General features: G+C 42.2%; 2 protein-coding genes across 3 annotated transcripts; both read right to left on the bottom strand.

The window, feature by feature from the left end:
* Nucleotides 1-15,377: 15,377 nt before the first annotated feature.
* LOC132654151 (vomeronasal type-1 receptor A11-like) lies at nt 15,378-49,428 on the bottom strand (the record flags this gene model as incomplete). Its single annotated transcript, XM_060383404.1, has 4 exons — nt 15,378-15,427; nt 17,223-17,445; nt 38,734-38,965; nt 48,764-49,428. Coding segments are annotated over 4 exons (1,170 nt in total), but the record flags the coding sequence as incomplete, so codon positions are not given.
* Nucleotides 49,429-65,046: 15,618 nt separating this feature from the next.
* On the bottom strand, nt 65,047-70,895 carry LOC132654230 (vomeronasal type-1 receptor 44-like). 2 transcript variants are annotated; one of them, XM_060383738.1, is made up of 2 exons: nt 70,673-70,895; nt 65,047-67,031 (listed from the first exon to the last, which is right to left on the bottom strand). In XM_060383738.1, the coding sequence occupies exon 2, from the start codon at nt 66,002-66,004 to the stop codon at nt 65,075-65,077; it is 930 nt and encodes a 309-aa protein (XP_060239721.1). In that variant the 5' UTR covers nt 66,005-67,031; nt 70,673-70,895; the 3' UTR covers nt 65,047-65,074. The 2 variants fall into 2 exon arrangements, with proteins under 2 accessions (XP_060239721.1, XP_060239722.1); XM_060383739.1 differs by lacking the exon at nt 70,673-70,895 and adding an exon at nt 67,673-67,727.
* Nucleotides 70,896-72,089: the final 1,194 nt, after the last annotated feature.

Genomic DNA, 72,089 nt, shown 5'->3' with positions numbered 1-72,089 from the left:
GGATCAACAGTCCAGGGAAGAGTACACCAACTGGTAGTCCAAAACCAAATTATCAGCCCTGAAAACAGGCAAACATGTCACATTATACAGACTGAGCAGGTCACAGTTATGCATCTGAGACTATATATGTTTGTAATGAAAATTAGAGGAAAAATGGCCCATGAGGCTGGAGGACAGCATGGGAAGGATATTTGGATGGGTTTTGAGGGAGGAATGGGAAAGGACATATTACATCATTATATTATAAGCTTAAAATTCAAAGAAGTATTTATAAAATGAGGGAAGAGGGAAGATGTTAAAATTCATAAACACTTGAAAAGAATGAATAATTCAGAGCTGAAAATAAATATGTGATAATAACAGTTGATAATTTGGGCTTCCTCACCTAAAAGCTCTATAATAGCAACACAAAAAGCTAGTTCTTCAAAAGATTGGTGGCCACCAGGCACAGAGAGTCATGATTAAGCTCTTCAGATTTTTCTTTCTGTGAATCTGTGGAGTTCCTCATAATGCCCTTGCTCCTCCCTGACCTCAGTCTCAATGAAGAGAAGTCAGGGGTGATGGAGAAGGAAGGACCAGGAAAGAAAAGGAAGAAGAGGGGGAAATTCAGTTCCATCTTCAGGTGACATAGAATAACAGTTTAAGGCACACAGCCAATATGGTTGAGTCTGTGCCATGATAACCCCAGAAAAATAAACAGTAATCAAGCCTTCAGGACAAAGAGTAGCAGTGCACACTAGCACTCAACCTGAACATCAGCTTGTGACCTGTGTGCACCCATAATCGTAGCCGTGGGTTTGATAGACACACCTTTCATGGAGGATAAAGTACACACTGGCAAAGTTTTAAAAGTTTAAAAACCTCAAAATATATGCATTCATTAGCAAATACTAACAAAACAATCCTAATACATATTTCTCTCCTATCATTTTTATGATGCAGGTTTTTTTGTTCAAGCGAATACAAACACACACATAAATACATACACACACAAACATGAGAGCTAGGGGAGAAGAGAAAGAGGAAGAGGGAAAAGGAGAGGGAGAAGGAGAGGTTGAGGAACTGATTTTTACAAAGACATGACATTGTCAACCCAGGGAGAGGGTTGTCAACATCTGTAGAGTTGGGTGCAGGTTGTGCTATTTTTAGGGTGATTTCAGTAAATACAGCCCTGTAAAATGTAGATCACTTAGGGTAGCCAGGACATCTCAGGAGCCTGGAATCCTCAGCCATATTCATGGCATCATGGCTTCAGGAGATCATTGCTTTGAAGGCACTGCAGAACCTTGTTAGTGTGGAGGAGAAAGTTCACAGTTGCTTCCTCTCTGCAGAAAAAGCTGAGGAGAGTGACACCATGTCATGAACTGTGAGCACCAGCTTGTCTGGAGTGAGACAAACAACAGCCTTGAGCCACCTGCCAGCTCCAGGCTTTGCAGCTACCTCAACTGTGCCTATGTGAAGGTCTATAGAAAATTCTGGGCTAATGCATCATTCGTATACAAAGCATTGCGGTGACTAAAAACCCTTCGTAGAAAAACCGCTGAAAGGGGTTACCTTGTCCCTCTTCCCAGATGGTAGTGCTCACATGAATGCCTACTAGCCCAGCAAAGGAGATCAGAGAACATGACAGCGACTTCCTACCATCAGAAAAATTACGTAAGAAAAGCCTTTTGCACAACAGTTCAGGCTGCCACAGCCACGTGTGTCCTTGGGATTCAATTGCACTGTGCCCTAAAATTAGTTTTTATAGCCTGGTCTATCAGGTTTCCTGCAGAAAAAATTGGTGTTCTGTACACAGAAAAAGGACCTGGATTTGTGTAATAGGTTCCCTGTGAAGAGGCCACATTGGGGACAAGAAGGAAAGGCTTAGAAGGTAGAACAGGAGAACAAAATACACCTGGAGCAAGAAATATCCATAAGATTCTTGAACATTCTCTGTTAAAGCAACTATGAAGGCTTCATCTGCTCAGGGCAAAAAGGTTAAAGCCCCCTGTTCTGCATGGAGTCAGGAAGCCAGGACTGTAGACACTGTGTCATCCCTCAGTTACCTGAATCATGGACAGCCTAAGATCCATGACATCACAAAGAGGCCTCAAACAAGTGACCAGTGTTCAGCACAGCAGTGGCCTGAGCTTGTGACCTGGAGGGAAATAGAGAGTGAAAAGGGGACAGGAACCCCCTCTGCAGAGGCCACTGCATGCTGGGTGCTTGTGGCCCTGTGGGTGCACTGCAGCCAGGGAGGAGAAAGGCAGGGAGTGATGTCTCTGTCCTTCTCTACAACTTGGGTACACCTGCCCATTCCCGGAAGCTGAGAGGCTGTATAAAGAGCATGTTTATGTCTGGGCTGAGCAGAACCTGTCCTCCATCATACTTACGAAGCTGTCCTCGTGTTCCTCACCCTCAAATGGCTCACCTGTACAGTGTCACATCACTGCCCCCCCCCGGCCTCCCCGTGCATAGTGCACAGAGGGGTTTGGAAGGTAGAACTGGCCCTGTTTCATCAAAGTAGGTTGTGTTTAGCATGGAGTTACACTGGGCAGTACTCTCTAACAATTCTACTTGGAAAGCTCAGGAAACAGTGGGGGAGAAGCCACCAGAGCCTCAGAAGAGGCAAACCATCACAAGAAGGTATAAGAGATGTGTCCAGAGAGACCATGAAGTAAAGGAGCTGTGGGGATGTGATGCAGAAAACTGTGAAAAACACTTGGCCTAAGGAATGGCTAAAACTCTTTTTATTGTCCTCAGATCTCACCCTTGCAGTGAGACTGTTGCAGTATTGCACAACAAAGGAATGAGATCCCAGAGAAGCCTCCTCACAGACCTGACAGTTTTGTCACAGATGACTGCTGTTACTACAGGGAACCAATTGTTGTACAAGAGAAACTTTTCCTGACATAACCTTGATATGGTGGTGTCCATGATGGAACAAGGGATAACATCCTTCTTACCTAGCAGCTTTGATGCTCTCTTTATAACAAAAAGGGAGATAGGTTTCTGTTCATCTGTTCCTAACCCCATGCAAAAACTCAGCTTGTGAAACTGTGAGAGCTAAGAGCAGAGACAAGGCCTAGAGAGAAACAAAACCTCGGTATTTCCATTATCTGAGCACTTTGCAATTGTCTCTCTCAGGCTCTAGGAGTCATAAATTCCTGTTCTTAGAATCCAGAAAGGGGAAACCACCACCAGGCTTAACATGGCCTTGACATCTGATAACTGGCAACCTTGTCCCTTACCTGAGACATCCCAGTGGGCAGAGCCCAGGCTAAAGGCAGCCTCTGAGTTCTAGGATCTATAGATGAACTGGGAGTGAACCACAGCACGGTGTGGGGCTGTCTTCTGTGGGGCTTTGAACTTACACCTTCAATTCCTTGTAAAGATTCAAACCTCTTAATTATTCAGACCACAGAAGTCAGATACAGTGTTGAGGACATTACATTAAGCTGTGGGTTTAAGCTTTCCTGGATAACATGAGGAGAGCTACAGGAAAGAATAAATCAGGAAATTGATTGTGTGATGGAAGTGCTAACACAGAAAGTCATTTACTTTAGAACAACATGCATGCAAACCAAAATGTATTACTATTCTGGAAGCAAGAAAAATTTTAGGATTTACAGAATTTTAGGAATTACAGAAAATGAATATCCTAAGGAAAAATCATGCTCATTACCAGTGCAAAAACAGTCCCCAGTGCTGAGGCTGTCGGAGTTCAGCATCTTATCTGCAGATGCTGAAAACGTCCTGTAGCCCAGTTCTTCTTCTTCCACAGTCTGCCTGGGACCTGAACACCTTCGGATTCTGCCCTTGGGTGTAGAGCACTTACACAGATGGACATGGCAGGGGCAGACTCTGCTCCTAAGGAGATCCTGCACAGCTAAGGTGAAGGGGTCTTTAATGCATGTCAGAAGTTTGTTATTGCTGTGTCTATAGAAGGTGACAATTTTCCACTGGGGAGCATGAAGAAGTGGCATCCCAGGGCGGTGTCCTGTCTGCCTGTTGATCTTACTCCCTGTGTCCTGATAACAGCCATCTGGGGAGGGCTGAACACGGACTTTAGCTGAGTTATCTTGCAATACCTGTGGGAGGGATCAGAAAGTTTGCACCAGACAGGCAACTCTAGCTTTGCTCACTTTGAACCTCTGATCTAATCAGTCCCAGACCATTATATAATTTTCACTGTGTCTGCTCTGAGATGAGAAACTGCTGGTCCTCCCATGACTTCCCATGGCTCTGAGGTTCTCCCTAAAGTGTTAACAGGCAGCCTTTCCCTGGGTCAGTACTCACACAGAGAATACGGTTTCCGTGTAATATTGGTTCTGTGTGCCTCAATTTTCAGATGCTCAGGCTCAGGATTTGAACTGTCTGGCATTTACAAGCAAATGTAAAGAGAAATAATATGGAAATGTCGAGGGACAGACACACAGCTTGGCCTTTGGTGAAGCAGCCATGGGCAGATGAAAGTGGCCAAGGGTGGGGTTATCCTAAAATCCTACTGTTTCTTCCCGTCCACTCTCTGATTTATGTTTGGTTTTACGATGTGAACTCTGTGCCTTATTCCAGCTGCCCTGCCTGCTGCTTGCTGCCATGTTTTCCCACCACAATGGTACCGTTAGCCAAATGAACTGGAACATTTCCAAGAGGTCAAGAAAGACCTACCTAATGAATGGTTTCGTAGGAAGCCAGTGAAGTCCTGAATGAATGTGTGTTATTTCACACTGGCGGGGCTGTGTCAATGACCAATGGCTCAAACCCAATATCAAGGGCAAAACCTTCTTTGAAGGAGGCTCAGTAGGATGGCAAAGCCTTCCTCTGGTCCAAACAGGAATGTTCTCAGTGTGTGTAGAAAATATCCACCACAGCTTCCCCCTTCCCTGAAGCTTACAACCTGAAGACTGCTTCCCTACAGAGGCAATCTGCCTGAGATTAACTAAACCTGCCTTATTTCCCAGCTTCTGCAATAGCCTGTGTATCTGTTTGCTATTGCAGACCACTTCCCATTACAAGTGAATACCATATACACACTGAGCTTCTGGGGTGCTGTATCCACAGCACAGAGATCACAAGCCAGCTTGTATGTGTGTGTGTGTGTATACGCCTGTCCTTCATTTCCTCACCATCCTTAGTGTGCTGGGAACCAAGCTGTGCAAGGATGTGGCTGAAGCCAAGGCTCAACATTATCAGATGAGGCTTCACTATATGACAACATTAAAGCATATACCAGCAAGTTGAGGGATGAAAGCAAGGACAGGAGTGAAGGAAGAATCTGATCACTCTCTGGCAGGTTAGAAATGTGGAGGCCCCATCTAATAAGCAGTAGTCAGAGATCACAGGTCCAAAGGTCAGTAAGGATAGAGCCGCCAACCTAATCAACTGTTTGTAAAATACAGAACTGAACCTGATGCTAAGTTACCAACCCATGTAATTTCTACCACCAACCCCCAACCAGGAGACAGAGATCATAGCAGGAAGAGTTTAGTTCATACCCAAGCTTTGGGAAACAGGATAAAGAATGTCTGTCTCAAAAAACTTTCCCTAAGGAGAAGGTTTCAGCAGGTTTATGGAGTAATAGACAGACTATTTCAGCACATGCCATCATGCCTGGTCTCATCCTTTCCTTCAAAATCAGCTTTGAATCTCCCATCATGTGTCCTTGTTAGCACACTGACTCTAAGGATGGGGAGAGTAAGTACCACAACTCCTTCTCCATAGAATATGAAAAAACCTCTTGAAAGGATAAATGCAGACTAGACAAAATGGAGAACAACAGCGGTAGCAGGGTTTCAGGCTCAATGAAGGGGGGGGGTATTTCCAGATGCTAAAGATGTCTGTTTTTAGTAGATTTATCCTGTATTCTCTGTCTATATGAATAAGTATATACCATGTGTATCTTTCTGCTTCTGGGAGAGCTCACTCAGGATGTTCTTTTCCAGATCCCACCATTTTATTTGCAAATTTCATGATTTCCTTGATTTTTGTCCCTGAGTAATATTCCATTGTGTAGATGTACTAGAATTTGTGCATCCATTCCTCCACTGAGGGGTATCTGGGCTGTTTCCAGCTTTTGGCTATTACAAATAAGGCTGCTACAAACATGGTTGAGCAAATGTCCTTATTGATAAAAAGATGTCTCTTTTTATATGTGTATTATTGTTTTCTTTCTGTGATTCTGTTAAAGTTGCTATTACATGAGTTTGAATCAAAATAGTGGGAGATGAGAGGTGCATCTGACTCTACCAAGGGACTTGCATTTCTTAACCTGCTAGTAACCTGTCATCTCAATAGATTATAATATACCCAGAAAGGAGTTATCCACAGGGACATACTATGATCCCCTTTCTTAAGGATAAATGTAGATGGGCATGTCAGCACCATGAACCAAAAGGAGCCTTCTGTTCACGGGCTTTGGGAAAGTATGAAGCCTACCTCCACATATACAGGCAAACAATGGGCTCTTTGGTGCTCATTCCTGGACAGTGATTTCCTCCATGGTAAACTACAGCCATTGCTCAGTTTTGCCACTGAGAATGCCTCATGTTATTCTTTAATAAATTCTTGATGTCTTCTCTACTATGCTCTGTGGGAAGTCATTCAAATAAAATCATCAAGTTCAGGGAAGCCCTAGGAAAAGCACCTTGAGACCCTCGCTTCACAATATCCTATCACTGGACCCTGAGAAAAGGGAGCAAAACTAAACAATGATGTTCTCCCAAGACCACATGCAGAGTTCCACCTGGCTTTCAGTTTTGACACTGTGCACTTAAAGGAGCTGCATCTTTATATTTACAGTGTTTTTTACTACAAAGCATTTTTTATGGAAATACTTCTTTAAATGGTCAATGTTTCAAAAGTCTTTTCTGACTGCATTATTGTCTGTGGAGAGCAAACTAAACCCACCATCATCATTCAAGTTGCTCCATGCACTGGTTTGCTTTTCTGTTGTGATGAAATACTGTGAGCAAAACCAACTTGGAGAGATAAGAGTTTGCTTCAATTTACAAGCTATAAGCCATTAGTGAGGGAAGCCAAGGCAGGAGCTCAAGCAGGAACTGAAGCAGAATCCACAGAGGAAAGCTGCCTACCAGCTTTCTACCCCTGGCTTTCTTAGCTACCTTTTGTTGGAGGGTATTTTATTCCATTGTGAGTCCTGAGGCTGTGAACTGTAAACACCTGTTTCTAATTGTGCTGTGGCTCAGTCTTTGAGCCTAGAGCTTTCCGTGTATTATAAACAAGTTCTTGTGGTGTGGCTCAACACTAGAACACAGCTTTAATCCAAGAGCTTTCTGTAAACAGGATTAAATCAAGTTAACCCTAAGTCAAGTAGCAAAGTTAGCAACCAGCTGACAGGGATTAAACTGATAGGAGGGACATTGAGAAGGAAGGTATTTAAGACAATATGGAGAAGGAGGATGTTTTTTCTTTTAGGACATGATTTGAGTAAGAAGGGCTTTTTCCATCTAGGACATAGGCTGAATAGGAAGAGCTTTTTCCTCTGGAATGTGAACTGAGAACAAAGGGCTTTATCCTTCTGGGACATTGTTGAAGTAATGTGAGCTGCTTCTCTGAGCTAGCAGGTTTTAACCCCAGCATCTGGCTCCTGAGTCTTTATTGGCAAACTCAAACAATTGGGATTTTGTTTTGTTTTTAAAACAACAACTTCTCTTATTTAGACTCCCTCAGGTCACTGTATCAAGTTGACTACTGAAGCTAACTAGGAGATATTCTTTGGTCCCTTCAAAGCATGCTGCAAGGTCCTCTCACATAGTATATGGAAGTGGGCTGCACTGTTCTGCTACTGAATTTTTATCAAGGTGACACAAGCTCGGGTCATCTGGGAAGAAAGAACCTCCTCAATCCTCCATCAGACTGTCTTGTGGGCAAATCTGCAGGATATTTTCTTAATTCATGATTGATGTGGTAGGTTCCACTCAGTGTGGATGGTGCCATCCTTGGGCAGGTGGTATGGAGAGCAAGCAAGCAGGAGCAAGGGCAGTGAGCAGATAGTGTTCTTTTATAGCCTATGCTTCAGTCCTTGCCTCAAGATTTCTGCCCTGGGTTTCTGGACTGACGTCCTGTATGTATAAGTTCATTGTGTAATTCAAATGCTGATTTCTGCACCATGACAAATTCAGGGCTCCTAGGCTGTGTCAACAATGCCAAGCTCTGTCTTGTCCCTTCTCTTACTGTTGTCATTTTGAACAGCATTTGTGGATCTAGAGACAAAGCACAGGAGAGGCAGGGATGTCCAGGGATCTTGAACTTCAACACTGATAATTGTGGAACAAACTTTCTGCCAAGGAGCCTTCTGAGGAGGCCAGAGCCTAGAATGGGCTCAGAAGAGGGCTCAGCAGTCTGTGTTGCCTTTATCCAACAAGGCTTCGAGCTCTAAGGAAGGAATTAGTGAAACAAGTAGCTGGTCTTCTGGGTTTAGATTCTTTTCCACAGCTTAAGCACACAAAAAAAAAAACAAGAAAAGAGGGCAGTGAGGAAAGTCAAATCCTGGTGATCTTTAGTTGGGGTCTGGAAGAAGGTTAGGGGGAGGAACTAAAACTGAGAGATTTTCTTGGCCCTGGAGGAATAATCCCTCAGTTGGGCAGTGTGGTCTGCTATGGTACTCACCAGGTCACCATGGGCCAGAATCCTGTCCCCATTTCAAAATCTTACTTGATTCAGCTCTGCAAGAGAAGGGCAAGGGGAGTTGTGTAAACCAGATGTTGGCTTCCACAGAGCTCTCAAGGACAAGAGCTATCTTTTTCTTGTAGAGAATGATGGAACGTGTAAGTTTTATCCTGAGTCAAAAGCAGAGAGCAGGAACAGCTGGTGTTGGCTCCTTCCACCTTTGTCTACGGTGACAACATCCACACTCACTGACAGACATCTGTCTGAGGTGTCCACCATGGGCCAGGCAAAAGAGCTTTCCTGCAGGCTGTCCTCTGGTGAGAATACAAGAAGTCTACTCTGGCTTTCTTAGGAAGCACTTAGGAAGTATTAAACACCTACCGTCTACTACTTGCTCAATTCCCCAACACCCTGAGAAGTAAGCACTTCCCTCCCAGTTTGACAAACCAGTAACAAAGGCTCTGTGAGGCCAGCAATCTTCTCAGTTCCATCAGTGGGGATCAGTTCGAGGCTTAACATCCATCCTGACTTACTCTGGAACTCTGGCCATTAACAAGCGCCCTGGACTAGTGGCTATATCCTAGTTCTATGAGATGACAATGTCTGAGACCTACTTTCCAGGTCATTTTAGTTAATGGACAGAGATAGAGGCCCCCAAAAGAAAGAGATCTCGAAAAGAGAAGCCATGGGATCATGTCAATAGGTGCAGAAAAGGCCTTGGTGAAAGTCTAACAACTTTTTGTTAGAGACAGAGAAAGATGAGCATACTTCCATTTAATAATGTCACTATTTGACAACTTTATAATCAATGTTATCTCAAACTGGGGAAACTCAAGCATTTCCACTAAAAATCAAGAGCAAGAAAAGGGTGCCACCTTCTCCACTCTTACCTAATACAATTTTTTCAAGTCTCTGCTATAGGCATAAGACATAACAATGAGATAACGGAAATACAAATGGGGAAGTCAAGCTATTTGCAGCTAACATGTCCAATGTCCATAAGACCCTAAAGGACCTTTTTGGTGACACAAAGCTCCACAAAGTAGCAGGATACACAAGTGTGTGTGTGTGTGTGTGTGTGTGTGTGTGTGTACATTTTCTGTGTAGTGATAACAAACCTGTTGAGAAAGAAACAGTCCCATTCAAAGGAACCTCAAGTAAATGAAAAAAATTAAATAGTAACCATCTTCAGAGTAAACCCTAACAAGGAGTTGAAACTTACTCAATGAAAAAATGTTTAAACACTGAATAAAGAAAAGGCTAGAATAAAGCAAGTACCCTCCTTCATGCTCCTGAACAGATAGGGTTAATATTGTGTAAATGACTGTACTATCAAAAGCAGTCCACAGTTGAATGCAATTTCCATCAAAATTACAAAGTCACTCTTCACAGAAGTAGGAAATACATTCTAGGATTTCTATGAACACAAAAGACAATGCACATTGAATATTTAACAATAAAAGATTTTTTATAACAAGGGTTGGAGGTGAATCTCAGCAGTTAAGAGTATTGGTTGTTCTTTGGGGGAGACCCCAGTTTGGTTCCCAGCACCCACCTGAGGCTCTCAAAAAGTCTGTATCTCCAGTTCAAAAGGATCAAGCACGCAGTGCACTTACATACACACCTGCAAAACACTCAAAAATAAGCATCTATTTTTAAGATCTCAGAGAAATGAACATTCAGGAAGGTGGACTCAGCTCCCCAGGGTCACACAGCAGGTTCGAGGTTGGCCTGGAATGTGTGCTGTTATCTCTCTCCCTCTCCTCCAGAGAACAATGTCTTCATAAAGCAGGAAGATAAGGCCACCTCCTCTGCCACACCAGCCCCAGAAGTCTTTCAGGAACCACTTGCAACTGGATGGCAAATGGCCTGTTCCAGAGAGTAGGACATAAGCCAGCACCCTCGGGGAAGAGGTGTGGGCTTTTCCCACCCAGCTGAGCTCTGTTGCATGCACATTAACATGTTCATGGAGCCACTGTGGCAGCATTTGGACTTCCCCCTTGGCATGAGCTGGGTATCTGATAATGGGTGCCGTTCCTTTCCTCTGAGGGTTCCACTCCCACTGGGTGCCTTGTGTGGAATCTTAGACAATAGATGTTATAGTCTTTGGGATTTTTTAAAGCCTATATGGCTTACGTGCTTACTTACTTACTTACTTACTTACTTACTTACTTACTTACTTATTATGTGGTACTGGGGCATAGCCCAGAGCCTAGCACTTGGCCCACAGTTATTTTTCCACTGTTTTACAGCCCCAGCCCAGGCTTCGTTTTCCTGTTTTTCTGGTTTTTTTTTTTTTTGTTTGGTTTGGTTTTTTTTATATCTGCTTACTTCCTTAAGTGTTCAGGACTCTCTGGAAATAGCTAATTGTCCATTTTTTGGTACTTCTTTGACATACTGAGAACTATTATTATAGAGTCTATAATATCTTCTAAGTCTGAGACCCAGAAACAGAAGTAGGCTAAACTGGATGCTGCTAGATCTCTCTTCTGACTGTGGATCCTGAGTGGCATTTGTCAGGAGCTTTATAGACTGTGTATAAAGAACCTAGGGGATGAAAGCAAACTTGCATGCTATTTTGTCACAGCAGATGCTAAGACTTCCTGCCTCCACCAGTGAGGAGGAAGCTGGCCATTCAAGCGCCTCAGAGAGAAGAATCCAGCTCAGGGATGGCCTCAGCCTCAGGCATGTTTGTGTTCAAGCTGCCTATTACTGCACAGCTCCAAACTCCAAGCCTTTCTTTACTTGTGGTCTCTCTCTCTTTTTTTTAATTCATTTTTTTTCTATTTTTTTATTTTTTATTAATTATACTTTATTCATTTTGAATTCATTTTTAACATTTGCTTTTGGTCTTTCTTTAAATTTATTTTTAACATTTGCTAAGAACAGGAAACAGAAAGCTAGAAATCTAGAAACATGAAGCTGGAAACAGGTGTGTGTGTGCAGAAGGACACAGGAAGAAGTAACCCATCACTTGCTGTAGAGGTGTAATCAGAAAGACTAAAGTTCAAGGAAGGAACCATGAGTCTCAATATCCACACAGGAATTGCGAGTAGAAGACTAGTTTGGACTCATTTGGTCTGAGGGGAAATTAGCAAGCGTGGTTTGACGACATTGTGACCTGATCCATCACACAGATGTGGCAAGGAAGCTCAGAGAAAAGTTGGTGCTCTGCTCTCCCCAGAGAAGATGGTCCCCTGGGAGGCCAGATCTCCATGCTCTCCAGCAGGAACTTGTCAGTGACAGCAGCTACAACTACAGGCTGCAGAGGTGCATTAAAAACCCCTCACCGAAGCTGCGCAGGATCTCCCCTGCATAGAGTCCGTCTGGGTAAGTGCTCTGCACCCAAGTGCATAGTCAGGAGGTGGCCTGGACCCAGGAAGGCTGTGGGAAGAGGAGCACTGGGAGGCAGGGAGGTTTTCACATCTGTGGAGGAGACCTGAGCTCTGAAACATTTTCTTCCCAGGATGTTCAATTGCTTAAGGTCCTAAAATTACTTCACTGTTATAGGATATCAGTTAATTTTAACTTCTATTTACTTTTCTAAAGTAAATTAGCAATTTCACATTATCGTCTGTAAGTTGTTTGGTATAATTTCTAAAGGTTTTCAGAATTGCTCATTTGTGTGCATCTTCTGAGGAGGTGAGGTTTTAATTTCGAATGTAAACAAATACACTTAATTTCACTTCTGTTGTTTATGTACTATAAAAGGATCATTGTTGATACACTGGCTTCTGTAGTCTGACTACTTAGAGGCACTAAAAGCCTTAGGAAAGGAAATGGGCTGTATGTTCAAACCTTATCTAACAGTCAGCTCCTCATTGACTTTTACCTACTAGAATTTTCTTAGGAGCATTTGCATTCAATGTTTAATTTTATGTCATCCCTTCACCTTGCTCTGCTTGTTGGAATGGTCAACTGAGTGGCTGTGATGATGAGGTAGCCAGGACAATGACTGTCAACTGCACAGTGAATGTGGTCCTAATGGAGATGATACGTGTGTCCCTTAATCTTTTCTGTGTTCCAGCCATTGTATACACATTCCTTTTTCATAATAGAAATGCCCAACTATCTCTTACTTCCAGGAAACTTTTGGACAACTGAGCCCCACCCTGTCCTGTTGCCTCTACTTGGTTTTCCCAAACCTCATCTTTTGAAGAACCTATGTGAAGAGATGGAAAGGAACTGTGCAACTTCCCTTGTCCTTGAGAGAATGAGAACACTGGGAGGGAGGTCACAGCTGCACAGGAGGAGTCACTAGGTGGTGGGGGAGGCAGGTTGGGCTGCGGCCCTGTGCAGGAACCAGTGTCAACAGCTGGAGTATATAGGGCAGTCCCCTAAGTCCTCTTATTTCTCTATGTTTAAAGAGTATTTTCTTTCTACTGACTTCTACAAAGAGATTTTTAATAGTGGTTATTATGACTATTGTAACTACATGTGTGACCCTAAGCTGAACCTCACAATCCTATCCATGGACAAATGCAGTGGACATTTCTTAGCTGTCTTCGGAGCTAGCTGCCGGTCCTTAATTGAACCCTCCCACATGTTGGCTCATAGCATCCCAGACTGCAGTCCTTCCACGGTATCTCTGCAGGCAGCGTCTACACCTGGCTGGTGGCTGTCTTGCCTTCCCTATGTTGCCAGCCATGTCTCCCCAGTGTCCCTAATTTTCCAAGCAGAACAGCACCATAGGAAGGACAGGTTCTCCATTTAACTGCAGTCCAACCCCAACCACATACAGTGCAGGCACACCCCTCAGGCCTTTTGCCTAGTTTTGCTTCACGTTAGGTGGTGATGGTGTGACATGCTGCTGTCAGGCAACAGGATCATGGCAAACCAAAGTATTTGTGGGCATGAGTCTGGACATGAGGTGTATGTGTGGGGCAACCACACTACGCACCATCTTGTCATTCAGAAACAGATATGTTTGAACCCGTGCTGCAGAGGAGAAGACAGATATCCTGCCCTCAAACTTTACCCTGGATTCTGCCCACCAGAAAGGTCATAAGTGAGCAAACTTAGAGCAGAGTCTGTTAGGGCTTTCTGCTCTCTGCTTCTGTCCTGACAACTGCATTAAGTCCACTGTCTATGAAATGTGTCCCTTCTTTGGGGCAATGTGAGGTTCTATGTCTCACAGGATGGTGAAGGACTGGGCTTCTCATTGGATGCCACTCTGTGAAACTGAAGAGACTGCTCTTTGATCCCTGTGTGATGGGACTTTTAGCACCACTTCGCTCTGAGGTCCAGACTTCGCTGCTGGCTCTCACCAATGAAAGTGCAGATCTCTCCTTGCTGCTTCTTTCTCTATATTGGGCATGCTTTCTAATCTGCCTGCATAGCCCCATGCCTCCATCCCAGTGCACAAAATTCCCAGATGCAGGTTAGTCAGATGTGACATTTCACAAATTCATTTTCTGTGACCGTGATCTCCTTCCCTTTCTTCAGAGCATCAGAGGCAGAGTGTGATTTTTCCATGTGCAAAATGCACTGTTGGTGCAGGGGACAGTGGCTAGGCAAGGGACACTTCTGCAATTCAGGAGGCATGCTACACTTACACATGAAGTAAAAATGAAACATTTTAAAGTTTTTTTTAAGAAAACAGTGGTGTATTGGCTCAGAAGTCATTATATGTCTTTTTTTAATGGGCCATGATGTTTACGTGAGCCATGTTTGCCTGAGAAATGTGATTGCTGGTTTAGTTGTCTGTAATAGATGACTAATGGAATATTTTTCTGCAGCATTTCCTGGGGCTGCATTGAGGAAGGTGAATTGGTGCCTAGGATGCCAACAGAGTGTGTCTGGACTGTACTCCAGAGAAAAGGGCTAGTTTTCCCTTTGTTGTATCTGTGAATTTTACATGTAGAAAAAACTTTGCAGTGGTTTTAGAGTAATTATAAAATAAACTCACAAATCATAATCATTATTCTAAGCCCACAGCACCCAGGCAACCCTGTCCCTTAATATCTGTAAGGTCAGTTAGCCAAAGCACACTGAAAATGACAGCACCCAGCACCTTTGATTGACAAGTAAGTAAAGTTTGGGATGGTATGAGGATTATATTGCTATGTCTGTAAATCTCGTGTGTTTAAAATGAGGTAAAGGAGCAGGGAGCCAGATCTGAAGTTAATCTTATGATATTTCCAGTGTATAATATTGCAATCAATATATTATCAATATTTATTTTACCTTTTATTAAACAAATGTACTAAAATCCATGCATGTCACAAAGGTTGTGCTGGGTCCTAGTGATCAACTGTGACCCATTAAAGACTGGAACAGATAAATGTCTATGATTGACATCATTGCTGAGCTTTTGATGGGAGCAAACTGTCTGTTCTCAGTCAGTATGGAAGCTGACAAAGCTGATTACACAAAATAGCAAGAAGAATGGCCAGAAGAGATAGTGGAACAGGACTGAAAGGTAGGTACAGAGCAGAGGCTGTGTGAGGTCATGGTGCTCATGCCTTAGAGCACTGCAGCATAGCTGTTGTCCACACCAAGTGCTTGCATGTTCCAAAGGAACACAAAGACCTGAAGGTGTCAAACACAGAGAAATGACAGTATGTGAAAAGGTGGAAATTATCCTGACGTGGTCAGAGCAGGACACACAGATGTGCTGAACTAAGATACTGTACCCCTCATCTAAGTACAAATCTGTGCCAAGTAAAATGGAAGAGAAGTCCACTTGTCCAGATTTTTACAATTTTCTACCTCAGTTCTGAAACTTTAAATAGCATAACTTGTTCATGGGTGCCAAACACATCTCACTTCTCTGGGAAATTATGGATCCTTAAGCACACGGACACAGAATAAGCTACAGAAAGCAAGCACCTTACAAACCTTAACTTTCTGATGAAATTCCTTTCCCATACATGATGGGAAAAATTTACAGCAACATTTTATTCCTGTTTAGGAAATGTGAATGAAAACATAAACAGGAATCTTAAATTGTGTTGTATTTACTTATTTGAAGTGTGTGTGTGTTATGTCTGTGTGTATATCAGTGTGTTGTTTGCATGTGCAGTGCTCACAGAGGGCAGAATTTGGCATGTAAACATGTGTTCTAAATGTGTGCTTAACACTGAGCCGTCTCTCCAGGCCAAGCACGTATTTTACAGGAAATACTCTATCTAACCTCTTCATCAACATTTCTAATATAAATTGACTCATGATTTATTTACTTTTATTTTTACTTATTTGTTTGCATTGTATGAGAGTGAGCATAGGTGCCATAAAGGCCAGAGGAGGTCATCCATGCCCTGTTGCTGGAGTGACAGGTGGTTGTAAGCCAGTTGACTTAGATGCTGGAACTGAACTCAAAGGCCCTGCAAGACCAGCCAGAGCTCTTAACCTCCAAGACCTGGCTTCAGCCTCCTCTCTCTGCTCTTGCTGTGGCTGTGACCTGACTATCTGCTTTGTGCTCCTGACTTCACCTCTCATGAATTGTGGACTATGACCTGGGAGTTAAGCCAAATAAACCCTGTCCTCCTCTAAGCCAGTTTTGATTATGGTGTTTTAGTCCAGCAACAGAAACAGAATGAGGAAATAATCAAAACTTCTGAAGCTTTTCCTATATCTGACAAGATGACAAAACAAAAACCAGGCAATGCCCCCAAAAAACTCAAAATGAGGCAGTGGTAGGGAATCATTTCTATAATACATGATCATTTTAATTTACAGGAAACTTGAAGCCCACCTATAGGTACATAATCCAGCCATGACTGACAATGAGGGGGTTTGGACCTCAGGAAAACTTGAGTACTGTGGGGTGTATTGGGCTGGGTCCACCAATATTCCTAAAGGCAATAGTGTTTGGTACCAATGTTGCTGTTACTGTTTGTGATGAATAATTTCTCTTGCCTTTCTTCTCAGATGTTTACTCTAGTTCCTTGTTTCATACAATGATAAGAATCAAGACCCTTTATGGAGTTGTTGACACATTATACATTTTTCTCTGAGGTAGGCTTTGGGATCTCCTTCAACATTATCCTCTTCCTCTTCCACCTTTTTGAGTTCCTTCTTGAACGCAGGCTCCTGATCATTGACCCACTCATCAGTGTCTTGGCCCTCATCCACCTTGGGATGCTAACAGTCATGGGGTTCACAGCTGCTGACATTCTTGCATCTCAGAATATGTGGAATGACATCAAGTGTAACTCCCTGGTCCACTTGCACAGGCTTTTGAGGGGCCTCTCTCTTTGTGTCACCTGCCTGCTGAGCATCCTTCAGGCCATCATCCTCAGCCCCAGAAGCTCCTGTCTGGCAAAGTTCAAACCTAAATCCCCACAACAGAGCCTGTGCCCCCTTCCTGTGCTGTGGGCCTTCTACATGTCCTGTGGTGCTCAGTTCTCCTTCTCCTATGTTGCTGAGTACAATGTCACCTCACATGGTCTTATATTTGTCACAGAATCTTGCATTATTTTACCTATGGGGTATAGCAGCAGACCCTTATTTTCCATACTGAGGATATTTCGAGATGTGTTCTTTCTAGGTCTCATGGCCCTCTCCAGTGGGTACATGGTGGCTCTCTTGTGCAGACACAAGAAGCAGGCTCAGCGCCTTCACAGCACCAGCCTTTCTGCAAAAGCGTCCCCAGTGCAAAGGGCCACCGGTATGATCCTGCTGCTCATGAACTTCTTTGTGCTGATGTACTGTATGGACTGCATCATATTTGCCTCCAGACTGATGCAGGATAGTGACCCAGTCCACCACATTATCCACATGATGGTCTCCAATGGCTTTGCCACCGTCAGCCCCTTGCTGTTCATTGGCACTGAGAAACGCATTGCTGGCTTCTTCCAATCCTTGGTGGGGAGGACAGCACATGCTTAACTAGTGAGAAAAAGATAAGTTCACTTAAGGAGCCAACTGACAGATGCTCGCTGACAAATGGTGAATCCCAGCCTAGTGCTCATGCTCCTCCAGATAAGTGAATAAATGACTCCTGCTTTGTTAAACTGCTTCCATTGAAATGTGGGTTACAGCACCTGTAGATATTTGAGCCAAATGTCTTCATGCGCATTTCTGCTTGGTGTCAGCAGGTGACCTGTTACACATCACAGATTAGGGTGCTCTGTGCACCTATCAATAACCTAAACTGTATAGCACTTTTTAATAAGCCAATCATCTCAACACTTTGTATTTTACCTAATTAAATATGGATGCATTATCACAAAATCGGATATCATTTATCAACAGTTCTTTCATAGTTAAGGAAAAGTAATTGATTCAAAGTCTCAGATGCTTGCTTGTTTATATTAACAACACTTAACCACAGCCACGATGGAAATAACTCTCTGTCCATAAGCAGATGAATGTACCAACCACATGTGGCGTTTATATATCATGGACTATTACTCAGCTTGAACAGGAAGGAAAGCCACATGCAGGTGTAGGTCCACCACAGAGGAATACATACTTCCCGTGACATGTCAGTCACAGAATGACAAGCTCCTGTACATCTAGGGGTGGAACTGAGAGTACTGTACTGTAATTTTTCAAGAAAGAAAAATGCAATGGTGTTTGCCAGGGGTTGAGGAATGGCACAGTGGAGAATTCTTAATTGGTGTAGAATGACCATTCAGAACAAGAAGAAAAAACAGTAATCTTCTGAAACCAAATGAAAGGCTGGAGGGGTGGAGGGGGTCTGGGCTGGGTAGAGGTGAGGTAACAGTGCTTTCTGCACAAGCATGAAGACTGAATTTGAATCTTCAACAGCTATATAAAAGCCATGCTGTGTGTGAGTTCTTGTAGCCCCCAGCACTGAGGGGGCAGAGACAAGTAAGTCCCTAGAGCTCATTGACCAGATACCCAAGCCAGCCTGATAAGATTCAGATTGATTAGGTTCATTTGCCATGCAATCATGAGGACCTTGGCTAGAGTGCAGAGAACCCACATACAGCCAGACATGATGGTACCTTTCTGTACTCAGTGCTCCTATGCTGAGATGGAAGCAGGGATAGGAGAATTCCTAGAAGCTTGCAGGTCAACTAACCTGAAGTACACAGCAGAGAACAACAAAAGAAACTTTCATTGCTTATTAGATCAAGATTGCTTACTATGGCTTCAAGGAATTAAACCAGGCTCGTAGGAGGGATCGCAGCAAGGTTGAGGCTGTGACAATTTTATGGAGAACAATCAGACCTTTTATACCTTTGTCAAAAACAGATATAATGGCCATTGCCAGGATCAACACAGTGGTCGTTGCCAGGATACATTGATGTTTGCAAGCACTGGAGGGTACACAAGGTTATGTCTAAGAGTAATTGTCCTGTCGAGTTTCCATGTTTCCTTGACTACTAAAGAAACATACAGAGAAATGTTGTTGTTATTAAAAACAAAATCCCAAGCGTTCAATTATTACCTATTAGGATCCAGATGCTGGGGTGAAAGCTTGCTAGCTCAGAGAGGCAGAGAAAGACCTTCCTGCTCAGCTGATCTTCCTACTCAGCTCACGTCCCAGAAGGAAGCACCTTCTTCTCCACACTGTCTTAAATTCCCTTCACCTCAAGCCCCTCTTTCCTGTTAACTTCCTGTCAGCTGGTTTTTTTCTCCACCTCTTTACCTGGGGTTAACTTTACTTAATCCTGTGTACAGAAAGCTCTTAGATTAAAGGTGTGTGAGGGCTGAGCCACACCAAACAAGAAACATTTTGCACTCTTACAATAGGATCAAATATCCTGCATCAGAGAAACACAAAACTGCCCAACACTTCAGGTGCCTGCAGGAGTGTGTCAGTCTCTCAGGAACTGAAGATGCTTAGTGTCCCAGGAGCCACAAACCCTAACTTAAGAACCCCTATGCCTCTCAAGGCAGCCAGGCCAGGCCAACTAAATGGTTCCCTGCAAAGATCCTGTCCCACAGAGAGTGAAATGTAAAATCTGAGCTTAACCTCTTACCTCCACATATATGTCCTTACACACACTCACACACACACACAGAGGATGAAATGTATAAATAAGGTGGGTGATGACAGAGGAAGACAGTTAACATTCATTTCTGGCCTCTACATACACAGACTTGCACATGTACATACATACATATGTACTAACCCACACAAATATGTAAGTATGCCACACTCACCACACTCAAAGAAAATTTAAATGCCAGTATAAGGAGCCTAACTCTTTGCAGAACTCTCTGATTCAGGGAACTGAAAAGATAGATATATAGGAACCTGGCTGTCTTTTACCAGGAAGGAAGTGCCCCAGATAACACAGGGGCAACCAAGGACTGGAGAGTGAGGATGAGAGACCCCTGAAGAGCCAGTGCTGGAGAGTGAGCATCAACAGCAGGCTGAACTGGCAGTACAGAATGAACATGTCACTCCACAGGGACAGACAGAATGACCGAACACAGTAAGTGAGGGAGAAGAGGAAATCTTCCTAGGAAGAATTTAATTATTGTGCATAGGTGATTCCTCTCAGGGGCATGAAGCTTGAAAGCTTGGGCCTTCCATTTATGATGTTGGGCAGGCATTGTGACTGGCTTCCAAAGAACAAAGGAGGAAGAGGTAGAATGTGCAACCATGGAGGATGAACCAGGCAAGGCAACCTTGACCAAGGGATGACCACAAAGTTGGCATGTGGCCCTCACATATTCTCTCCTTAGACCCCTTGAGGTGGGGTGGAAAGACTTCCTCTGTGCATCCCACAGGTGGTCTGTGCACTGGAGTCAGCATAGCAGGAGCCCAAATGAGTGTGCAAGGTCACTGTAGCCACAGTTCCCCCTTCCTCACTTCTGCCCACACCAAAACACACCTCAGCTCAGGCTCTCAGGTTCCCTGCAGTGGGATGCTGGAATAAGGAGAAAATGCATCAGCTTGGGCTGATCAAGAGAACTGGGGAGAGTAAAGGCCTGGCCCCCTTTCACTGTGGCACTGGGCTTTGAGCTATTAAAAATCACTGCTTTTGACAAGTTTTACAGTTCTCAGGTCTTGTGAATTCTTGAAGGAGGCTGGGAAATGGGGGAGAGCATTCCTTCATAGTACTTACTGGACTCTGCCTGGATGTTCTGAGCAGAAGGTAACTCAGTCAAACAACCTATGCAGACACCAGCTATAACATGTCTGTGTACATTGTGCGCATGCGTGTATGAACTTACTGGGTGTCCTGTACAGCTACTAACTTCCAGGCTGAGAGTTCTGAGAGGGAAAATGAATCTGATCCACCCTAAGATCCAGACCCTCCTGAGATCAGACTGACTGCAGACTTAAGGCTGGCAGATTGGTGCTAGTCCAGGCTAGTCTCCCATTTGCAACTTCTGTATGGGTCCAGGGGAAGGCATTTCCCACCTCCCTCCCTGCTCCCCCACTATGACCAAGTGAGTGTTACATCTTCAAGCAAACTAAGCTATCAACACCTCAGGACTATGCTTGGCTTGGTGCTTTGTCGCCACCTGCAGGAAGCAGAAGAGAAGGCCACCTCAGTCCCAGGGCACAATCCCAGGGCAGCAATAGCCATGCCCCCAAACTCCCCTGGGCTCACTGGACCCCGCCCCCTGGGTCTCAATCTGGGCTCCAACATCGATTATCTCTATGGTCTTAGCAAAGTTATTCGCTCTATTCTTCTGCTCAAACCTGAAGGACATGGCTCTAACTTCCTTAGTTGGCTGTGAAGGCTGAGGTGCTGTCTCCTGCTGCCACATTAAGGCTGCCTGTGCCTCTGCAAAGTGAGGTTGTGAGATCGACTGCTGCCTCATGGGGCAATCCTTATGTACAAAATCCTGTTCAAGGCTCTTCTTGTTGTCAGATCCCCTTGATAGGCTGTTGTTTCCCACTTGTATTTGGTGGTGGGTGTGATTGTAGGAAAACACATATTGGGGGGGATATTCCTGAAATACCTAGAGCTGCTGGGAGCCCTGAGTTGGGTAAATGAATGGGTGAAGAAGAGATACACTACCCCACGGTGCAGTGTCAGGGAAATCACAGGAGGTGATTAAGGGAAATCACAGGAGGTGATTAAGTCTTTTCTGGAAGTTACCTTCTGCACTTCCCTTTCAGGTGCTCAGGTGATCTCACTTGTATGCTGCTCTCTGGTGTCACTGTGTGGTATGAGCAGGAATGGCACGAGGACCTGACAGGCTTCATTGCTTAGGATTAAAGGTGTATACCAAGAGTGTGTCTGTATTCCAGCCAGATGGATTAAGAGTGTGTACTGGGAAGAACAAGATGGCGGTGCCAGAAGAACACTACATCTGAGGAGTAGGACAATATTTTCTGTACAGCAACCAAGAGACTGAACTCTGGGCCCTAAAACAACAGTGATTGTGTTTCCCAGGTAAGAGGAAACCCCCATAATATGTGAATCATTCGGGTCCGCTCTCAGGTCACCCAGCCAGAACCCTACAGAGATCCCAGGTCACGCAAGCACTAGGTCGCTGGACCAGAGCCACATGCCAGCGTGTCCTGATCACCTTCCCATCCTGAATGGGTGTACAATAACATCAGAGACTGAGAGTCCCAGTCTAGAGAAAAACCCATGGGGAAGGAGGAAATAGGGATGGCCGCGGGCCACCCACTCTCTCCCTGGAAAAGTTCTTGCAGAATGGCGGGTGTGCCCCCAGCACTGAACTGGGCCCCAGCCACCAGCACAGAGACTGGCTGCCCACCCAGCTCTGTGTCACAGACAGAGCTGTGTGACAGAGGCAACAGGGACGGGCAGTCCCTGTCGGGAAAAATCCTCACAGGGAACGAAGCAAATGGGGTCAGACTTAGGCCACGCAGTATATCCCTGGAAAAGGTCCCACAGACCAGCCCAACCCCCAGACCTGCTGTGCACCAGCTAGCCTGCTGCTACCAGGAGAGCTGTACTCACCTGCCACAGATTACCACTTGCATACTGGGACAAACAGCCTCAACCTCAGATCTATAGAAGCCTGGGATCTCCGAGATCAACCCCCAGATACTGCTCCAAGGCGCAACCAGTTATCCCTCACATAACTGACCAAACCACAGGACACCCAGGTTACAGCAGCAGCTCACTAAATTTACAGCAGGAAACGCAGAAGCAGGGCAGCTGTCTCCTCTCAGGGTGAGAGGAGAGCCCCCTCGGCTAACAAAACCACAGTTAATACACAGGTCTCTACATCTGAGGTGAGCTATGGCAACTCCCGAAAAACACTAGCCATACAGTGACCATACCCAAAATGCTGAGGAGGCTTCCTTCAGGAAAATCCATATTCCTGCCAAGGGGATTCTGTAAACCACAGGATTACAGGAACCACCAGATTCTCACACCCAACAGCTAAGATAGCCCAATGGGTAGAGGCCAGCATAAAAGCTCAACCAACTTAAGACAGAGCAATATAGCATCTCCAGAACCCAGTTATCCAGAAGCAAGTAGCCCTGGACACCCCAGTTTTATTGAAATTCAAGAAGATGACCTAACATCTATGCTCATGAAGAGGATAATAGAAGAAAAAATAAATACAATGTGTAAAGACCTGGAGGAAGATAAACTGAAGCAGATTATGGCCAGGAGTAAGAAATACAGGAATTTGCAGCCAAACAGTTTGTGGACTTTAGAGAGGAAATAATTAAATCACTGAAAGAAATAAAAGAAACAGAGGAATGTTCAAACAAACAACTGAAGGAATTGAAGGAAAAACAGGAAAATACACAGTCAGATAGGTGAAGGAAATCAAAAAAATGGCTCAAGATTTGAAGATAGAATTGGAAAAATTAAAGAAAACACAAATGGAGGAAATTGTGGAAAGAAAGAACTTAGGGAAGAAAACAGGAACCACAGAGGTTAGCATAAACAATAGAATACAAGAGATGGAAGAAAGAATCTCAGGTGGGGATGATACAATGGAAGAAATCAATATATCTGTCAAAGAAAATGTTAAATCTAAAAAATTCCTTACACACACAGTCCAAGAAATTCAAGACAGCATAAAAAGACAAAGCCTAAGAATAATAGCTGTAGAGGAAAAAGAAGATTTCCTGCTCCAAGGCCCAGAAAATATTTTCAACAAAATCATTGAAGAAAGTTTTCCCAACTTAAAGGAGAGGCCAATAAGAATACAAGAGCCCTACAGAACACCCAATAAATTAGACCAGAAAAGAAAATATTCCCACCACATAATAATCAAAACAATAAGGATACAGAACTAAGAAAAAATACTAAAAGCTGCAAGGGAAAAAGGCCAAGTAACATATAATGGCAAACCCATTAGAATCACACCTGACTTCTCAACAGAAACTATGGAAGGCAGAAGGGCCTGGACTGATATCATGCACACCCTAAGAGAACATAGATGTCAGCCCAGGCTACTATACCCAGCAAAACTCTCAGTCCTCATAGATGGAGAAAACAAGATATTCAATGACAAAAACAAATTTCAACAATACCTACACACAAATCCAGCATTACAGAAGACACTACAAGAAAAAATACAACTCAAGAAACCTACCTATTTTCAAGAAAACACAGGAAATAATTAACCTCACTACAGTAAAACAGAAAGCAACCAAGTACACAAACCTATGACCACAGCCACCATCAAAATAAAAAGATCTAACAGCCACTGGTCATTAATCTCTCTCAACATCAATGGACTCAATTCTCCAATAAAAAGACACAGACTAACAAAATGGATACGTAAACAAAACCCAGGAAGCTGTTGCATACAAGAAACAAACCTAAGTCACAATGATAGACCTGAGGGTAAAGTGCTGGAAGAATGCTTTCCAAGCAAATGGACACAAGAAGCAAGCAGGAGTAGCCATTCAAATGTCTGATAAAATAGGCTTTCAACCAACATTAATAAAAAGAGATGGGGAAGAACACTTCATACTCATCAATGGAAAATTCCACCAGGAAGACATCACAATCCTGAACTTCTATGCCCCTAATACAAGGGCACCCACATTTGCAAAAGATACATTGATAAAACTTAAACCACACAAAGATCCCCACACATTAATATTGGGAGACTTCAACACCACACTCTCAACAAAGGACAGATCAACAAAACAGAAATTAAACAAAGAAACAATGTCTCTAACAGAGGACATGAATCAAATGGACCTAACAGACACTTACAGAACCTTACACCCAAACACAAAAGAATTTACCTTCTTCTCAGCACTTCATGGAACCTTCTCTAAAATAGACCATATGGTTGGTCACAAAGCAAGCCTCAACAGATACAAGAAGATGGAAATAATTTTTGTATCTTATCTGATCACCATGGAATAAACCTGGACCTCAACAACAACAGAAATAGCAAAAATCCTACACACACATGGAAACTGAGCAACTTGCTACTTACTCAATGATAGCTGGGTAAGGGAAGAAATAAAGAAAGAAATTAATGTCTTCCTAGACTTCAATGAAAATGAAGGCACAACATATCCAAACTTATGGGACACAATGAAAGCAGTGCTAAGAGGAAAGTTCATAGAACTAAGAGCCTTCAAGAAGAAATTTGAGACAACTCATTCAAGCAACTTAATGTCTCACCTACAAATCCTAGAAAAAGAAGCAGACACATCAAGAAGGACTAGATGGCTAGAAATAATCAAAGTCAGGGCAGAAATAAATCAATTAGAAACAAATAAAACAATTCAAAAAATCGATGGAACCAAGAGCTGGTTCTTTGAGAAAATCAACAAGATAGACAAACCATTAGCCAAGCTAACTAAAAGGCAGAGAGACACCATCCAAATCAACAAAATCAGAAATGAAAAGCTATAGACACTGTGGAAATCCAAACAGCCATTAGGACTTAATAGACTTCAAAAGTGGATATGCCACAAAATTTGAAAATCAAAATGAAATGGAAAATTTTCTTGATCAATTCCACTTAACAAAGCTGAATCAAGAGTAGGTAAATCAACTAAATAGTCCTATATCTCCCAAGGAAATAGAAGTTGTCATCAAGAGTATCTCATCCAAAAAAAGCCCAGGACCAGATGGTTTCAGGGCAGAATTCTACCAGACCTTCAAAGAAGAGTTAACTCCAATTCTCTTCAAACTATTCCACAAAATAGAAACAGAAAAACACTACCAACACTACTGTCTATGAAGCGACAGTCACCTTGGTACCTAAACCTTACAAAGACCCCCCCCCCAAAAAAAAAAAGAGAATTTTCAGGCCAATCTCCCTCATGAACACTGATGCAAAAATACTCAACAAGATACTTGCAAACTGAATACAAGAACATATCAAAGATATCATCTACTATGACAAAGTGGGCTTCATCACCGGTATGCAGGGGTGGTCCAATACATGGAAATCCTTCAATGTGATCCACCAAAATAACAAACTGAAAGAAAAAAACCACATATAACCTCCTTACATGTTTAAAAGTCATTTGACAAAATCCAGCATCCATTCATGTTTAAAGTATTGGAGAGATCAGAGATAAAAGGCACATACCTAAACATGGTAAAGGCAATATACAGCAAGCTTAGAGCCAACAACAAGCTAAATGGAGAGAAACTTAAAGCCATTCCACTGAAATCAGGGACAAGGCAAGGCTGCCCACTCTCTCCATATCTCTTCAACATAGTTCTGGATGTCCTTGCTAGAGCAATAAGACAGTTGAAGGAGATAAAGGGGAAACAATTTGGAAAGGAAGAAGGAGAATTATCACTATTTGCAGATGATATGATAGTATACTTGAGTGACCCCTAAAATTCTACCAGGGAACTCTTACAGCTGATAAACACCTTCATCAACGTGGCCAGATACAAAATTAACTCAAAAAAAAAAAAAAAAAAAAGAGTAGCCCTTCTGTATACAAAAGATAAAAGGGCTGAGAAAAAAAAATTAGGGAAACAACACCCTTCACAATAGCCACAAATTACATAAAGTACCTTGGTGTAACCCTAAACAAGCAAGTCATATCTTGTATGAAAAAAAAAAATAAGTCTCTGATGAAAGAATTAGAAGAAGATATCAGAAGATGGAAATATCTCCCATGCTCATGGCTTGGCAGGAATAACATAGTAAAAATGGCCATCTTACCAAAAGCAATCTACAGATTCAATGCAATTCCCATCAAATTACCAACACAATTCTTTACAGACCTGGAAAGAAAAATTCTCAACTTCATATGGAATAACAAGAAACCCAGAATTGCTAAAGCAATCCTCTACAATAAAAGATCTTCTGGAGGTATCTCCATCCCTGATATTAAGCTGTACTATAGAGCAACAGTAATAAAAACTGCATGGTACTGGCATAGAAACAGAATGGTGGATCAATGGATACAAACTAAAGACCCAGAAAAAAACCCAGACACTTATGAACAACTCATCTTTGAAAAAGATGCCAAAACCATACAATGGAAAAAAGGTAGCATCTTCAAAAAATGGTGCTGGTCTAACTGGATGTTTACATGTAGAAAAATGCACATAGATCTATACTCATCACCAAGCACAAAATTAAATTCCAAGTGGATCAAAGACCTCAACATAAAACCAGACACATTAAATCGGTTAGAAGAAAAAGTGGGGAAGACCCTAGAAGTCATTAATAGAGGACACAATTTCCTGAACAGAACAACAACAACACGGGCTCTAAGAGCAACAATCAATAAATGGGACCTCAAGAAACTGAAAAGCTTCTGTAAAGCAAAGGACACCATCACCAAAACAAAATTAATTCCTACAGATTGGGAGAGATTCTTCACTAAACTTTTTTTTTTCTGACAGAGGACTAATATCCAATATTAGTATATAAAGAACTAAAAAAGCTGAAAAGCAACAAACTAAGTAATCCAATTAAAAACTGGGGAACAGAGCTAAACAGAATTCTCTGTAGAGGAATATTGAATGGCAGAAAAACAAAGAAATGCTCAACCTCATTACCCATAAAGGAAATGCAAATCAAAACGATGCTGAGATTTCACCTTACACACATCAGAATGGCCAAGATCAAAAACTCAAGTGACATCACATTCTGGAGAGTTTGAGGAGCAAGGGGAACCCTCCTCCACTGCTCATGGGAATGTAAATTTGTACAACAACTCTGGAAATCAATCTGGCGCTTTCTCAGACAAATAGGAATAGCATTCCTCAGATCTAGCCATAGCACTCCTAGACATATTTGCAAAAGAGGCTCAAGTACACAATAAGGACATTTGCTCAACCATGTTTGTAGCAGCTTTATTTGTAATAGCCAGAACCTGGAAACAATCCAGATGTCCCTCAACTGAAGAATGGATACAGAAATTGTGGTACGTCTATACAATGGAATATTACTCAGCAATGAAAAATAAGGAAATCCTGAAATTTGCAGGTAAATGGTGGCAACTGGAAAGGATCATCCTGAGTGATCTGTCCCAGAAGCGGAAAGACACACAGGGTATATACTCACTCGTATAGACATATAATATAGGACAATCCTACTAAAATCTGTACATATAAAGAAGCAAATCAAAAGCGAGGACTCTGACTAAAATGCTCAATCCCCATCCTAAAAGGCAAAGAGGATGGACATCAGAAGAAAAAGAAAACAGGAAACAAGTTAGGAGCCTGCCACAGAGGGCCTATGAAAGGCTCTGCCCTGCAGACTAGCAAAGCAGGTGCTAAGACTTATGGCTAACTGTTGCGCAGAGAGCATGGAATCTTAGGAAAGAAGTGGGAAATAGTAAGATCTGGAGAGGACAGGAGCTCCACAAGGAGAGCAACTGAACCAGAAAATTTGAACAGAGGTGTCTTTCCAGATACTCCTACTCCAACCAAGTACCATGCATGGAGATAACCTAGAACAACTGCACAGATATAGCCCATGGCAGTTCAGTGTCCAAGTGGGTTCCATAGTAATCAGAAGAAGGACTGTCTCTGACATGAACTGATTGACCTGCTCTTTGATCACCTTCTCCTGAGGAGGGAGCAGCCTTACCAGGCCACAGAAGATGACAATGCAGCCACTCCTGATGAGATCTGATAGACTAAGATCAGAAGGAAGGAGAGGGGGACCTCGCCTATCAGTGGATTTGAGGAGGTGCATCCATGAAGAAGGGGGAGGGAAGGTGGGATTAGGAGGGGAGGAGGGTGGAGTTCATGGGGGGATACAAAGTGAATAAAGTGTAATTAATAAAACTTAAAAAAAAAGGGTGTGTACTAAGAGTGTGTCTGAATTTCAGCCAGATCACACAGACCTAGGTCTTCGGATGTGATCTCTTGCCAGAGTAGCCATTTTGCTAGATTAAAATTCCCCTTCAGCTGGGTGACTTTTATGTGTGATTTATACTGAGTTTCACAGTTTAACTTCATAAGAAACACCATCTAGAAAGTCTTGGTGAAGAGTTTAAGTTAGCCTGGGTATTGTTAGCCTGAGTATAACTCCATTATAAAATAAAGAGCCATCTTGACTGGGAGCTGAATTCAGGTACCAGGAAATATCACAAAATGTGAGCCTGGCAGAAAACAAAGTTAACTCTCCCAGCACCATCTCTAGGAAATATCACAGAACAAACACTTCATAGAAAATAGAGACAATCTCCCTTGCAATCATCAATGGGAATCGGTTGAGAATCTGGTGGGAAAATTCTCCCCAGTGTCTCAGATATAGATTAAATGAATAGCCATTGTGATCATATGTCTTAGGCAATTGTTCCTCAGAGAGGCATATACCTTAGGTAATTGTGATTCAGAAAAGGTCACCTCACCCATCTAACTTTTACCTAATCCTGTAACATCAAGGCATATGCCCCCCGTTTGCTGTCATAGAAACATGTGCTTCCCTGTTTGCTGTCATGAAAACTCCCTGATCACAGACTTTCCCTAAAAAACCTTGCTCACTCAGGGCTCCAGGTCCCACTTCTCTACTGGTGCATCAGTGAGACTCAGTCCCAAGTTTGATTGCTCTCATAATAAAGCTCTCTTGCTATTGTACCGAGTTGTCTCCTGGGGGCTCTGAGGATCCCCTGAACCTGGCATTACATTTGGGGTCTGGTCCAGGGTGCCTCAGGACCTCTAGGACTCCCGACCCAGAGAACTTAATCCCATGGGTAAATGTCTTTTGTGTTGTCTGTCTGCTTAAAGTGTTTGTTTCTGTTCATTGATCTGAAAAGCCTCGATGTGCTGTAGAGGCAGCCAAAAGTGGACAAGAGAGACCTGTTGAGGTCCAGGGCCTCAGGGGTCAAAAAGACATTTTGGGCCTTGTAAGTTTCTGCCTCCCTGGAAGTCTTGGGATAGGGAAATGAGAGTAAGGATTGGTTTTCATAGACTTTCTGGCACTTCTGTGGCAGAGAAGTACAGGAAATGACAGGTTTTTGGTTTTACTTTGTTTCTGTGTAGGATTAATTGTCTTTTTCTTGGTGGTGTGCCAGGAGTTACTTTTGTATTTTTGTGATTAATTGCTTGTGGTCTTGCATTTGCCTTTGAAGCCATAGCTCTTCTTGCTTTAGTGATTTTAGATATTAGCCCAGGTATAGGTTGTGAGTTGTTGCCTTTAGTTTGGTTTTTGTCTGGGATGGCTGGTTCTTTTTTGTGTATGTGTGATTTACTATTTGTTGAAATTGCTCTCCTTACTTCTTTTGTGTTATCCTGAATTCTTTTGATGAAAAGACTGGCTGATGATATGGGACAGAATATTTCCAAACCCCTTGACTTGGTTCTGACACATTTTTAGAGAAGTTAAGACTAGAGCTCACGGTCTTACAGTTGATGTGAGGAGAGGAAAAATGATGACTTTTTGTAGCTCAATATGGCCCACATTTAATGTGGGCTGGCCAGCTGAAGGAACTTTCGACCTTACCACCATCCTTGCAGTGGTAAATGGGGTTTTTCAGAAAACATGTGGGCACCCAGACCAATTTCCATTTATTGTAGTCTGGAAAGACCTAATGATTCATCCACCTCCATGGATTAAGCCCTTTCTGACCCCCACTAACAATCCTCCTTCCGCAGCCTCTCCAAAACCAGAGGCCACTGCCCTGGCTCCCTCATATCCCCTTTACTCTATTTTTCAGGATGAGACTCCCATGGAAATAATTTTTCCAACCCCTCCTCCTCACATTCCTCAGACAGCTCCAGCCCTTTATCTAGGTTGGAACCACCATCTGTCCCAGCACCAAAAACCCAGAGCCTCTTGGCAGCATCTTGGCAGCCTCTCCCTCTGGGGAACCAGATAACTGGAGAACTCAGAATGCCAAGTTCTCTGACAATTCTAAGGATTTGATTGATCTCTTTGAAACTGTTCCTTTCACCCACCAGCCAACCTGGGATGATTTCAGCAGCTTTTAAAAGTTTTGTCTGCCATAGAGGAGTGCGGACATATTATTTCAGAAATCCAAAAATTGTCCCAGACACTACAGGAGTTGAAACCACACATGAAGGCCATATTGATGATTAGTTTCCTACAAGAGGTGCAATTGGGATTATAACACTGCTGCAGATAAGGAACATCTCCTAGTCTATTGTCAGTCCCTGTTGGCAGGTCTCAAGGCTGCCACAAGGCAGCCCGATAATTTGGCCAAGGTATATGATGTCAGACAGGGAATGGATGAAAGTCCATTCTTGGAAAGAATTAATGAAATCTTTTGCAGATATACACATGGAGATCCAGAAAAATCTGAACATACAGGCACAGTTGCTTTGGATTTCATTAACCAGTCCACTCCAGACATAAAAAAGAAACTACAGAAACAGGAAAGAATAGGACAGATGACATTGCAAGATTTAGTCCAGGTAGCTGAGAGAGTGTACAATAACAGGGACAGTTCTGAGAAAAAGCAGTTGAAGTCAGGAAAGACTTTGAACTGGCATCTACAAGTGTCCTATTGGCCAAAAATGTTTTGTACCCCAGAGAAAGAAAGCACCAACTTCAGCGGATAGCCCAAGGCAAAGGACGTGAAGGACAATGCAAACCATCACTAGGTAAAAACCAGTGCACATAATGCAAGGAGGAAGGTCATTGGGTCAGATATTGCCACAAAAAGGGACCAAGGACTCAGACTAAGTTCCTGGCTCTGGAGGATCAGCATTTGTGTTGAAGGTAAGTCAGAATGTAGCTAAGTTTATTGGGGCAGATTGGACATTGCATTGTGCATATAGCCACCAAAGTTCAGGACAGGTAGAGAGGATGAACAAAACATCTAAAGAGACCTTGATGAAAATGACCTTGGAGACTGGCACTGACTGGGTGATGTTCCTCCCCTTTGCCCTTTATAGGGTTGGGAATTCCCCTTACCAGCTAAGTTTAACTCCCTTTGAGATTATATATAAGATGCCAGCCCCTATAGTGCCCAGTCTTAAGAATGATGCTACTTCTGAAGTAGATTAAAACAGATATTGATTATCGCCATGCCTGGTACGTGGTTGGAATATGAGTCTCTGGAAAGACCCCTGTGTTCAAATTTTCTGGTTCTGTTGCTCTCCTTGTGGGGTTCCTGTCCTCTCCAGATCTTACTAATTCTCACTTCTTACACAAGATTCCATGCACTCTGCCCAACAGTTGGCCATAAGTGTCAGTGTCTCCTTTGATAGTCTGCAGGGCAGAGCCTTTCAGAGGCCCTCTGTGGCAGGTTCCTAGGTTGTTTACTGTTTTCTTCTTCTAGGAGATAACCTAGAACCCCTGCACAGATGTACCCCATGACAATTTAGTGTCCAGAGGGTTCCATAGTAATGGGAAGAGGCATTGACTCTGACATAATCTGATTGGCCTCCTCTTTGAACACATCTCCCTGAGGGGGGAGTAGTCTTTCCAGGCCACAAAAGATGATAATGCAGCCACTCCTGTTGAGATCTGATAGACTAAGATCAGAAGGAAGGAGAGGAGGACCTCCCCTATCAGTGGACTTGGAGAGGAGCATTCCTGAAGAAAGGGGAGGGAGGGTTGGACTGGGAGGGGAGGTGGGCGGGACTTATGGGGGGATACAAAGTGAATAAAGTGTAATTAATAAAATAAAATTTTAAAAATGATAAAAAACAGGTTTTGAGAAATATTTAAGGCTTCTGTGCAAGCAGACAGCTCTTAAAGTGTCAACAGCAGCTTCTCACGGAAGAAAGCTGCAAGCCTCTATGGTCATAAAATAGTATTCAACCGGGAGCAAGACGTTCCTCCCTTGAAATTACAGCTAAAGGGGGTAACAAATTAGTTTTATAACTTTGTGTGTTTGTTTTAAATATGTAAGTTTACTATATTCTATGTATATTTTGATGTTTGATTATTGATTATTAAATGTACTAAGACTTTACATAATTTTGGTCCTGTATTAAAAACCAGGTTTATAAAAATAATAATGTTTAAAACTACATTTATATAAAATATTAAAACTGCATCTCCGTGTGTTTGATTACAAGAACTTTTCTTACTGGCAGCCAACATCAAAATAATGTAGTTGGTATTGATTTTAAAAGTACTGAATAGTTTGCATTGATAAAATCTGGTTTTTAATTTTAAAATTATGGTTATATTTTGTGACTTCATTTCTAAAAAGGATACCTTATTTTGATATTGCAAAAACTGATGTTAAAAAATATGTTCAAGGTTATGAAATATTTTAAAGTTTATCAGGTATTTTAGACAATGGCTGTGGGCATTCTAACAGAGAACTTGAAACAATTACTCAGTCCTTTGGGGGAAGACAAAAGACTTTGGTATTTATTTTGTTAGTTTTACCAAATGAAACCAAGCCATATGATTTGAGCCAATTAAGAAAATTGCAGTTTTAATAATGTATTATGTCAAAATGATAAAATAATAAAAAAGTTCTGATGAAAATTTTATATGGTCTGAAAATCAAGAAATATGTCGGTTGAATCAAAAAACAAAGCTGAGAAAAGTCTAACTTGAAGATACACAGAATGTTAGAGAAGATATAAACTGTATTTGCTTTGTGTATTTTTTTGTTGTTGTTTTGTTTTTGTTTTTACACCTGCAAGCATGATTTGAGAAAGAACTGTAAGATATGTTGCTCTTCATTTCAAAGGCTGGTGATTCTTCAATGAAATTGTTTTCTTATGCTCTTTCACCCAGGTTTATACAATGTAATGTTCAAGTCATTGTTAATTAGTATAAAAATGTATGCCTGGTTACCAGTTCCTGTATAAATGATTTAATGCTGTTTCTTCCTGGCTGATAGGTTTGATATGGCCAGAACTGTCCATCTCTGCTAAGGTTGCCAGTTATGTTTAGTTCTCGATTTAGGGCTAAATGAAACTTGTGTCCTTTATGCTTTTTTGCTGCTCAGTCTTAATGCAGTATGTTGGGATGAGCAAGATTTGCTGCCCCTTCTATATATTGTATCTGATCAAAAGTTTTGCTTTGATTCTAGTTCAGAAAGGTATTTGAAGTTATGCTATAAGAATCAGTTTTATCTAGTCTTCTGTTTATGTTTTTGAAGTTAAGCTTAGGATGGGTAATTATAAAGTTTGCCTATAGAGATTTACTTGAGATGAATATGGCTCTAAAACATTTATTTAAAGAATATGCCATAATTAGAGATTATGACATTCTATTTCATAGGATGCAATTTAAAATTGATAATTGAGAGAGATGAAGAATAATTCAGATATCCTGGCCCACAAGCTTGTCAGAGATCTGATGAATATGGCATTTTAACATTTGTAAGATTATTTTGACACAGATTTCTAAAATCCTGACAGTAGCTCCCCCAAGGTCTCCAAGAAGATTTGGACACACTGCAACTCTGTATTATGGTATGCTAACCACTGGGCCAGACTGCCCCAACTGGCCCAATGCTAGGGCCCAGCCTAAACTATGGACAAAACTGTGGACACCTGAAGAGTCAATGTTTCACATTGCTAAGGGCGAGGTGAGGCCATTCTATTCCCTCTCATTATCTGGGCCTGGTTGCTGGACTTCCCTGCTCATGATGCCATAAGACCACAGGACCCAGGGACAGCTGACTGGAGTGATTCACTGACTAGCTGTCACTGTCATTTGGATTGATACATATTTATCCTTCTCAGGTCTCTGATTACATTGATGGCTAAGCTAAGCTAATGGTAGTCTTTGCAGCTAAAGACCAGATAGTTAGATCCAGTGTTAGTTTATTGGTTAATTTATTACTTAGTTAAAATTACCAGGTACTAGGTTTTCTATTTAAAAAAGGGTTGCCATGTCTACAGGCTCCATCTTCATTATTTATGTCTTATGATGAATGGCTGGATAGAAAGATAATAGAGTTTATGTAGGGTTTGAGGATATAGGAGTTTAGGTTTTGAGAATCTAGAGAATGTTGTTTGGTGTGGAAAAATGTTTCAGGGTTGATAAATGCAAGAAACATTGGAGGGTGTAAGGAGGTGTTTTAAGGTATATGAATGTGGAGTGTAATGATTTGAGGCATATTAAAAACGGGAGATATGTCAGATTTCTCTCCTCTCTCTGCTATTGTTGTGCCTATGATGTTATAAGGTTTCAGAAGTCTAGAGTTTTGACATTGACCAATAGAGTTCTGATATGTTGATGAAACACTGATTGCTTATTACCCAGTCTTAAGCTTGAGATTTTAATTACCTTTTGGTTGTCTTTTGGAGGTAGATTTAGAAGTGTATTTCATCATGCTAAACACGTCTATACAATGTGTATATCTGAGCTTTTACAATGATATTTTTAATATCTGCCATTTCTGAGGTAGACTTTGATATAGGATTTAAGAATATTTTAAATATGTTTCTTCTAGTTGCTTTGTTAAGGAAAGTCCAACCATTCAGAGTTTAATACTAAAGCCATTAATGTATTTCTGCCTAACTTTCCAATGTAACATGGAGATGGGGACTAAAAGTAAATGCTAAGAAAATATGACAAAAAATAGCCAAGCTCTTTGATGGCTGATTACCAACAACAGGGCCCACATTAATTAAAATGTTAAGAGTTTCAGGCCATGGACAACTTAACTTGTTTATAAAGGTCACAAAACAAACAGCTAAGAAAAATTGATACTCATTCCATTGGATGTAGTTTTACCTGTTACTCACAAAATGTTTCAGGAAATCAAAAGGTCATGAGACCTGAATCTGACATAGCTCAAACAGACCTCAGTTGAGTTTTTCCCTGGTCTTGGGATTCCTCATTTTTCCCATTTATTACACAATTTTAACTTCTGTTTCTAGTTTGAATTTGTCTCAGCAGATTTTCACCTGGTTGAGACTGCAAGCTGAAATCTGAACTTGCTGGAAGCTGACATGATTGCTCACAGTCTCCTTGGATGGATCACCTAACCAGACGTTTCTGAGGACCGCCCCACTGTGCAGCCTTTCGCTGGCATTTCAGTCTTCCTAGCCCCTGATGCCAACGGTGCTATTATCATAATTAAAGCATTTTCAGAAGAAGAGACCATCAGCCCAAAATCCCAACAAAATGCTGAAATGCTAGGTCAAAGGGAGCTCCTTGACATTACCTATTATCTTGGGGACCAGTTTAGCTGGATCAGAAATTAGTGTTGCCATACTAGATGTACAAAGCCAGAATTATAACATCTCAAAAGCAGAATCTTTTGCTTTTGGTCATTTTTGGATTATGCTTACTTAATAAGTTGTTAGGATATATTAGGCAAAGACTAGGACTATACAGTTGATGATAATGAAAACCCAGTAATGCCAGCTTGGACATGCCCTTGAACTATAAGTGCCCAAGAGTGGCCTATTCAGGTTCATGGAAAGGGAAAAATAAATTGTTTAAGTTAGCCTGTGTATAGTTAGCCTGAGGTTAACTCCATTTTTTGCAATAAAGAGCCATCTTGACTGGGAGCTGAATTCAGGAACCAGGAAACATCACAATATGTCCACCTGGAAGAAAACAAAGTTAACTCTCCTAGCAATAGCCTCCAGGAATATCACACAATAAATATTTCATAGAAAACAGAGTCAAACTTCCTGGTAATAATCACTGTGAATCAGTTGAGAATCTGGTGGGAAAATTCTCCCCAATGTTTCAGAATAAAAGAATTAATAGATTAAAAGAATAGCCATTGTGATCATATGTGTTAGGCAATTGTGCCTAAGAGAAGCATATACCTTAGGCAATTGTGATTCAAAGAAGATCACCTCAACCCTCTTTTACCTAATCCTGTAATGTCAAGGCATATGCCCCCCCCATTGCTGTCATAGAAACATGTTACCCCTGTTTGTTGTCATGGAAACCCCCTGATCACAGACTTTCCCTTTAAAAATGCTGCTCACTCAGGGCTCACGGTCCCATTTCTCTGCTGCTGCATCAGTGAGACTTGAGTCCAGAGTTTGAATGTTCTCTTAATAAAGCTCTCTGTCTTGTTATTGGGGATCTCTGAGGTTCTCATAAACTTGGCATAACAATAGCACTGGAGCTGAGAGGAGGCTGAGAGCTTTTTCAAATTAAATTCTGTTGCTTTTGAGGAAGGTTCTAATATAGCCCAGGCTGGCCTTACTTCACTGTAGCCAAAGCTGGCAGGCCTGAAGATTGCTCAAAGGCTGAGCACAGGCTGTGATGCAACCTGGATCTCAAAGGTGTGAGGGACCACAAGGGAATGAGAAGCAACTGTGATTACTTGAATTGAAGCCAAGTGCAGCAAGCTCTTGAAGGGTGGGGTGAACTGTCCTGAGAAACAACCAGCTGTAAACTATCTACAACCAGCTGTAAACTATAGAGCAGACTGATCTGATTTTCAGGTATAAAAACCCTGTGCTTTGCATGTTCAGAGTCGTCTCCTGTCTTTGGAGGGGTGACCCTACCTCAATAGCAATAAGACCTCTTGTTTTGGCGTCAAGCTGTGCTCTGTGAGAATTCCTGGGAAGTGTGTGATCCTGAACTCCTGAGCAGTGAGACTCTAGGTCTTACAAGTGGACTTCTCTGCTTGCTCTGAGGACCTGAGATTAAGATGAGGACTATGGGGATTGAGAAAGGAGGAGGGAGGGACCCACATGGGGGGATACAAATTAAATAAAGTATAATGAAGAAAGAATTTTTTAAAAGATGAGGACTATGAGAAAACCCTCATTGTTCAAGAAAATCTGTCATGTGTTAAAACTTGAAAAATCATATTTTGACAATTTTATTCTCATTTTTAAAATTGTATTTTACTTTAGTAGTTTTATTTATTTTTTATTTTGTGTGCATGAATGCATGCCTGGTGCCTGCAGGACCAGAAACCATGAGATCCTCTTGAACTGGAGTTACTAAGAGTTGTGAGCCTTCATATGGAGGCTGGGAATTGAACTTTGGTCCTCTGCAAGGACAGCCAGTGTTCTTAACTCCTGAACCATCTCCCCATCCCCAATGTTCACTTTATTATTTCAGGGAAAATATACTTCACTGCTTGGTTAAGGTAACTGAACACATTGTTATTTTGGTAAAGCACAAACAAAACAAGAATTTCCCATCTTCAGCATACTGCTTGGCGTTGATTACATTTTTACAGTCTGCCTCCACCCAGCAAGTCGCCCATGGCCTTCCCTCCTGAGCTGAGGATGAGAGTCTGCTTTTGTTTCCACTCCTGGAAGTTTCCAAGCTCTTCCTGCTCCCAGTAGTCCAGACAGAATTTGTTCTGCCTAGACTCTCATTGCAGTCAGTACAGTGGCTTCATGCCAATCTGTGTGGGACCATGTGCACAATCTCCTTCTCTTTTAAAGCTGGAGTAACACTCCAGTGCAGAGAAGCTGAACTCTGTTTATCCATCATCAGGACTGCATTTTATACGTAGATTCTATGTCTGTTTTTGTCTCTGTCTCTCTGTGTCTCTGTCTCTCACTCTGAGTGTGTGTGTGTGTGTGTGTGTGTGTGTGTGTGTGTGTGTGTGTGTGTATGCTAAATGATTTGAACATTTCTGGATACTTGATAATTATAATAATAACTATTTACAAACCTCATTTGGCAAAACAGAGATAGCTGAGGGATTTGAATAAACGAAGACTATCATAAGCTGTCACGTATTATAAATGGCTGTGGATAATCCAGACTCTAACAAGACAGTCACTTTATGTCTCCCCAAAAGACACACTGGGAAGTACAAAAGACTCATGTATCTGGCATGTGGTTTGTCTTTTATGTGTAGCATCCACACATCTCATAAGAAATAGGTTTAACAACAGCAAAAAGACAACTCTGTAATTTCATTTAACCCGAAGCTCATGTAAACTACATTACAATTCATAGCTCTAATGCCAGAATACCGGCTTATCTTAAGGAATCTTACCTATACCCAAGTAATATGATGTTTACCATCCTTCCATACATGGATCTAAAAATGTTAATTATGTGCTTTTCAGTACTGAGAACCAAAACAGGGCTGACTGTGTCATAGCCATGGACTGTGAGAATATGGAAACAAAACAAAATCAGGTCATCATCTATACTTCTTAGGTAGGAGATGACGCTGTCCAAGGTGTACATCACCATAAAGAAACTCATGATGCAAAGGATGGTCCGTGTGGCTCTTTGTTCTGCAGATAGTCTGAGGAAAAGGCTGACACTGTGGAGAAGCTGGGACTGGTTCTTATGTCTTATAGGAAAGTCACCATGTACCCACTGGAGAGGGTCATAAGACCTACAAAGATGACATCCCTGGAGGTCAACAATATAAAAAATGTGTGATGGACAGAGTAGCTCATGGGCACAACACACCAAGATTGACTGACGTATATAAAGCCAGGTGAGGTCAGATTAGCGTTGCAGTTATGTATGTTATAAGGGGACTGCTAATGGATGAATAAAAGATACTCAGGGAAAGAAGGCAACCTAGCATGTGGTGTGGAGATTTACATTTGAATTTTGCTAGATGGGAACTTCTGGGACTGAGGGTGATGGCCTGGAGAATGCTGAGCAGGCTAGTGGCACAAAGAGAGAGGCTCCTAAAAGACCTGTACAAGAACATGACAAATTTGCATGTGGAATCATTCCATCTCTTCCCTGGCATAAAAATGTCTGAAGCTACTAAACTCACGACTAGCAGCATCAGTATGTGGATTAGGGCCAAGAGACTGATGGGCAGATCAGTGAGTCTGGGCCTCTGCCCACGAATAAACATGAGGATGTGGAAGAGAAGAAGGAAGCTGTTGCCTGAGAGCCCAATCCCAGCTCCAGCATAAATGGTGTTTCTTACCTTGGTGTTACCTGACAGTTTGTTGATTTTGTTCATTTTAAGGCTGAAAGAAGCAGGTAGCAACTGTGAGGGGAGAACAGCAAGAAGATTTCTATCACCAGTGTAGCCTTGCTCATCAGCTGCAGACAATGGCAGCTCCACTCTCCTTAGAAAGACGTTTATTTCACAGCTCTGCCTTATACCCCTTAAGATTGCCTTCATCTCAAAGTGCCCAGAAGGGATGCCCACTCTCTCCATTTTTCTGACACTTATTGCCCCATCCAGATAGAAGCTTTCTCCCACATTACAATTGTCATGTGTCAAGAAAATATTTCTTTTCCTACTGTTTCCTTTTTGAGGTTTCCTTAGGCAAAAGCAATGTCTTACTTGTCTTTCATCTGCATCATGTTGATTGCCAGACACAGAGCAGCTCTGCAGGTTTTGGTGAAGTTCAATGAGGATTGTAAGAAAATAGAAATAAGATCCTCAGATGAAGCTGTGCCCTTGTCTTAAACAGGCCCAGAGTCATTTTATTCCAATCTCTTTTTCTGCTCATTTACTTCAGACCTTGTGCTCTTCATGTGGATGTGCAGGGAGCATTAGGAGTGGAAATTCTGAATCCAGACTCCTTCACATCATACTCACTCCTGTCATATCCTGTGTGTGACCCTGAGCAGTCTGGGACTAAGCTACAGCGTTAGAACATATGACATCTGTGTGCCTGCGTCAGGGAGATGTGTAAGAAGATGAAGTCTACATACCAAGAATGTCGGTGTTCCCTGTACAGGGCGAACTCTTGGAAGTGTAGGCTGCTGGCTTTATTCTCATGAAGGTTCCTTATGTTTGTGACTTGGAATAGTTAATACAGATTTAAAAAAAAAACTGTTTGGTTTCTCCCAGCCCAAATCAGAGAAGGGTAAGCATGAACACAATAGACTTCCCAAGCAATCCTTTCCAGAGCATCCTGGTAGCATTTTAGTCCTTCTCTGTGAATCTCACATTGTAACTTCATCTGAGGTATGTGCTGATGTCACAACAAACAAAAGCCTCCATGAGAAGTGTTCAGTTATCAGAGGCTGCCAGGAATGTGGTCTACGTTTTGTCTCTTTCCGCATTTGAAAGCAAAACAATTAATAAGAATTATAGTTTCAATAGATTGAGGGCCATTCCCATTATAAGGTTTTAATGAATGAAGAATTATCTAACTCATCCTGAATGAGGGGCTGCACAGGTGTGTAGGATTTCATACCTCCTTGAGGAAGCAGTGATGCTACTCAGACTCAGGTGGCCAAAGCCTCAGAGGTACAGCAGAAGATTTGATGACGGGTCTTCTCGAAAATTATTTCTCATGCAATGCAAGTATTTAGTTTAATTCAAGTATCATAATCCTAAATTATGCAATAATAAAAAATGAAGTCATATAGTAATGAAATAATTATCATTTGAATATCATGGGTGTAAGATGGTTTTATTTTATCTTTAATGTGAGATATGAGGGAAAGCAAAAGGGCCTGAGTTACCAAACCTGATGCACCAGCTAAGTAAGTGCTCAGAGCAGAAGAAATGAGGGAGCCTCAGTGTTCAGAAGTGCTGGCCTCCAGTCATGATGAGGTACATTCTAGAAGGGAAGAACCAATTTCAAAGAGTGGTCCTCTGACCCCGAGATGTGTGCTGTGACATACACACCCTACCCCATCCCACAAAATACATAAGATGAAAGGTAACTTTAAAAAATCAGAGCTAAGGTTGATGGCCAGTTAAAGACTGTAAACATGGGGTGCTTGGTGTGGTGAGAACCTGCTGCTTTGACAGAGGCCCCGGGTACAGTTCTCACCTCTCACATGGCAGCTCAAAACCATCTGTAACTCTAGGTCCAGGGGTTCCCAAAACTGCTGAGGTCCTCAGGCAGCAGGCATGCATGCAATACAAATATATAGACACAGCAAAAGCAAACAAAATAAAACACCCAAAAAGTGTAACACACATAACAAAATAACCTAAAAAATTTAAATTGAGATTTTCTAAAATAGAATGGTAAAGCATCATTAGGAAAGGTAAAACTTCTACAAGATTAATATGCTGAGTTCTATGTACCAGCAGAGCTGTAAATACATTTTACTGAGTGATTCCCATTGCATTACCATGCTCTTTATATAATAGATCCGTTTGGTTACCCAATGTCAATTTCAGCAGATGTCAGAAACAAAACAGATTGAAAAACAGAGAAGTAGAGGCAAAGCTCAGAGCTGAGGTGGTCACAGGCAGGTGGAATATAGCTGAGGCTGAGGCTGAGGCCATGTCTGAATGGACCCCAGTCTCTGAGGAGCAGGAATGGAGACCTCATTTTCATTGAAGACTTCAGGAAGAGGCTGTGCTTTGCTTTAGTGGAACTTTATGCTCTGTGTCTCAGTCTCCCCAACAGACATGGTGCACGCACCTGCACCCAGGACTGAGGAGAGGAGGAAGGAACATACTTAGTCCAAGAGCAGCCTGGGCAACTCACAGAGCCCTTGTCAAGAAGGGCAGTCATTTTATGGAGACTCTCATATAGCCAGGTACTAGAAAACAATACCAGTGTACTCAAAACTACTGACCACTTTCTCTCTGTCAGGTTCAGAGTATCTGGTTTTATGTTGAGGTCTTGATCCACTTGGATGTGAATTTTATGCAGGTTGATTGAATGGGTATATTTGCCAGTAAGGCCAGCACAATTGATTGAACATGCCTTTTCCCTCATTGTACATCTTCGACTTCTTTGTAACAAATCCGGTGTCCATAGGTTTGTGGCTTTACATCTGGGTCTTTGATTTAATTCCTTAGACCCACCTGTTTTGTTTTGTTTTTTAATGCCAATACTATGTTTTTTTGTTGTTCTTTTTTTTGTTTGTTTGTTTTATTACTATAGCTCTGTAGTAGAGTTTGAAATCAGGAATGGTGATACTGCCAGTAGTTTTTTTTGTTGTTGTTGTTCTTTGTTTTTTGTTTTTGTTTTGTACAGGATTGTTTTAGGTATCCTGGCTTTTTCTTTTTCAATTTTAAGTTGAGTATTTTTTCTTTCCAGGTCTGTAAAATATTGTGTTGGAATTTTGGTGAGGAATTGAATTGAATCTGTAGATTGCTTTGGTAAGATGGCCAGTTTTACTATGTTGATCCTACTGACCAATTAACATGGAAGATCTTTCCAACTTCTGATATCTTCTTCAATTTTTTTAAAGACATTAAGTTATTGTCATTCAGCTCTTCACTTGCTTAGTTAGAGTTACCCCAAGATATTGCATATTATTTGTGGCTATTGTGAAGGATGATGTTTCCCTGATTTCTTTCTCAGCTTACATGTCATTTGTATAAAGAAGGGCTACTGATTTTTTTTTCTTGAGTTACTTTTGTATCCAGCCACTTTACTGAAGGTGTTTATCAGCTGTAGGAGTTCCCCTGTAGAATTTTTGGGGTAGCTTATGTATAGTATCATATCATCTGCAAATAATGATATTTTGACTTCTTCCATTCCTGGTTGTATCCCCTTGATCTCTTTTAGTTGTCTTATTGCTCTAGCTAGAACTTCAAGTACTATATTGAATGGATATGAAGAAAGTGGACAGCCTTCTGTTGTTCCAGATTTTCGTGGAACTGCTGTGAATTTTTATTTAATTTGATGTTGGCTATCACCTTGCTATATATTGCTGTTTTTATGTTGAAGTATGTAACTGTATTCCTGATCTCGTCAAGATTTTTATCATGAGGGGGTGTTGAGTTTCCTCAAAGGCTTTTTCAGCATCCAATAAAATGATCGTATGTTTTTTCTTCTTTCCGTTCATTTATGTGTTGGGTTACATTGACTGATTTTTGTATTTTAAACCATTTATGCATCCCTGGGATGATCCCGGGATGATAGTCATGATAGATGATATTTTTAACGTGTTATTGGATTTGGTTTTCAAATATTTTATTGAGTATTTTTGAATCAATGATCATAAGAAAAATTGGTCTGTAATTTTCTTTTTCTGTTGTTGAGTTGGCCTGGTTTGGATGTCAGGGTGATTATGGCCTCACAAAATAAATCTGACAATGTTTCTCCCGTTTCTAATTTGTGGAATAATTTGAGGAGTATTGTTATTATCTCTTCTTTGAAAATCCAGAAAATTCTGTGCTAAAATCATAGAACCGTGGGCTTTTTTTTTTTCAATGCAGTTTATTCAGGAACCTTGAACAATCATCTGACCCTGGGGAAAGCCAGCCCACAGCTTAAATAGCCTCTGGGTAGCCAACCCCAGCGTGCCACGTGGGCAATGCAGATAGGTCCACATACATGGAAGCAAGCCAGATCCTCAGCCTTAGCCAAATGTGGAATTGTTCGTGACAGAGAGCACTCACCATCAGGAAGGTGGAAGGTGGAAACCAGCTCCATCTTCACGGAATAGCATTCCGCAGCTCTCTACAGTTCCCCCTTTTTGTTTTAGACGCATCAGGCAAGAGTAGAGGTCTGATCTCTGATATTAGAAATAAATTGGGACTTTGTACTGATGTTCATTTAGGTGTCATCCACCCAAAGAGCATCAGACCGGACCGATACCTTTTTCTCAGAGGCGGGACCTGGGGCATCAACCCGCATTCAATCAGACATGCTCTTCTCTGGTTCCAAAGCGGCTGACCCTGAGTGCAGTGCTTAGCCTCGCATCCTGAGCATAACATTTTAGCTTTTGATGGTAGCCAAACATGCTGGGGAGACTCTCCTGCTTCAATGGCTGTAAAGGCCTGAATGATCATGGCTGCATTACGCTGTTGTGAGACTCTAATCTTGCATATACACCACAGGCAAACCAAGGAGACAAACACCAGAAGGCCTGCTAACACTCCCATGCCCGCCCATTCCTTCAGATGATTCATGGCTGCAGCAATCCATGATGATAATCCTGTGGTTAGTCCTGTGTCCACTCTGGTAGAATTTACCGTGACAATGGCCACTCTCAGCTGCTCCATCGTAGTATCGAATTCTCCAGTCCAATTACCTAAAATATAGTTCGACAATTGTTTAGACAGATTTGCAGCACAGGAAAAATTCTCATGTTATATGCTAGTGACACAAAGTCCAGCATATTTTCATTGACAGCCAAGTTGAGCGATTTGCCATAGGGTATCAATTTGCTCCTGCATGAGGTCAATCCTCTGATTGAACACCATCAAGCTTCCTTTTAGTTGAGCATTAATTCCTTTTTGTACAACTAAGGCATGAGCTACATTGGCTACATGATTATTCAGGGTCTGAGCAGTCTGCCCAGGATGACTCATGGCTAATGCCCCGGTGGTAGCTCCACCAGCCGCCAATGAGATGGTAGTAACAATGGTGGCTGTAGTTCCAAGATCCCTTTTCTGTCTGAAGAGAGTCATAGCGTGAGGGGCATCAATGGGCACAGGCACGCAGTGAGGCATGCGAGTAACCAGGGCACACCTAAATTAACTAGAATTCCAGCATTGGGCAAAAAAGCAAGTATCATTACCACAATTACTTGGCTCTATCTGGGTAACAATAAATAAAAATGGGGGATATAAACAAACAGGTGTGTACTTATAGGAAATATTACAAGAAGCCTTAACCCCCTCATTGGAACATCCTGCATCAGTTCTAGAACTAGCAGTGGTGGTGTCCAAGGTCTGAGTAGGTTCAGGAGACCATTGCCCCCAGGGGTGAGACGCGCTCCATGCCAATTGACTAACTCCATGTTTTCCTCCACTTTTGAAAGTCATTTAAGGTTCTTAAATTATTTTTCCCTTTTTTTTTTAAATTTTTCATCAATTACACTTTATTCATTCTGCATCCCCCCATAAGCCCCTCCCTCCTCCCCTCCCAACCCCACCCTCCCTCCTCCCCCTGCTTGCATGCCATTCCCCAAGTCCACTGATAGGGGAGGTTCTCCTCTCCTTTCTGATCTTAGTCCATCAGTTCACATCAAAAGTGGCTGCATTGTCCTCTACTATGGCCTGGTAAGGCTGCTCCCCCCCAGGGGGAGGTGATCAAATAGCAGGTCAATCAGATTATGTCAGAGGCAGTCCCTCTTCACATTACTATGTAACCCAATTGGACTCTGAACTGCCCTGGCCTACATCTGTGCAGGGGTTCTGGGTTATCTCCATGAATAGTCTTTGGTTGGAGTATGAGTCTCTGGGAAGTTCCCTGTGTTCAAATTTGCAGGTAAATTGTGGGATCTGGAAAGGATCATCCTGAGTGAGGTGTCCCAGAAGCAAAAAGACACACATGGTATATACTCACTCATATAGACATACAACATAGGACAAACCCACTAAAACCTGTGTATCTAAAGAAACTAAGCAAGAGAGAGGACCCTAACAAAAATGTCCAATCCCCATCCAAAAAGGCAAAGAGGATGGACATCAGAAGAAGAAGAAAACAGGAAAAAACCTAGGAACCTACCACAGAGGGCCTCTGAAAGCCTCTGCCGTTCAGACTATCGGAGCAGATGCTGAGCCTAATGGGCAACTGTTGGGCAGAGTGAATGGAATTTTAGGTAAGAACTGGGAAATAGTAAGAGCTGGAGAGGACAGGGTCTCCACAAGGAGAGCAACAGAACAACCTTGGGCTTTTTTTACTTCCTTTAGTTGGGAGACGTTTAATGACATCTTCTATTTCCCTAGAAGCTAGACTTCTATTTAAGTTGTTTATCTGATTCATCTTTGGTAAGTGGTATCTATCAAGATATCTGTCCATTTCTTTTAGATTTTCCATATTTGTAGAGTAGATGTTTTTGAAGTATGACCTAATGATTCTTTGGATTTCCTTGGTATCTGTTATGTCATCCTTTTTATTTTTTGTTTGGTTAATTTGGATAGTTTGTCTCTGCCTTTTAGTTAGTTTGGACAGGGGATTGTCTATCTTGTTTATATTCTCTAATAACAAATTCTTTGTTTCACTGATTTTTTTTTGTATTGGTCTTTTTGTTTCTATTTTATTGATTTCAGTCCTTAGTTGGATTATTTACTTTCCTCTACTCCTCTTGGATGAATTTGCTTCCTTTTTGTTCTAGAGCTTACAGGGGTGCTACTAAGTTGCTAGTATGGAGTCTGAACTTTCCTCTGACTACCATTTTTATTGTGTTTCATAAGTTCAGGTATGCTGTGCATTCATTTTCCTTGAATTCTAGGAAGTCTTTAACCTCTTTATTCCTGCCTTGACCCAGTGGTCACTTAGAGGATAGTTATTCAGTTTCCATGATTTTGTGGGCTTTTTGTTATTTCTTTTATTGTTAAAATATAGCTTTAATCTGTGAGAGTATGATAGGCTACAGGTGGTTATTTCAATTTTCTTGTACCTGTTGAGACTCACTTTGTGACTGAGTATGTAGCCAATTTTGGAGAAAGATCTGTGAGATCCTGAGAAGAGTGTATATTCTTTTCTGTTTGGGTGAAATATTCTCTAGACTTCTGTTTGGTCCACTTGACTCACAATGGCTGTTAGCTCCATTATTTCTCTGCTTAGTTTTTGTCTGGATGACCTGTCTATTGATGAGAGTAGTGTATTGAAGTCCCCTGCTTTTAATGTATAAGGTTCAATGTGTGGTTAAAACTTTACTAATGTTCCTTTTACAAATGGGGGTGCCCTTCATTTTGAGGCATAGATGTTCAGAATTAACATTTTTTTGCGGTTGGATTTTCCTTTTGATGAGTATGAAGAGTCCTTTCCCATCTCTTTTGATTAATTTTAATTAGAAGTCTTTTTGTTTTGAAGATATTAGAATGGCAACCTCAGCTTGCTTCTTGGGTCCATTTGCTTGGAAAAAAAGTTTTCCTACCCTTTAACAATGGGTAACAATGGGTGGTTTGTCTATGCTCAACTGACACAGAAAACAACCAAGAGATGGGACAACCAGGCTGAAGCCAGGAAGAAGTTCAGTGTATGGGAACAATAGGCCCAGGGGACATCAGTCCAAAAGTTGAATCCCAAATTAACTTAAACAAGGCTTTTCATGCCCCCTGTGTTGCCATGTCCCCTTGCATAGTAATCTAGATGACATATGTTTGATTGGCTTATTAAACTTCCTTATTATAGTCTGATAAACTGCCTCATGGATATAAATGTTTCCCCAAGCAACAGACTTTATCCCAATCTATTTATAGCAGAGGTGAAAGGAGGAGGAATTTGGTTTTAGAAGAAATGTTGTGTAGAGTGTTGAACCTCAAGGGAGCTGGCCAGTGGTGTGGGTCTTTCCTGTTTTCCAGGGCACCATACCTTGGTGACCAGTGCTGGAACTAACTGCCTTGTACCGTAAAACTGAACGTGGTCCTATGCTGTGCAGAGGCTGTGTTTGGGTCAAAAGTTTTGATAACTCTGAGAATTTTAAATCCAGCTGTTGTTCGCATTGCTGTATACATCACATGTGCTTCTTGCAAAGAATTCTCTTCTGAAAGTTCTGTGTATGATTCCTTTCTTTCTGGAGTGTGTAACTATGGCAAGAAATGCCTCCTCATTTAATTTGTCAAAATAGCTATACCACAGGAAATTAAAATATTGAAATGTGTTAGACATGGTTACATCCTTCAAAACAGTGTGAGCTGTCCACGGCCATGATGCATGAGAGCCACCTCATAGGATTCCCATAATGACGCATTGAGGAAAAAGATAAAATAAAATAAAATAAAATAAAATAAAATAAAATAAAATAAAATAAAATAAAATAAAATAAAATGAAACAAAAATGCCCTGGTCATATCAGAAAAGGGATGAGGTTTAATTTTCTGCTACATGTTTGTTACCACACAGGTTAAAGTAAATAATTTTAACAGAAAAACAAAAACAAAAACAAAAACACTGCTTTATATTTTCATGTACACCAAAGCACATGAACACCATGCCATGACTGACAGTTCTGATGGCAGTGTATTGGGTCCTCTTATAAAGAAATAGGCCCATCAATGATCAATGAATATTCAAACATTTATGTCCTTCCACACATAGACCTGAAAAAGTTAACGACATGTTTTTCAGTGTTCATAAACACAAAAGGGCTGACTGTGGCATAGCTGTGGACAACAAAGAGTCGGATATAGTAAGATGTTGGATCATTCAGGAACATAGTTCTTGAGCAGGAGATAAAGCCATCCAAGATGGACATCAACACAAAGAAGCTCATGAGCAGAAGGAAGGCCCTGTTAGCTCTTTACTCTGGGGATGCTTTTGGAGAAAGCCTGGTGCTGTGAAGATGCTGGGCCTGCTTCCTGTGCCTGCACAAGAGAGCCACCATGTACCAAGTAGAGATGACCATAACACTAATAAGAAAGACTTCCCTGACGGCCATCAGTGTACAAAATGTGCTTTTCATGAGGTAACTCATGGGTAGGAGAGAACAGGACCTAGTAACGTACATGAAGTTATTCGAAGTCAAATTGGGAGTGGCAATAATTGATACTAAGAGGTGACTGCTAATGAGCACATAAAGGACACTCAGAAAAAGAAAGGCACATGAGATGTAATGGGCAGATTTGTGCTTGAACTTGGCTAAACAGGAGCTTCTGGGACTGAGGATGATGGCCTGGAGGACACTCAGCAGGCTGGTGGTACAAAGCGAGAGGCCCCTAAAAATTCTGTACAGGTAGACAATGAGTTTACATATGGTGTCATCCCATCCCCTCAAAGAAATAAAAATGTCCGTGGCTATGAATGCTATGAACATTAGCATCAGTAGGTGGATTAGTGCCAGCAGACCAATGAGCACGTCAGTGGGTCTAGGCCTGTGCCCAGGAATGAACTTGAGGATGTAAAAGAGAAGAAGGAAGCTGTTGGCTGAGATCCCAATGCCAATTTCAGAGAAGAAGGTGTTCCTTATGTCAGAAGAGTGTGAAGTCATCTTATGTGGAAACAAAGAGTGGCTGAGGAGAAAAGTAAAACAATGATTCACCATGATCAAGACCTCACATACCACTCCAGACCAGTCTTCTGGCCTCAGGAAAACATGCAGATGCTCCTGAATGCTTATTCCGCTGAAGACCTCCATTCTAACTCCTACCCCACAGACCATCCTCCTGCTCTCACTTGTCCTAAGCTGAGCCATGGCTGGACCCTGTGTCCCATGGTGGCTGCAGTGTGTGAGCTCCCTCAACATTAAAAACAGCAGCAATTATGTGTTCTCATGTTTGCAGGTTTGGGTTTTCCTGGAGCAGGAGCAGCATCTTACTTGGTTTTTACCCACAACATCTTGATGGCCAGACACATTATAGACAGTTTTCCTATTTTGGGTAGAGTCTGAATGAGAAGGATTGTATAAAAGAAAAAAAAGCAGACCTTGCCAACTAAAGCGGTCCCATGGATTGGGTATGCACTTATTCTATTCAGGGCTATCTGTACTCTATTGAAAATCCTAATTTCTTAGAAAATTTCTATAGCAAATGTTGGGGGTTGTAATCTATGAATCCAGATGTTTCTGATTTTATTCATGATCTGCTGTTTCCTCCAAGTATGTCCTTCAATACTCTGAGGCCGGGTCCCAGTCACCTCCTCTTGAACATGTGGACAGCAGAGTGCTTGTGTCAGAGAGACACTGGGTGAGCAAGAACACACTGTTTACACACCAAACATGGGAGAATTCCAGCACATGATGGTCTCTGTGGATGTGTTGGTGGCTTATGTTTGTGGTCTGGGAGAGTTCAGGCAGCTCATAAAGACTGTTCAGCTCTGTCACTGCCTGAAACAGAAGATAAAAGACAAATCAGAAAACAATAGCACATTGGCACGGAGTCCTTTCAGAAAACTCTGGTGGATGATTCAGTCTTTGATCACTGCTCTGTACCTCCATCTTGCTTGGTTCTGATCTCAGTCCAGAGCTGCTACAAGAGAAGGGCAAGGTGGGCAAATGTCAGCAGGAGCATATACCGTGTCTTTCTCCTTCAGCGTGTGAAGTCAGGGAGTAAATAGAACTACAGTTCTAACAGACTTGGAGCTGTCCATATTACAGAATTAATTAAAGAAAAATGGTCCAACTCAGTCTTGAAAGGCAGACTCCATAGGAGTCAACATTCCCTCTCTCCATAATGGAGCTGCGATACTTCTCCACATACCTGATATAAACTTGTTGGTCCAAGTTTATATTAGTAAGTGTGGTGTAGATGCTGTTGAATTATTACAGTTTATACTTACCAGGTACCTGATATGCTGGCTCCAGGTTTATATTAATAAATGTGGTGTACATGCTGTTGAATTATTGTAGTTTTTTGATTTAGACACAGACTAAATAAACCACCATGACCAAAACCAAATTGGCTTGGGAAGCCTTTATTTCATCTTACAGCTGATAATCCATTGTGCAGGGAAGCTGAGGAGGGACTTGAGGCAGGAACCTGGGGCAAGAACTGAGGCACGTGTCTTGAGGCAAGAACTGAAGGACGCTGCTTACAAGCTTGTGTCTCATGGTTTTCTCAGTCTGTGTTCTTAAGTATCCTGAACCCTGAGCCCAGAGCCTGCACCCACAGTGATGTGGGCCCTCTCACACTGATCATCTATCCAGAAAATGCATCACACACTTGCCCATAGGCCAATCTAGTGGGGGCATTTTCTCAACTAAGGTTCCCTTCCCAAATGAGTCTAGTGTGTTGACTCAACAAACAAAAGACAAAAACAGCTGCCACAGTTGACCCCCTATCTACCTGACACTAAACACATCTCTGTTACACTATAACTTTGTCTCTCAATTTTGTTGTTCCCAAGATATTAAACTAATGTCAACATTGCAATAGAAAAGTTCCATTTTTTTAAAAGTTCTATCTCTCAAGTCTCTTTCAACATTCAAAGCCTCTACAAAATATTCAAGCCTCTAAAACATTTAGTTTCACTAACATTTTCAAAGTCTCTCTAAAATACCCACAGTCTCTCTAGAACTCCAAACTCTCTGTAAATCTCCAAAATCCCTTTAAGTGTTCAGAGTCAAGAGACTTTGTGGGCTCCTGTAAAATAAAAATAAATATTTTCTTATGTAAAAGGGAAGAACCAGGGCACAGTCACAATCAAGTTCAACAAAGTCCAACAGTGTAACTCTCAGTGCCAGGCTTCCGGGACTCACCAGTGATCTTCTGGGCTCCTCCACACTGCTGGCAAAGCCTTCCACACAGCTTGTCTCCTAGGTTTAAACTGGCCTCGTCCCACAGCAGCTGCTGCTGGCATGTGATACTGACATCTCCAAATGGCTTGGCTCTGCACTGCAAAGGGGCCGAGCCTTCATCAATGGCCTCTTGGCTCTCTTCAGGGACTCTATACAGTCGTATGGTGCCAAGTCACAGCTTCACTCCATGATCCCTCCATGTTTCAGAACAGTACCACCTGAGAAACTCTGTTTATTTGTTGTTTTTTTTGTTTTGTTTTGTTTTTATTTTGTTTTGTTCTTTTGTTTTGTTTTGTTTTGTTTTTTTTTTTTTTTTTGACACAAGGTTTTTCTATGTAGCCTTGGCTGTGCTGAACTCCCTCCCTAGAACAGGCTGGTCTTGAACACCTGAGAGACTCCTGAGCTACCAAGTTTGGCTACCAGCATGAGATGCAGCCTCAGCAGTATTTAGGCCACAATGTCTGTAGGCTGAAGCTGAGAAAATACTTCAGAGGATTTTAATTGTTCCTGCAAGGCAAAGGTTTCATTTTAGTGGTTCCTTTTTTTAATTAAATTTTTATTTTTATATTAGTTAGAGTTTATTTACTTTGTATCCCAGCTGTAGCCCCTCCCTCATTTCCTCCCAATCTCACCTTCCCTCCCTCATCTCCTCTCTAAATACACTCACAGGGGAGGTCCTCCTCCACTTCCATCTGACCCTAGCTTATCAGATTTCTTCAGGATTGTCTGAAATGTCCTCCGCTGTGGCCTAGCAAGGCTGCTCCTCCCTCAGGGGTGGTGGGAAGGTCAAAGAGCCAGCCATTGACTTCATGTTAGAGACAGTCCCTGTTCCCCTTACTAGGAGACTCACTCAGATAATGAGTTGCCATGGGCTCCATCCAAGCACGGGTTTTAGGTTATATCCATGCATGGTCCTTGGTTGGAGAAACAGTCTCAGAATAGCCCTCTATGCCCAGGACAGAGTGTCTTTGAAAGACTCTGCCTAGCAGTGTATCAAAGCAGATGCTGAGACTCATAACCAAAACTTGGGCAGAGTGCAGGGAATCATATGAAAGAAGGGGGAGTTAGTATGACTTGGAGAGGACAGGAGCTGCACAGGACAAATCATTTTAATGGTTTTTAACTCAAAATATGAGTGACCCTCATAGAATCTTTAAGGGACTCTCAAGCTTCCCCATGGAACTGCATAAGAGAAGCCTCCATCATCTGCTCTGCTCTCAGCATTACATTCTAATATCACACCAAATAATCCACTGGAGTATCAGCACTCTATGTACTTTACACTCCAAAGTTTCAAAACCTTTCCACACTTCTCCCAAGGTCAGGTCTATCATAGTCATATCTCACGACCTAGTACCACTTTCTGTCTTCTCGAGTTTCTGTTACTGTGGGGAGATGAGGGATTATTTCACCACACAGCCTGTAGTTCTCCAGCCAGGGAAGCTAGGAGAGAACTCAAGACAGGGACCTGGAGGCAGGAACTGATGGAGAGGCCATGGAGTAGTGTGGCTCAACAGCTTGCTTCTTAGAACTTGCTCAACCTACTTTTTGTAGCACCTGGGACCAACAGACAGGGACGGCACTGTTCACAGTGAGCATGGCCCAGCCATATGAAATCAATCATCAATCAAGATAATGAGCTAACGAGAAAAGAAATAAGAAAAAGGAACTTGGTCTTTATGAGCACATCACACTATCAGACTGCCCAGGCAGTGAGCTGTCAGCTCTGCAGAGCAGGGCACAGGCTGTGCTGTTTTCAGCATCTCTTCAGAAACCACAGCCCTACTATGTACAGGTGCTTGCCCACAGGCCGGTCTGGTAGGGATGTTTCCCCAACTGAGGTTCTCTTGTCTGAAATAATTCTAGCTTGTTTCAAGCTAACATAAAACTTTCCAGCATAGACACCATGCATGCAGGAGATGTAATTTTGTAAATAAATTCCAGTGACATAGTAAAAACTTATCACTGAAAGTCAAGTGTGTACAGTGAAATTGTTTTACACTTATTTAAACTATGTCACATTGTCACCACAACTGGCAAATCCTACCGCGTGTGACAACCATGGGACATTGTCATGGAAGATACTAAGGATAGGCAAAGGGTTTAAAATTTCACAAGTATGGGGTACCATGACAGGAGTTATACCTGAAGCAGATGGTTGGTGAAAACATTGAATAAAGCAGATTTTCTGAAATAAATGTTCTGTAGCATCATAGAAATGGTTAATCCTTTATTAGATTATGGACCATGTACTCCAGATAGCAGTAGAGTGTTGATTAAATGAGTGGTGCTCAATTATTCTTTATAAAGCTCATGTGTTTGTTTTCCAAATCCCAGTCACAAGAAGCAGAACACAGTAGGTTGGGGGCAGCTCTGTTTTCCAATGATCAGGTAAAATGGCAGTTGTCTCTACTTTGAGCAACTCAGACATTAGAGTTGTGATGTGATAGACCAGGAAAACAATGGAGAGACTGATGGGGCTCCATTGTTTCCAAGCTTTATTTACAACTTTTTAAAATTACAAACTACATTTACAAATGTCATCGGAAGCACACGCTCTGAATGTCATTTTATGGTTTCTGCACTGAGTGTCAGGTGCATGTTCTATACTTATTTCATGGAAGGAAAACACACTTGTAGATTTTAACTAATAGTTTGCACTGCATGTGTATTAGCACTGGCTAACTAAGAAGCAAAAGAATTCTAACATGCTTTTTCTCATGTCGTTTCTGGAAATGCATATATTTTTTCTTTAATTCCACTGAGTTAACAAGAAAAGAAATAAGAAAAAGGAACTTGGTCTTTATGAGCACATCACACTATCAGACTGCCCAGGCAGTGAGCTGTCAGCTCTGCAGAGCAGGGCACAGGCTGTGCTGTTTTCAGCATCTCTTCAGAAACCACAGCCCTACAAACCAAAAGCTCTTAGGAGAGAAAGGCAGCCACAGAGACTGTGAATCCTCCCTGATACTCTTTTCTTTTCTTTTTTAATTTCATTTTTTCTTATAATTTTTATTTTTATATCAATCACAGGTTATTTACTTTGTATCTCAGCTGTAGCAACCTCCTTCATTCATTCCCAGTCCCACAATCCCTTCCTCATCTTCTCCCTGAACCTTTCAAAGTCCACTGATAGGGGAGAACCTCCTCCCATTCCATCTGACCCTAACTTATCAGGTCTCTTCAGGACTGGCTGCAATGTCCTCCTCTGTGGCCTAGCAAGGCTGCTCTTCCTTCAGCGGGGGGTGAGAGGAGTCAAAGAGCTAGCCATTGAGTTCATGTCAGAGACACTCCCTGTTCCCCTTACTAGAGAACCCACTTGGAAACTGAGCTACCATGGACTATATAGGAGCAGAGATTCTAAGTTATTTACATACATGGTCCTTGGTTGGAGAAACAGTCTCATGAAAGACCCCTGTGCCCTGATATATTTGGGCCTTGTGGAACTCCTGTCTTCTCCAGGTCTTACTAACTCCCCCTTCTTTCATATGATTCCCTGCACTCTGCCAAAGGTTAGGTTATGAGTCTTAATATTAACATCATGGCTTCAGGGATTCCTGCTTTGAAACCACTTCTGTCCTGGAAATGGAATTCAATAGTAGCAAAAGAGAAAACATACAGGCTTGCCAGGAGGGATAGACATGTCTCTAGTCATCCAAATATCTACACATAGCATGCACTGACAGCTACATCTAAGTCTTATACAATCAGGACCAGTAAGGCAGGCAGATTATAATTTCTAGAGAAAACCATCTGGTGAGTGTTCCTCTCCTCAGGAACAAGCCACAGAGAATCCTCTAGCCTGGCTCCTCCCAGCTGAGCCTCATCAGCCCACCTGCCAGCCTGTGTATGCTGTAAGAAACCAGGAGATAGGACACACACTTTCAGACCTGCAGAATGGGTCAAGGGCCACCTCATCCAATGGAGAGGACTGGAGAGAATAAAGCTGTGCCCAGCCTGGGATGACCTGTTGTAACGTTCTATGATTGCACTTTACACAATGCAACAAAATAGGCTGCTTCCCAGAGGCAAGAAACTCTGTACATGGCACCAGGAAAACTCACCAATCTGTGAAATAGGTCCCATTAGGAAAGGCTGTATTGGAGAAGAGAAAGGGAAAGCATTTGGAAAGATTAGGAAAATAAAACTTGCACAGAGCAAGAAATGACCAATGGGGAACCTGAGAGCTCCTCAGTTAAAACCAGTTGTGAAGACTACAGCTGCTCAGGAGGTGGGGGGAGGAATTGAACTCCCTGTACTGCAGGAATTCAAGAAGCCGCGACTTTAGCCTGTGTTAGCCCACAGTTACCCAAATCATGGACAACTCACAGTCCATAGCATCAGCACATAGAGGGGGTTGGTGGAGACACTGTCCATGCTCAATGAAAATGGCTGAAAGTTACTCAGTCAGGATGTCTACCTTTGGCACAATCCTAACTTTAAAAATAGGAAGACTCTAGGGATAAATGGCCAGTACTCCAGGGAAGGCAAAACCTTCACCAAGCATAGGCCAGTGCTGTTTCAGAGATGCAAGAAATAAATGAACTGTGGTAACGTTATAGGCAAATCATGAAGAGCCTTTTGGTTAAGGAATCGCAGCTCTGTCTGAAAGCCTGACTGAGAATTGTGTTTTTGAACTTTGAAGTGTTTGTACAGCATCTCTGAGCTCAGAGTGTCAGTGAGGCTGTACCCCAAGGTTTCCAAATCAGCCTCCAGAAACAGAAAGATTCGATGACCCTGAGGAGCAGGATGGCACAGACTCCAGACACAAACACTGGACCATGCATGGTGCTACAGCACAACCTGCTCCCCCAGCACCCAGGGGAGCCTCAGGAGAGGCTTGGCTTTGCTGCTAAGAGCTCTGACCTCCCTCCCAGTGCATTCATTGCCTAAGAGAAAGGAGAGGGGGGTCAGTTCCTGTCCATCTCTTCACATAGGTTCATGAAAATTTGAGCTTTGGGATAAGTCTGGAAATGAAATAAAGACAGCAGGACAGGGTGAGGGAGTTCACTTCTCCAAATTTCCTCAAATAAAATGAGATTCAAGTTTTTCTATCATAAAAAGTTGCACAGATGCATGTGGAGAACATAGAGAAAAGACAAAACATGCAACCAGCTCTTCCCAGAATTCCTGATCTCAGTGAGTCAGGGAAGGGAATCTGCCACTGTCACTGTGCATTAATAGTTAGTGTCCTGGAAACCTCACCATCATAGCCATTTACTGACACCTCCTACCAAGCCAGTAGTGGCTAAGGGCTGACACCACTAATTTGTGATCTCTGAAATTGAGCTGAGAAGAATAGAGGCCATGAGCAAACACTAAAAGGAACATTTGCAGTCCTGTGGGGCCTCCCTCTGTGGAATGAGATTTTGAATCTACAGCCTCTATTACTTACACAGACTTTGGAAGTTTTTATACTTCACAGCACAGAAGATGTTACATCAAAACAGTTCTATGCACACCAAAGTTACAGATGCACAACCGAGGAAAGTGAGCTCTCCAGACCTTTCACTTCCCTGATAATTTGTCCTAGGAATAGGTAAATTAGTAAAAGAAATGTAACTTAACAGCTTATCCAGGTATACAGTGTGAGTTACTTAGTTCACAGGAATGAACATGAATTCTAAAGCAATTTGAAAGTCTAAAAATTAAGGAAATGAGTATGTTGAGAAGAAAATGTTCTTGTTGCCAATGCAGAACTCAGTCCCTTGTGCTGATGGTCTGTCAGAGCTCTGCAACTCCTCTGTAGCTGCTGAAAACCCCTCTTTAGCCTCCTCCTCCCACAGCCTGCCTGGGTTCCTACCACCTTCTGAATTTGCTCTTGGGTGCAGAGCACTTACCCAGATGGACGTGGCAGGGGAGGACAGTGCGTCTGAGGAGATTCTGCACAGCTTAGGTGAATGGAGAATTTAAGGCCCCTCTGTGACATTTATTTCTGTGTCTGTAGAAGATGACACGTTCCTGCTGGGGTCATGGAGACCTGGCCTCCCAGTGGAGCATCTTCTCTGCCTGTTGATCTTACTCCCTGTGTCCTGATTACAGCCATCTGGGGAGGACTGAGAACAAACTTTATCTGAGCTCCCTTGCCACACCTGCGGGACTGATCAGAAAGTTTGCACCAAATAGACAACAGTTTCTTTTCTCACTTTACACCTTAGGCTTAATTTTGAGCAATTTCTCCACTGTACTGCCTCTCTTCTGAGATGCAGAACTTTTAGTCCTCCAATGATTTACATGCCCACTTGAGGGTCCTCCTTCTACAGTGTGTGACAGCCTCTCCCCAGGTCAGTCTTCCCATGGAGCACCTGCTTTATTGATGTATTTTCCAGTCTATCCAAACTCCTAGTTGCAGGATGTTAGCTGTGAGTGAAATCTGAAGGTGAATTGTGAAAGAAAGCAGATGGAATGCTGAGAGCTCAAGGCAGAGCTGGAGAGCCAGGGTGACCAGAGGCAGATGGGACCCAGCTGAGGCTGAGGACAAGCCGAGCTCTAAAGTCTGAATAAAGGGATGACTCCAGAGGTGGAGCCAGGAGGATTCAAGGCTATCCTGGCTACAATGACATTCTCACTTACAAAAGTTAAACAAACATAATGTTTTCAGGTGGATGATTTACATTAAGGACACTAGAATTAGAAGAGAAGCCTTTAAAAATATAAACCTCCTGTCTTATGTCAACAATTAAATATACAGGATAGATGGAAACATGATTCTAGAGAGAACTGGAAATTCAGAGATACTGAATGTTCTTTTATTTTTAGTCAGGGTCTCCCCATGTAGCCCTGGCTGGCTTGGAACTCACTATATACACCAGGCTTGCCTTGAACTCACAGATCTCTGCCAACTTCTGCCCCTGCCGGCAAACTAAGTGCTGGCACTAAAGGCATGTGCACACACATTTGGACCTGTTCATGTGTTCACATGTTTGTTTTAACAGTTTATTAATTTCTCCCCATTTTCTCCATCTTTATGTATCTGTAAATATTCCCTCCCTTTAAGTCATTCACAACATTCAATTTTGCGAGCATACAGCCTGTCATCAGCATTTCTCACCAACCCAGTATGTATAAAGGACATGTGATCTTCTTCTCCAGCTGCCCTGCCTACATTACCTAGTACTTAAGTCATTTCTTTAAATGATCCTTAAGGCTAACTTATGAGATCTACACATGGACAGTGACATCACTGCTCATGGATATGAGTGTGCTTTGATTTGTAATATCTCCCCAAATTGCTCTTTTCAGTTACTGAATAACAAATGAAACTGTAATTAGTATAGAAAAGCCCACCTGAGTTAGAGGCTTGCAATTGATTTCTCTTTATAAGTAATCAGGATAGAGCAAGCTCCCACTTTTCATGGCATTAGTTGAGGTCAAAGCTGTGTTATGTTCCATGTCTTATTCTGCATTTAAACTTAGGAGGTTTTCTCTATCTCTGTCTCTGTGTCTCTGTCTGTATCTCTGTTTGCTGTCCGTCTACTCTGTGTCTGTCTCTCTCTGGTGTGTGTGTGTGTGTGTCTGTGTGTGTGTCTGTGTGTCTGTCTGTGTGTGTGTGTGTGTGTGTGTGTGTATTCATGATATCCAAAATAAAGAGGCCAGCACCCAATTGTAAAGTTACTTTAAGAAACGACAACCCAGGCCTTGTATCCATATGTGGCCTCCCAGCACTGCAACAGGTGACCCTTCAATGGAAAAAAATGTGTGAAGGAAAAATTTGGAAGATGGAGTACATGGCAGAAAGATGAAAGAGAAAGTGAAGTGGAGGGGTTTATTCACTGTAGAAAATGGCGGAATTGGAGACTTAATGGCAGTGAGGAACAGACATCCATGAGGAGGCCAAGGTGAGGTCCTGCTGCAGCTTGGGTCTTTGGCTATGTCTGTAGCCTAAGTTACCAACAAAGGCCAAGTGAATGTCAGGGTTAGGGATGCCACTGAAGACCGTGTGATTGTCTGAAGGATGTGCTGCTGAGGAAGATATAATGATCAGAATGGCCTCCACTGCCACCTAGGCCATGGGGACATGTGGAACCATGCTGCTGCCAGGAGCCAAGTCTGGGTCCCCTGGTCCTATGGCAGCCAGGGTCTGTTCGATGACCCAGGCCCATGTTTCCACCAGAGGCCATGCAGGTGTCCCTGGTGAGGAATGCTAACTGAAGCACTGTTCTGAGCTGGCTCCACCCCTCAATGGCCACGAACTTGGGAGAGCTGGGCCTTCCCCTGCTCTGCTGTGGGATGGCTTGGGCAAGGAAGAGATCCCCTCCCCGCTCCTCACATTTTGTCTCTCACCAGCTGTAGCAGGTTGGAGACATGGCTCCAAGGTCATGAGAGCAGGAGAGTTGTCTCTGCCTCTCCCCATTTGCAGCACTCAGAAGAGCACCTCCCCTGGGCAGCACAGCACAGCTGGCCCTGGTAGTGAAGGCATGGGTGATTTGGCCCCAAGAGCAGGAGAGCAGGAAAGATGACCTTGCTCCTTGCCGGCTGCAGCACTGTGTGAGATATCCAGGGCCGTGCTGAGCTCACCCTGGGGTGTGGGTCCAGGAGAGCTGGTGGGCTCACCCTGGGGTGTGGGTGCAGGAGAGCTGGTGGCTCACCAACTCAGCTACCACCCAGGCAGATCCAGAGCTTTGAGTTGGTCCACCCCAACACCTGTCCTTCTGTGACCTGCTGGAGAGGATGAAAGGGCCGGTCCTGTAGATCCAAAGCTGCCGGAGCTCCGAAGACACAGGGCAACAAGAGGGCATCTGAGAGAAGTCCCCATGTGGATGCAGTCTTGATGGTGTAGCAGAAGCCAGAGGCTTCAATCCAGACCCATGACTCATTGCAGTGAACATAAGCACGTAAAGAAAAGATGCCACACTACGATTCCACAGCAAAACTTTTCATTTCATTTCATTTCATTTGGAGGAGAGGTTGCAAGGGTACAGGGTGGAAACCAAGGAACAGAGACATGAGTTGGAATGGGGCCCATGATGGAAACATCAGAAATAATTAAAGTTTTCGTTTAAGAAAGAAGTGACAATCCTGAAAGCTAAATGACCATATTGACATATAAAGAGCATGTCTACGTAATAGGACATAAGTCTTATTAGTTCATAATCTCTTACAGAGTTGCTCTTTTGAAACATTAAGGGACATATGATTTTTCAATCACTGATGTAAAAATACAGGGCTGGGTATGTTTTATGTTTGGTTGATTTTTCCACATAACAAAAGAAAAAGCCCACAATTTACACACCATCACTTGTTTTCAAGCTAGGTAATTTTCCACGTTTAATCTACATTTTTTTATGGCTCTGACTGAATTTAAAATATCTCATCCAGAAGGTAATAACTGGATGCCAGCACAAGGTAGGAAACCCTTCCAGGGTGGAGGAGTAGCTTCCTAAGAGCACTGCTTAACTGAAGGACTTCTCTGCTTTCATGGGAAACCTGAGACTAAGAGTCAGGGCATTAGGAAATAACAGACAATACATTGCTTGAGGCAAATTTACCTTAAGGACTGTAAACTGTTGAGAAATGACAGCTTGATACTTTTAGAATACTTTTATTTTTAATTGCAGCGGCAATGCTTTTGCAGCATGTTTAAACTAGCTGTACACATTTCCATAATGAGAAAATGGACTGAAGATACACAGTTCCCCTCTGAATATTGTGGACATACATTGGTGAGAACAGTCACATTACTGGCCAGCCAGAGCGAATGCCTCTAAAGACCCCACCAGCAAAACTTCCACAATGCGTATGCTATTGAAACTCTAGAATAACATTCTGATTTTGTTCCTGTTGGTTACTCTGAGTCCTGTCATCTATAAATGGATTCATACAATGTCTGCTCCTGTGTGACTGAACTTTCACTTTGCTAAGTAGCTTTGGGGCTCATGGGCATTGATTCATGTGCAGGTGTCTCCTCCTTTCTGAATGCTAAATAACAGTTCACTCATGCACAGGCTACAGTTGTGTTCCTGTGTTCAGAGTGTTCTAGATCTTAGGTTGTTGGAATGCTGAAAAATTGTCAGGAGCATTGTCGAGTACATGACTGTTTTTTTTTTAATGTCATTTTTTTAACTTTTATTAATTACACTTTATTCACTTTGTATCCTCTCATAAATCTCTCCCTCTTCCCCTCCTAATCCCAACTTCTCTCCCCCTTCTTCACGCATGCACCACCCCAAGTCCACTGATAGGGGAGGTCCCCCTCTCCTTCCTTCTGATCCTAGTCTATCAGATCTCATTAGGAGTGGCTGCATTGTCATCTTCTGTGGCCTGGTCACACTGCTCCTCCCTCAGAGGAAGGTGATTAAAGAGCAGGCCAATCAGTTTATGTCAGAGACAGTCCCTCTTCCCATTACTATGGAACCCAGTTGGATACTGAACTGCCATGGGCTACATCTGTGCAGGGTTTCTAGGTTATCTCCGTGCATGGTACTTGGTTGGAGTATGAGTCTCTAGAAATTCCCCTGTATACAAATTTTCTGGTTCTGTTGCTCTCCTTGTGGAGTTCCTGTCCTCTCCTGATCTTACTATTTCCCACTTCTTTCATAAGATTCCATGATCTTTGCCTAACAGCCAAAATTCTCAGCATCTGCTTTGATAGTGTGTAAAGAATTGTGTTGGTAATTTGACGGGAATTGCATTGAATCTGTAGATTGTTTTTGGTAAGATGGCCATTTTTACTATGTTAATCCTGCCAAGCCATGAGTATGGGAGATCTTTCCATCTTCTGATATCTTCTAATTTTTTCTTCAGAGACTGGAAATTTTTTTTATCATACCTGTCCTTGACTGGCTTGGTTAGGTACAAATTCCCTTATGTCATTTGTGGCTATTGTGAAGGTGCTGTTTCCCTAATATATTTTTCAGCCCTTTGTGTTTTGTATACAGGAGGGCTACTGATCTTTTTTTTTTTTTTTTTTTTTTTTTTAGTTAATTTTGTATCCGGCCACTTTGCTGAAGGTGTTTATCAACTGTAGGAGTTCCATGGTAGAGTTTTTGAGGTCAATCAGGTATACTATCATATCATCTGCAAATAGTGATAATTTGACTTCTTCCTTTCCAATTTGTATCCCCTTGATCTCCTTCAACTGTCTTATTGCTCTAGCAAGGACTTCCAGAACTATGTTGAAGAGATATGGAGAGAGTGGGCAGCCTTGCCTTGTCCCTGATTTCAGTGGGATTGCTATAAGTTTCTCTCTGTTTAGTTTGATGTTGGCTATAGGCTGGCTGTATATTGCCTTTACTATGCTTAGGTATGTGCCTTGCATCCCTGATCTCTCCAATATTTTAAACATGAATGGATGTTGGATTTTGTCAAATGCTTTTTCAGCATCTAAGGAGATTAGCATGTGATCTTTTTCTTTCAGTTTGTTAATATGATGGATCACATTGATGGATTTCCATATATTGAACCACCCTTGCATACCTGGGATGTAGCCTACTTGGTAATAGTGGATGATATCTTTGATGTGTTCTTGTATTAGGTTTGCAAGTATTTTGTTGTGTATTTTTGCATCAATGTTCATAAGGGAGATTGGCCTGAAGTTCACTTTTTTTTTTTTGTTGGGTCTTTGTGAGGTTTAGGTACCAAGGTGACTGTGGCTTCATAGAATGAGTTTTGTAATGTTCCTTCTGTTTCCATTTTGTGGAATAGTTTTAAGAGAACTGGAAGTAACTCTTCTTTGAAGGTCTGGTAGAATTCTATGCTGAAACCATCTGGTCCTGGTCTTTTTGTGGATGGGACACTTTCAATGACTGCTTCTATTTCCTTAGGAGATATAGGACTATTTAATTGATTTACCTGGTCTTGATTCAGCTTTCTAAGTGGAATAAATCAAGAAAATTGACCATTGCATTTTGATTTTCAAATTTTGTGCCATGCGGACTTTTAAAATTAGACCTAATAATTGTTTGGATTTCCTCGGTGTCTGTAGTTATGTCCTCCTTTTCATTTCTGATTTTATTGATTTGGATGGTGTCTCTCTGCCTTTTAGGTAGCTTGGGTAAGAGTTGGTCTATCTTGTTGATTTTCTGAAAGAACTAGCTCTTGGTTTCATTGATTCTTTGAATTGTTTTATTTGTTTTTAATTGATTGATTTCAGCCCTGAGTTTATTTTCAGCCGTCTACTCATTTTTCGTGTGTCTGCTTCTTCTTTTTCTTTTTCTTTTTCTTCTTTTCCAATAAGCAGGCATGCTGCAAGCCCTCAGTTCCCTGGAGTATATCAATAGCACAGCTGAGTAACTATCTGTGAATAGTTTACTATTTACATTTGGCTATGATATTTTGAGCACAGATAAAGCACTTTGTTTATGGTCTCTATTCCTTTGACACCCCTAAGCTTCATCTTTCATAAGTAACTCATCAAGTTTGTGCAGTGTGTCTGACTGGCATGGCAGACATTCGAGGTGTTCTTCATGTTCTCACTAGCACTCCATGGCACAGGGAGGCCATGACCTGATCCCACATCCTGATACCCCTAGACTAGACAGTGGCTGCTCCTACCTTTGACTATTTTAAATTTGGCCATAGGAGCACGATTATGCAAATGACATTATGGTTCTCTGCATATCATTTTAGCTCTGTGTATTTGTGTGTGTGTTCTGCATTCTGTGATAATTTATTCTCAAAACGATGTTTCCTTGTGTATTTTTTCAAATATAAACAATCAAGGCATTCATTTATTGAAAATGTCATAGTTGCCACATATTTAAAGTAATGGTTGTGCCAGAGAGTTGGCTCAGCACATAAGTGAACTGTTTTCTAGAAGACTCAAGTTCAATTACCAACACTCACACTTGGCTGGCCCACAACTGCCTATAAGTCTAGCTCTAACAGTAATTGACACATCTGGGCTCCAAGAGCATCTGCACTCAAGTGCACACACACACACACACACACACACACACACACACACAGTTAAAACTTAAATCATTGTTCAAAAAATTAGAAATAAACTATGCATGGTGACACACACCTTTGTTCCCAGCACTCAGGGAGGCAGAGGCAGGTGGATCTCTGTGAGTTTGAGGTCAGCCTGATCTACAAAGAAAGCCCAGAAGAGCCAGGGCCACACAGAGAAACCCTGCCTCAAAATCCTCAATAAATAAATAAATAATAAAAAGTAATGTGCTAATGCAGGTCAGATGAAAGACATCTCACAGATCTCTGTGGAAAACAAATTGAGAAAGATAAACCTCATGTGATATCTGAGTAGAAATGCTTTTTAATCTTCTTTTACATACTTGCCATCCACAAACAGAGTAAACAGATGTAATGGGAAAAGGATGTTTTCACATATCAGTTTAAACCTTGGAATGTTCCTATTATGTCATGATCATAGCTCTGATGACAACATATTGGATTGCATTAAGGGATCATACCCATTCCTGAATAATCACATATTTACTTTCCTGTCCCACACTGACCTAAAAATTTTAATTATATGCTTTTCAGTGCAAATAAACACAAGAGGACTGACTGTGGCATAGCTATGGGACACAAGAATATGAATAAAGTAGAATAGTAAGCCATCTTTGAACTTCATTCTTGTTTGCAAGATAACAGTCTCCAAAATGCAGAGAAACACAAAGAAGCTCATGAGCAGCAGGATGGTCCAGGTGGCCCTTTGCTCTGGAGATGCTTTTGGAGAAAGGCTGGTGCTGTGAAGATGCCAGGCCTGCTTCATGTGCCTGCACAAGAGAGCCACCATGTACCCACTGGAGAGGGCCATGAGACTGATAAGAAAGGCTTCCCTGAAGACAAACAGTGTGGAAAATGTGCTTTGTCTCGAGTAACTCAGGGGTAGAAGTGAGCAAGACTGAGTAACATACATAAAATTATCTGAGGTCGAATTGGAGACGGCGCTATTTGATACCAAGAGGTAACTGCTAAAAGACATGTAGAGAACGCAAAGAAAAAGGGCACACGAGATGTGATGGGGAGATTTATGTTTAAACTTGTTTAAACAGCAGCTTCTAGGGCTGAGGATGATGGTCCAGAGGACATTCAGCAGACAGGCAGCACAAAGGGAGAGGCCCCTCAAGAACCTGTGTAGATAGAAAAGGGATTTGCATGTGGTGGGGTCCCACCTCCCCTGAGACATAAACATGTCTGCAGCTATGAGTCCCATAGTTAACAGCATCAGTAGTTGGGTCAGGGACAAGAAACCAATGACGAAATAAATAGGCTTAGGCCTGTGTGCACCAATGAGCATGCAGAGATGGAAGAGAAAAAGGATGCTGTTGGCTGAGATCCCAACACTCATTTCAGAGAACAAGGTGATTTTAATATTTGTGTTAGTGTGGAGTATGCTGGCCTTATTCATTGTGTGTGTATTTGCAAATATCAAAAGTCTGAGGAGAAAAGAGAAAACTCTTCATTATAAATACTGGTAATGAAGCATTAACCACCAACCCTGAGCTGGCAACAAGATGTCAATTCATCCCAATTATAACTTGTCTAATTGGAACTCAGCTCCAGCTCACACCCCCTTGAGACCATCCCCATAGTCCCCACTGTCCCCACTGTCCTGATGCTTCTCAAGCAAAACTGAACTCTTCGAACCATAGTGGGGCTGTCTCAGAATACAAACTTTCTGGTACATTAAACATTTCCAGAAGTTATAAAAAAATTTCCTCTCCTGGTCCACATGTTTGGTTTATTAAGGGGTAATAGCTGCATCTCACTTGATTGTCAGACACACGTGCACAGGATCGTTTATCTCAGTGCCCTCTTCCCTGCTGGCCAAGTATTCATTCACCTTCTTTTTCATTCATTCATTATTCATTCATTTTCTTTGTCTCTTTCTCTTCTTTTCTCTCCCCTTTGTCCCCCTTACCTCTGCCTCCTTCTCTTCCTCTTATTCTCTCTCTCTCTCTCTCTCTCTCTCTCTCTCTCTCTCTCTCTCTCAGTTTTTCAAGTCAGGGTTTCTCTATATAGTCCTCGCTGTCCTGGAACTCACTCTGTAAACAAAGATGTCCTAGTACTCGGAGATCCACCTGCCTTTGCCTCCTGAGTGCTGGGATTCAAAGCATGCACCACCGCTTCCCAGCCAAATGTTCTTAATAAATCTCCAGAACAAATAATTACCAGTTTGGACTCTGAGTTGAATCCTAATGACTCTCTGCCATTTCTTCGAAGTGTGACCATAAGCACTCAGAAGATGAGCTCCAGTCAGCAACTCTGGAGCATATGTACAGTCAAGAAGCCCCTAGGTGTGAGGATTCTACCTACACACCAAGCATGGAACTGTCCGACACAGAGTGATCTCTATACATGTCAGCTGCTGGTTTTCTCATGCAGTGGCCTGGGAGACAGAATGCAGCTCTGTGAATGACTGATCATCTCCTTCCCTGCATGAAACAGAAAAGACAAAAATGACCAAAAGGCTAGAATGATGGAGCCAAGTTCCCTTTCAAGAGAGTTTGAAATCCTGGTGTTTCTCTGAACTCTTCTAAGTGACTCTGCCTCCAACCTATGAATTTAATCTCCAGCCATGAGATCCAGTATGGTCTGAGTTCAGGGTGAGCATACTCCTTTTTTTCCCCCTCTTTTGACAGGCAAAATCAGGGTAGTAAACAAAACTACAATTACAATAGACTTAGGGCCATCTCATTCTAAGGTCATAAGTAAATGAAAAGTGTCCACCCAGTCTTGAGGGATAGGCTCCACAGGAGTCTTAAGTCTCCATTGCCTTCAAGGTGTAGGGGACTTTGTCAGACCTCTGGGATGTAGGAAATTCAGTGGGCATTTTATGTAGAGCTCATCATTTCCTTTAATGACGATTAAATACACTCAAAGTATATAATATTGTAAAAAGTTTCCCAGATAAACATTAACAAATTATCAACTGACAATCAAGGGTGTGAGATGAAATAACTTTATAGCTTTTCAGATCATATTGCACTATAATACAGTATACTGACAAGAAGCAAAAATGTTTTCAATGATCTAAGTATTTGTTCTTATATCCACAGATGAGTGTAACCCTCACCTCTCAACAAGAAAACTTCTCTTTGCAGCAGACTGAGATCAGTACAGAAAACCACAACTGATCAAGATGTAGAGTTGTGGATCCCAGTCTCGGTGGACCCATCTACCAAAGACCTCCTGCAAGCAAGGCTCAGAGAACATTGCTTCTGAAGATGGCATGGAGAGATTGAAAGCAGGGGATTAGGGAATTCACTGTGAGATTGTGTCTCCCGGTAGAGTTAAGGAGCTACAGCAATAACCTTACGCACATGACTGCCTGAACAGGAGCTAAACAAAGACAACAACACTTAGACATGCCAAGGTACAGGAAAACCACTGCTCAGCCCTTCTCAAAGAACTACAGGAGACTGAGGAATGCTAAGAGCAGGAGCAACAGTCCTCTCCAGGGAAGAGCACACAAACTGGTAGTCCAAAACCAAATTATCAGGCCTGAAAACAGGCAAACACGTCACATTATACAGACTGAGCAGGTCGCAGTTATGCATCTGAGACTATATATGTGTGTAATGAAAATTAGAGGAAAAACAGCCATGAGGATGGAGGACAGCATGGGAAGGATATTTGGATGGGTTTTGAGGGCGGAATGGGAAAGGCCATATTACGTCATTATATTATAAGCTTAAAAATTCAAAGAAGTATTTATAAAATGAGGGAATAGGGAAAATTTTAAAATTCATAAACACTTGAAAAGAATGAATAATTCAGAGCTGAAAATAAATACTTGATAAAAACAATTAATAATTTGAGTTTCCTCACATAAAAATTCTATAATAGCAACACAAAAAGCTAGTTCTTCAAAAGATTAGTGGCCACCAGGCCCAGAGAGTCATGATTAAGCTCTTCAGATTTTAATTTCTGTGAACCTGTGGAGTTCCTCATAATGCAAGTGCTCTTCCTTGACCTCAGTCTCAATGAAGAGAAGACACAGGTGATGGAGAAGGAAGGACCAGGAAAGTAAAGGAAGAGGAGGGGGGAAATTCAGTTCCATCTTCAGGTGACATAGAATAACAGTTTAAGGCACACAGCCAATATGTTTGAGTCTGTGCTGTGATGACCCCAGAAAAATAAACAGTAATGAAGCCTTCAGGACAAAGAGCAGCTGTGCACACTGGCGCTCAACCTGAATGTCAGCTTGTGACCTGTGTGCACCCATAATGGTAGCCATGGGTTTGGTAAACACATTTCATGGAGTATACATTGGTAAAGTATACATTGGTAAAGTTTTAAGAGTTTAAGAAACTTGAAATATATGCATTCACTAGCAGATACTAACGAAATAATCCTAATACATGTTTCTCTCCTATCATTTTTATAACGCAGATCTTTTTGTTCAAGTGAATACAAAAACACCTAAATACATACACACATACATGAGAGAGAGGGGAGAAGAGAAAGAGGAAGAGCGAAAAGTAGAGGGAGAAGAGAGGGTGAGGAATTGATTTTTACAAAGACATGATATTGACAACGCAGGGAGAGGGTTGTCAACCTCTGTAGATGAATGGAGGATGGATGGAAGCTGTGCTATATTTAGGATTACTTCAGTAACTACAGCCCTACAAAATGTAAACCACTTAGGGAAGCCAGGACATCTCAGGAGCCAGGAATCTTCAGCCATATTCATGGCATCATGGCTTCAGGAGATCAATGCTTTGAAGTCACTGCAGAACCATGTTAGTGTGGAGGAGAAAGTTCACAGTTGCTTCGTCTCTGCAGAAAACCTGAGGAGAGTGAAACCATGTCATGAACTGTGAGCACCAGCTTGTCTGGAGTGAGACAAACAACAGCCTTGAGCCACCTGCCAGCTCCTGTCTTTGTAGCCCCCTCAACTGTGCCTATGTGAAGGTCTGTAGGAAATTCTGGGCTAATGCATCATTCGTATACAAAGCATTGTGGTGACTAAAAAACCTTCGTAGAAATACTCCTGTCTTCCCAGATGGTAGTGCTCACATGAATGCCTACTATTCCATCACAGGAGATCAGAGAACATGACAGCCACTTCCTGCCATCAGAAAAATTATGTAAGAGAAAGCCTTTTGCACAACAGTTCAGGCTGCCACAGCCACCTGTGTCCTTGGGATTCAATTGCACTGTGCCATAAATTACCTTTTATAGCCTGGTCTATCAGGTTTCCTGCAGAGAGAATTGGTGTTCTCTACACAGAAAAAAAGACCAGGATTTGTGAAATAGGTTCCCTGTGAAGAGGCCATATTGAGGACAAGGAAGGAAAGCCTTAGAGGGTAGAACAGGAGAACAAAATACACCTGGAACGAGAAATATCCACAAGAATCCTGAACATTCCCTGTTAAAGCAACTATGAAGGCTTCAGCTGCTCAGGGCTACAAAGTTAGAGCCCACTGTTCTGCATGGAGTAGACACTGTATCATCCCTTAGTTACCAGAATCATGGACAGCCTGAGATCCATGACATCACAAAGAGGCCTCAAACAAGTTACCAGTGTTCAGCACAGCAATAGCCTGAGCTTGTGACCTGGAGGGAAATAGAGAGTGGAAAGGGGAAAGAAACCTTCTCTGCAGAGGCCATTGCATGCTGGGTGCTTGTGGCCCTGTGGGTGCACTGCAGCCAGGGAGGAGAAAGGCAGGAAGTGATCTCTGTGTGGACATTACATTAAGCTGTGGGTTTAAGCTTTCCTGGATAACATGAGGAGAGCTGCAAGAAAGAATAAATCAGGAAATTGATTGTATGACTGAATTGCTAACAAAGAAAGTCATTTACTTTAGAACAACATGAGTGCAAACCAAAATGTATTGGTATTTTGGAAACATGAAAAATTGATGATTTTTAGGATTTACAGAAAATTAATATCCTAAGGAAAAACCATGCTGATTACCAGTGCAGAACACAGTCTCCTGTGCTGAGAGGCTGTGAGAGTTCAGCATTTCCACAGATGCTGAAAACCTTCTGTAGCCCAGTTCTCCTCCTCTCATTGTGTGCCTGAGACCTAACCACCTTCTGATTCTGCACTTGGGTGCAGAGCACTTACCCAGATGGATGTGGCAGGGGAGGACTCTGCTCCTGAGGAGTTCCTGCACAGCTAAGGTGAAGGTGTCTTTAATACATATCAGAAGTTTGTTATTTCTGTGTCTGTAGAAGGTGACAAGTTCCCGCTGGGGAGCATGAAGACCTGGCGTCCCAGTGGGGTGTCCTGTCTGCCTGTTGATCTTACTCCCTGTGCCCAGATAAGAGCCATCTGGAGAGGGCTGAACACGGACTTTATCTGAGTTATCTTGCAATACCTGCGGGAGGGATCAGAAAGTTTGCACCACACAGGCAACTCTAGCTTCGCTCACTTTGAACCTCTGATCTAATCAGTCCCAAACCATTTCATAATTTTCGCTGTGTCTGCTCTGAGGTGAGAAACTGCTGGTCCTCCCATGACTTCCCATGGCTCTGAGGTTCTCCCTAAAGTGTTAACAGGCAGCCTTTCCCTGGGTCAGTACTCACACAGAGAATATGGTTTCCATGTAATATTGGTTTTGTGTGCCTCAATTTTCAGATGCTCAGCTTCAGGATTTGAACTGTCTGGCATTTACAAGCAAATGTAAAGAGAAATAATATGGAATTGTCGAGGGACAGACACACAGCTTGGCCTTTGGTGAGGCAGCAACTGGTAGATGAAAGTGGCTGAGGTTTGGGTTAACTTAAAATCCTACTATTTTTTCCTGTCCACTCTCTGATTTCCTTTCCAATTTGTATCCCCTTGATCTCCTTCAACTGTCTTATTGCTCTAGCAAGGACTTCCAGCACTATGTTGGAGAGATATGGAGAGAGTGGGCAGCCGTGTCTTGTCCCTGGTTCCTGTGGGATTGTTTAAGTTTCTCTCCATTCAGTTTGATGTTGGCTATAGGCTTCCTGTATATTAATTTTACTATGTTTAGATATGTGCCCTGTATCCCTGATCTCTCTAATACTTTAAACATGAATGGATGTTGGATTTTGTCAAATGCTTTTTCAGCATCTAGGGAGATTATCATGTGGTTTTTTTCTTTCAGTTTGTTAATATGGTGGATCACATTGATGGATTTCCGTATATTGAACCACCCCTGCATACCTGGGATGAAGCCTACTTGGTCATGGTGGATAATATCTTTGATGTGTTCTTGTATTCAATTTGCAAGTATTTTGTTGAGTACTTTTGCATCAATGTTCAATAGGGAGATTGGCCTGACATTCTCTTTATTTGTTGAGTCTTTGTGAGGTTTAGGTACCAAGGTGACTGTGGCTTCATAAAATGAGTTTGGTAACGTTCCTTCTGTTTCTATTTTGTGGAATAGTTTGAAAAGAATTGGAGTTAGCTCTTCTTTGAAGATCTGGTAGAATTCTGCGATGAAGCCATCTGGTCCTGGCCTTTTTTTGGATGGGAGAGTTTTGATGACCACTTCTATTTCCTTGGGGGATAT

This window comes from Meriones unguiculatus, chromosome 5 (genome assembly GCF_030254825.1).
Source record: "Meriones unguiculatus strain TT.TT164.6M chromosome 5, Bangor_MerUng_6.1, whole genome shotgun sequence".
In the NCBI taxonomy this organism is placed as follows: domain Eukaryota; kingdom Metazoa; phylum Chordata; class Mammalia; order Rodentia; family Muridae; genus Meriones; species Meriones unguiculatus.
Note: the sequence above shows the minus strand (reverse complement) of the source record. Positions and strands in the feature narration are given on the sequence as shown.

Bases quoted from the DNA above. Each gene is read 5' to 3' on its own strand.
- LOC132654230 (XM_060383738.1), bottom strand. From the start codon at position 66,004: ATGAATAAGGCCAGCATACTCCACACTAACACAAATATTAAAATCACC.